This window comes from Henckelia pumila, chromosome 4 (genome assembly GCF_033568475.1).
Source record: "Henckelia pumila isolate YLH828 chromosome 4, ASM3356847v2, whole genome shotgun sequence".
NCBI classification, from domain to species: Eukaryota; Viridiplantae; Streptophyta; class Magnoliopsida; order Lamiales; family Gesneriaceae; genus Henckelia; species Henckelia pumila.
Window position 1 is genome coordinate 115,485,687 of NC_133123.1, and position 72,089 is coordinate 115,557,775.

Here is a 72,089-nt window from a genome sequence, read left to right on the forward strand (position 1 = left end):
AAAGGAGATTTAGTCATTTTCCCTTTTAGGCAGGATTCACAAGTAGGTAGAGAGTTAATATCAGACATATCAAACATGCCCTCTCCCACTAGCTTGTTCATCCTCCTTGAGGAAATATGACCTAGTCTAGCGTGCCAAAGGTTTGCCGGGTTTTGACTATCGATTTTCCTTTTGTTTGTTGTTGCCGGTTTGTCAATACAATTCACTGGAACGTCTTTTAGTTTTAAATTGTATAGATCGTTTTCAAGTTGTCCATTTCCAATTAAACATTCATTCTTGTAAATACTGCAAATCCCATTCACAAAATTACAAGAATAACCATCTCTATCAAGCATAGAAATAGAAATAATGTTTTTAATTAAATCTGGCACAAATAAAACATCTCTCAACAATAATTTAAAACCATTCTGCAAAATCAAACAAACATCTCCAATGGCCGTAGCTTCAACTCTGGAACCATTCCCGAGCCTCAGCTGGGTCTCACCCATTCTAAGCCTGCGACTTCTTGTCATCACCTGCAAATCATTGCAAATGTGAGATCCACATCCGGTATCCAATACCCAAGAAGTTGTATTAAGTGACATGTTTATTTCGATATAGAACATACCCTTTGCAGTTCCCAACTGCTCAAGATACTCCTTGCAGTTGCGCTTCCAATGACCCGGCTTCTTGCAGTAATGGCAAACATCCTTGGATTTTCCATCGTTTGAAGCCTTTGTCTTTTGCTTCTTCTCGGGTTCCACTTTCTTGGGTGGGGCAGAACGTTTCTTGCCCTTCATACTTGGCCCCTTCTTAGCAGAAGATGAGGAGCCCACCAAGAAAGCTGGCTTATCCTTCTTAAGTGTGGATTCATATGTAACGAGCATATTGACCATCTCTTCAAGGGTGGCCTCTATCTTGTTCATATTAAAATTTATCACGAATCCATCAAATGAAGAAGGAAGAGATAGAAGCAGCAAGTCCACATTGAGTTCATGCTCCAACACCAAATCAAGGGTCGCTAACTTCTGTATGAGCCAAATCACTCGTACCCCATGATCACGGACCGAAGTCCCTTCACGCATGCGGCACGTCATCAACTCCTTAACAGTAGAGAACCTTTCAGCCCTCGACTGAGCCCCAAAAAGTTCCTTGAGTTGCGTGTGAATGTCAGCAGCATTCACCGTGTCCTCAAATCGCCTCTGGAGTTCATCAGACATCGAGGCTTGCATATAGCATTTGGTCTTGATGTCATGGTCACACCATGCATCATGTTTGGCCAATTCCTCCGGACTTATGTCAGCTGGTGCTTCCTTCGGAGGTGCTTTCTCTAACACGTAGAGCATTTTCTCCGAAGTTAAGACAATCTTCAACTTCCGGAACCATTCCGTATAGTTGGCGCCAGTCAGCTTGTTTTGTTCGAGGATCGAGAATAAAGGATTTCGCGAATTCATTGTATGAAATACTGAAAAGGAAAAACAGACATATATCAATGATTGTTTAACAATTTACTAAGACATAAAATAGGCGAATTTAATTTTATGAATCTCACTCCCACTATTTTAACGATTTCACCACCCTCTAGTGAAAACGGGAAACTTTTTCCTTAGTGAGAACATGGAGTCCAATTGACAAACTTATGGTCCCGAATAATATCAGCCAACCATAATTCTCAAAAGGTAGAGCCCAATTGCTTCCAAAGCAACCCCCATGTATTTACCTCATGTCCAATAAGGGCCCAATAATATGACGCCGTTTAAAGTGACATGTCAAGATGACCCATCAATATTAAGTTGTGATGGACGGTCGCCATGTGGATCCCCCAATAATATGAGCCGATCCCATGGGAGTTCCACCCAACTTACAACATTTGTCGATCCAATGTACAGCTTTCCGACAAACGGGCCCCCCCAATAATATGAGCCGGACCGTATCCGCGGGTAGCATCACATACATTGACCGTTGATGGAAGGTAGGAACATTTAAACAATATTTAAATTTCCTTTATTTATCTTGATATAAATTTTAAATCATATTTAAAATGAGGGATTTTATTTATAAAATATTTGTCTCATCATTTTTAATTTATTGCATGCATTGCCGGATTCACGCAATTTATGTCTAAACATGCATACAATCATAATATCACATATTATATAGGATGATCGATTCCATTTCTAATTGACCCGTGGTTGCCAATCACGGGTCTTAGTCCAATCCTAGGTAATATGCAGTATGCAAATGCAATCCTATTACATATGCTTCCAATTTACATTTCTTCAGTCTTCATTGTCTGCTGGACCCACCATCTTCAAATCTTGATCTCCCACTAAATCTAATGTATTTACAATTAAATAACAATGACAAGTAGGGGATACATTTTTAGGGGGTGGGAACGGGCTATAAACCAAGCCCAGTTTTATTACATATGACATTCATATCGGGCCATAAACCAGGCCCATTAATAAAACCAACAACAATAAAGACAAAATGTAAATTCCTAACATACACCTACAAAATTGGTCATGGCAATCGATCATCCTTATCCAATAACATTTAATTCAAAATTAATTTATTGGATAACATGCTGTGGCAATTCAAATTTAAACAAGATAAAATCATATTTTATATATAAAATCACATTTCACATATAAAATCATATTTTATCTCCATATCAAATAAAATCATATTTTATCTATAAAATCCAATTTTACAAATAAAATCATATTTTATCTAATATATCATAAGATCATATCTTATCATCAATTGTACCAAAATAATTGATTTCAAAATTCAATTTACGGATAAAATATTAAAATTTTCCAAAAATTCAAATTTATCCAAAATCAATTTTAAAATTTACGGACTCGAACAATTCGATCCGAAATCTCGTGAACCAATCAAAAACAATTTTTGACCGGACCAAAAATAAAATTTTAAATATTAAAATTAATAATAATATTAAAAATTAATTTTTCCCGCGGGCCACCCGGGACACTCCCGGGTCGGCCCGCACCCGGGGCGCGGGCCGGGGGCAGCCCGGCTGCCCCCTTAGGGCAGCGCCTGGCGCCGCCCCTGGGCGGCGCCGTGCGCTGCCCTGGGCGGCGCCGAGCGCCGCCCTGCGCAGCGCCTGGCGCTGCGCTGGGCGGCGCCGAGCGCCGCCCCTGGGCAGCGCCGAGCGCTGCCCTGCGCAGCGCCCAGCGCTGCGCTGGGCAGCGCACAGCGCTGCCCTGGGCGGCGCCGTGCGCCGCCCTGGGCGGCGACGGTCGCCGCCTTGGGTGGCGCCGTGCGCCCCCTTTGGGCGGCGCCGTGCGCCGCCTGGGCAGCAACAATTGCTGCCCCACCGGGCAGCGATCCAATCGCTGCCCGGGTTTTGCCCCGAAAAAAAAAATTTTTTTTTATTTAAAATATTTATTTTGTTTCAAAAACCGAGACTCAAAAATTTTGTACAATTGATTAATTCAATCGATTGATCTGAGCAACCTGGCTCTGATACCACTGTTGGAAAACTGGCGAGTTCCCAGACCAATTACGATTGATACCCGGTGCAGCGGAAGTTTAAAAATTTTTCATGGAACGTTTCCATGGTATGGGTATCAACCGTTCATCGATTGAATTACGTGTGTGTAAAATTTAAATAACAATTAAATAAATTTTACCTCAAATCTCGCAACGAGATTAATGGACACCAACAGAACAATTCTGCTCTTGTTGTCTCTCCCTGGAACCGATGAACGCCTTCAATCAGGTCCACGAACAGAGGTTTAATCCCTCTGATAGATTGCACTAGAAAATCTATCAGAAGTTTTCTGCGAAGAGAATACACGAATTTGATTCGTTATTCCTTACTGCGATTCCAAATCACAGACCGGAATTTCTCAGACAGAGAGGGAGGGGGGCGACGGCCAAGCTTGAGAGAGGGGCTAGGGTTTCGATTTTTTTTTCTCTCAAAATTATGAGCTATCGTATGTAATTTCTGTACTGAAATAACTTATTTATAATGCAGGCCACTAACACCTTAGGGCCCATTAGTCATAAGCTGGGGCCGACAAGCAAAGCCCACTCGTTCAGAAATTAATATAAAATTCATCGTGACTCCGATTGATGAAACGATTTCACCAATGTGCACAGAAACCATTTCTGCACGTTTTAAAGTCAAAATAAATTTTCCTGAATCCGAATTCAGTGGTTTCCAAAAATGTCCATCCCTATGTCATTTTAGGAAATCCTACTCCCTTACTCTTATTTAAGAAGTCCAACTCCTTAGTTCATTAAATTTAACTCTTTAAATTTAACTATCTCAACGGGGATTAAAACTCCATTACACTGTGTGACCCTCAATGGTTCAGGGATACAGCTAGCCGTGGGCTCACAACTCCTTGTGACTCGGAACAACACTTTCCGACTTGCCCAACGAATCATGGTAAAAGCGCCTAGCAACATCGCCCCATGATTCCCTAGGTATCACTGATAGTGCCTACAAGAACCAGTAGATTTTGGTTAGCGTACAGTACGGTCCCTTCATCCAAATATCCCGATCGAATCAACAACCATTGGTATATCGAGAGTCGCTCAAGATTCGATAACTATGCAATGCATCTTGAAGATCAAATTAGTGACATCGCATGTGCTACTAAGAAACCATTTCTTAAATCACATCAAGTACTCTGGCCAGAGATTTGTCACACTAATATCTCCTCAGATCGCATAGGATATCCACACTCGCAAGTATGTGGTGAATCCTTGACAACAATGCATTGACTCCTATATGTGTCGTAACTGTACCCAATCTCGACACCTGATGACCCCCTCAGAGTCGGTAAACGAGTCAAAGCACAGTACTAGCATATAGAGTCTCCATGATGTTTCAAGTCGTAAGGACTAATGGTGTACAACCAAAACCGCGGACTTTATCCACTCGATAAGTGATAACCACTTGGAAAGTCCGGATAGGGTAGTTCGACTATTCATCCTATGAATATCCATTTGCATGCTTCGAACATCTCCATGTTCCCTACCAATGAAACGTGGTACTCCGCATCGCAAATGCTAGTCTCAAACTCGAGCGATCCTTATCCTTATTATCGGACGGCTCAATCGACTAGGAACGGTTTTAGAATATACAGTGACTATAAGATGTATTTCATGATAGACATCTCCATGTTCTACCACATCTTACATACACTATAGTATATTCAAGGTCTTTATCAAAACAACAATAGTATATCACAATATAACAATATGAAGTAATATAAAGTCATTGCCATAAAAGTGTAAATAATATTAAACAAAAGATTGTTTATACAAAGAGTCAACAAAGCCCATAGCCACACAGTTGGCTCACTGGGCACCCACTCTTACATCCTGTTCCTCCGCCCGAGCTCGAAGAGGAGGATGACGCTGACCACTAGACCAGGGGAGTTCTGTTTTCTTTTGTTTGCATAGAATTTTGTTTAGTTTCTTGGTTGTGTTTTGGGTTGTGCTGCATTGGGGACAATGCTTTGTTTAAGCGTGGGGGGGGGGGGGAGTTGCATGCATATCATTTTGTTTCATTTCGTTGTATTGCATTATCTTGTTATCTTATTGTGTTGTTGTTGTCGTTTGTTGTTATCCAAATGCATGAGTTGAGGATGACATTGTTATCCTATGATGAGATAGTTGAAAAATTATGAATTTTTGAAAAAAATTTACTCTTGATTGGATATGAGAAACCATAGGTTGATTGTTGAATATTCTTAAACACGCATGTTTAACCAGTGAAGTGTAGTGAGGTATTAGATATCGTGGATGTCTGTTGGACCATTGCACGACATTAGGTGTTTGTGGAACTTGACGGTTCTTAAGTCTTGATAATCTTATTGATAGAGCATTCACTCTCTTGTTTTTTTTGGAACAAACTTGTATAACATGCTTTTGAGAAATCGACTCCATCCGGGTTGCGAGCAAGATGTTTGAAATCCTATTCATCTTGTTTGTGGCTAAGTTTGCGGATAAAATGGGGTTAAGGTTTTTTTAAAAAAAAATCTAGTAAGGCATTAGTTCCATCCGGGCTATAGACTAGGGGATTGAAATTCGAATCCTATCTAGTTATGGCTAAGTTTGCGGGTAATTATTGGGACTGTCAAAAGATCTAGATAATTGGTACGTATTTTGCTTGAGAGAGTTTATGTTTTGTTGATGAATTGTTGGGAGGAGAGTTCTTGATTGTGAGGCTTACACTGAATTGTTATAGGTCGGCGAACAGTCTTGAAACTTTGTCTTTTGAAGTTGCATGTAGCTGGGGTAACATGACACACGCAGACGTTTGCATTCGACTGAAGGTGTATCATTGATGATTGAGAGTAGCTATGAACTTGTTTTAAATGACAGTGGTTTTCTCTGAGGCTATGTTGTGTATGCTCATTCTTGCTTGTGTATTTGTTTTGTTTCATTTTGTTTTGCATGACTTACTCGAGGGCGAGTAAGGAGTAAGTGTGGGGGAGTTTGATAGTTATGTTTTTTATTGCATTTGTTAGTGTCATTTTGTTGTTGTTTTGCATTTGTTTACGTGTTTTATTTATGCATTTTGTTCGTATTTCATTTTCCGTGTTTGCATGATTGGTTTCCCGGTTTTGTGGTTAGGTTGTACATTTTGGCGACTGAACTTTGGAGTCATGGAATTACTGGAAAAATTCTGAAGAATTTGCGCTGCTCGATCTGCAGATTTTAAACGATCGAGCGGGCGCCTATTTGATGAAGATAGTAGCCTTTGGATTTTGGGCCGCTCCATCTGCAACTTCTTACCGATCGAGCGGCGCACGTATTTTGAAAACAGAAGGTTGGGAATTTTCGCTCGCTCGATCGGCCAATGTTTACCGATCGAGCGAGCATCGCTATTCGGGAAGGATTTTGTAATTATGGAAACTCTTTTATTTTTGACTCTAGACTTTATTAGGCTTTTAATTCCGTTTTTGGGGGATTATTATCAGACTTTTGGAGATCTCTAAGGAGGCTAGGTTTTATTCTTTTGAATTTTCTCTCAAGTTTTCTTCTCTTCTTTGAATTTTTCTTGAGTTTTTATGAATCGTTGTAGCTAAAACCTTTTACTTGGTTGAGGGAGACGAAACCTTGATATAGTTTATTCATGAGATTCGATTTGCAGTGTTTAATTCTTGTCAAGTATCAATATTTGATCTGGTTTATTTCATGTTTGTATGCGAGATTTTAGGATTGGCCATCTTAGGATTTTGTTTTGCAAACTATAGCTAAATTAGAATTCAAATCCGTAATTGTTTGAATCAACTAATTTGTGAAGCGACTACGTTTGATATTTTATGCTATTGAATTTATTAATTCGTAGGATCAATTATTTACTAGGCTAAATACAACCGTTGGTGTTTGTGTTGTCTAAATTCGTCAGTTTTACTAGTTTGAATGCTATCGTAAATTTAAATCTAGATCGCTGGAATCCGGGTTAATTTATTTGTAAGGGTTAATCTAGAATGCTGTTTTCTAATTAGCTATACTTAAGGTGAAACAGGAATTTGGTTTCCAATGATGAATATTTGATAGGATTAATTATTTTTAGGAAATCGATGATTGCATGACTGAATATCAAGGGTGTAGTCGACCGATACTAAGTCTCTTCTCTTATTAATTTATCTACTTTAATTTTCAATCTTGCATGCTAGTAATCTTGTTAATTTTAATTGTTTAATTTTCAGTAGTTAATCCAAAACTCAAAAATCCTCTTTAAGTTCGTTAGAACACATTAAATTTGTCTTTCCTCGTGGGAACGATCCCTACTCACACTACTACATTTTTCGTGGTTATCTAATTGAGTTGGGTAATTTGGGTGTGATACGACTAAGCGTTACCATACATCAACTTCATGAAGTTGCCAAAAGTTGGTGGATTACTACAAAGAAAGCCTTAGAACATCGAGGTACGACTATCACCTGGTCTGCATTTAAAATTGAATTCTATCAACGTTTCTTTCCAGTCTCCTACAGAAAAGAGAAAGGGGCAGAATTTGCTAGTCTGAAGCAGGGTCAGCTGAATATAGAAGATTATGTGGCCAAATTTTCTAGCCTTTTGAAATTTGCCCCACATATAGCAGCAAGTGATGAAGCCATGGCGGATTAGCTTATCAATGGCATAAATCCAGATGTTTTCACTTTGGTGAACAGTGGGCCACCCAATAACTTTGCTAATGCACTGAATAGAGCTAAGGGAGCGGAGGCAGGTCTGTTAAGACAGAGAGGATCACCGTTCATTCCACAGCCACCTCAACAACCAGTACCAGCATCATTGCCACAGAATCCGCCATCACTGCCGCAACCACCCTACATATTTTAGGGAGGAAGCAGTATTAGTGGCAGAAAGGATTCTAGACTCCGGCCAAAAGGGAAGCAATTCAAGAAGACAGACAGTATTTCATCCAGTTCTAGTGGCCAGAGGCAGTTTGGTTCAGGTCAGAGGTTCAGTGATTCCGGAGTTTATTTTGGTAAGTGTGGTGGACGACATGCTACCGATCAGTGTAGAGGAGTATCGGGTAATTGCAATATTTGTCATCAACCAGGTCAATATTCCAAGGTATGCCCTCAAAGAAAAACAGAAAGACCAACAGGTGCAAGTTCCTCTAGACCAGTACCTCAGTCAGAAAGGCAATCAGTGCATTCATTTCAGCCACAGCAAAAATCTAGACCAGGAGGAAGCCAGACTGTGACTCAACCTCCTAGGCAACACACAAGATTTTTTGCATTGACTGAGGAACAGGCTCAGGCAGAACCTAACGATGTGATAGCAGATAACTGCTTTATCTTTGGTTATCCTGCTTATGTTTTGATAGATACAGGTGCATCACATACATTCATTACTGAGAAATTTGCTATGATGCATTCTTTATTGTCTGAGCCATTGCCTGCTGTTGTTGTTATTGCTTCACCTTTGGGTGAAGGTATTGTATATGTCAAATTAACTCGAAATTGTGCTTTACAATATTATGGGAATGTGATTGTGTTGGATTGCATAGTACTTGGATTATCAGATTTTGATTGCATTATTGGCATAGACATGTTAACCAAGTGCAGGGCGACCGTGCACTGTTTCTAGAAAGTGGTCAGATTCAGACCAGAGATGACAGATGAATGGAAATTCTATGGTAAGGGTTATCGAGCCAAGATCCCTTTGATATCTGTGTTATCTATGACCCGTTCATTACAGAGAGGTACAGAAGGATTTCTGGTGTATGCAGTAGATGTGCTGAAATCCAGTCCAGCATTGAAAGATATACCAGTGGTGCATGAGTTTGCTGATGTATTTCCTGATGAAATTCCTGGATTGCCTCCAGTGCGGGAAATAGACTTCAGTATTGAGTGAATTCCAGGTACACAACCGATATCTAAAGCTCCTTACATAATGGCACCTATTGAATTGAAGGATTTGAAAGATCAGCTAGAAGATTTGCTGGCCAAATGGTACATTAGGCCGAGTGTTTCACCTTGGGGCACTCCGGTACTTTTTGTACGAAAGAAAGATGGTTCTATGTGGTTGTGTATTGATTATTGGCAACTGAACAAGGAGACAGTAAAGAACAAATATCCATTGCCTAGAATAGATGATTTTTTTTATCAGCTACAGGGTTCAGCTATCTATTCTAAGATTGATCTGAGATCTGGATATCATCAACTGAGGGCTCGAGAAGAATATATCCCTAAAACTGATTTCAGAACAAGGTATGGTCACTATGCATTTATTGTCATGCCTTTTGGTTTAACCAATGCTCCTGCAGTGTTTATGGGATTGATGAATAGAGTATTTCAAAAATAATTGGATGACTTTGTCATTATCTTTATTGATGATATTTTGATCTATTCCAAGAATGTGCATGATTATGCTGAACATCTCAGAATCGTATTACAGACTCTAAGAGATGAGAAATTATTTTCCAAGTTATCGAAATGTGAATATTGGTTGCAGAAATTTGTGTTTCTTGGTAATATCATTTCAGGTGATGGAATTTCAGTGGATCCAAGCAAGGTAGAGGCATTGATCAACTGGCCTAGACCGACATCAATGCCAGAAATATGGAGTTTTATGGGCTTAGCAGGCTATTATCGCATATTTATCAGAAATTTTTATAGCATTTCCAAGCCTATTACGCAATGGACTCAGAAAAAAATATGATGTATGTCTGGACAGAGGCTTGTGAAGCTAGTTTTCTAGAGTTGAAGAAGAGACTTACCAGTGCACCTGTCTTGACGATTCCATCACGTACGGGTGATTTTGTTGTATATTGTGATGCTTCTCACAGGGGACTTGGATGTGTGCTCATGCCAAGAGACCATGTTATTGCTTATGCCTCGAGACAGTTGAAGTCACACGAGACTCAATATCCTATCCATAATTTGGAGCTTGCCGCTATCGTCTTTGCATTGAAGATATGATGACATTACCTTTATGGTGAGAAGTTTGAAATCTATTTTGATCACAAAAGCTTGAAATATCTATTTTCGCAGTCAGAATTGAATATGAGACAACGAAGATGGCTAGATTTACTGAAAGACTTTGATTGTGAGATCAAATACTATCCAGGGAAATCCAATGCAGCTGCAGATGCCTTGAGTAGAACGGTATGTTCTTTATCCTTAACTACGATAGGTGTATCTCATTTGGTAGAAGATTGATGTATTTTTGGATTAGTATTTGAAACAGATATGCAGCCTACCAGAGTTTGTGCTATTAGAGCTGAACCAGAGTTGTTGATACGAATCAAAGAAGCACAGAAGGTTGATCAGAATATTCAAAAGCCGATTGAGATTGTCAGATCTGGGCATCAATCTGAATATCAGATCAGTGATGATGATGTTTTATAAGTGAATAACAGAATTGTTGTGCCAGATGCATCATATTTGAAACAACAGATTATGAGAGAGGCTCATAGCAGTCGATTCAGTATTCATCCTGGTGGCAGAAAAATGTATAATGATCTGAAAAAACAGTATTGGTGAAAACAGATGAAAGCAGATGTCACGGAATTTGTGTCTAAATGCTTGAATTGCCAACAGGTGAAAGCTGAAATAAAGAAGTCAGGTGGTCTATTACAAAGTTTATCTATTCCAGAGTGGAAATGGGATCACATTTCCATGGATTTCGTTACATAGCTACCATGTTGATCCAGAGGTTGCGATGCCATTGGGTGATTATTGACAGATTGACGAAATCAGCGTGCTTTATTCCGTACAGAATGACGTATAGACATGATCAGATGGAAGAAATCTACGTCAGAGAAGTTGTAAGATTACATGGTGTGCCTAAATCTATCGTTTCAGATCGAGACCCTAGATTTACATCACACTTTTGGCATAGCTTACAGCAAGCTCTAGGTACTCAATTGCATCTGAGTACTGCATATCATCCTCAAATAGACGGACAGTCAAAGCGGACTATCCAGACACTTGAGGATATGCTTAGAGTTGTAGTGCTATATTTTCGCACTAATTGGAAAGATTCGTTACTACTTGCAGAATTTTCTTATAATAACAGCTATCAGACCAGCATTGAAATGGCTCCATTTGAAGCACTGTACGGAAAGAAATGTAGATCATCGTTTTACTGAGATGACATATCAGAGGTACCTGACATTGAGCCAAATACGATCTGTGAAATGACTGAGAAAGTGAAATTGATTCAGAAGTGAATGAAAATAGCTAGAAGACAAGAGAAATATGCAAATATCAGACGTAGACCTCTATCTTTTGATCAGATAGACAGAGTATTCTTGAATATTTCTCCATTTAGAGGTACATTCAGATTTGGCAAGAGAGGGAAGTTATCTCCACGTTTTATCTGTCCATACGAGATTATCAAGAAGATAGGCGATCTTGCTTATCGACTCGCTTTTCCTCCATCTTTGTCTGGTATTTATGATGTATTCCATGTCTCTATGCTTCGGAAGTATCAGCCTGATCCTTCACATATTCTCCAGCCTGATGAATCTTAAATTGAAGAGACTCTTAGCTACTTTGAGCAGCCTATTCAGATTCTTGATCGCAAAGAAAAGCATCTCAGAAATAAGACGATTCAGTTAGTTAAAGTTCAGTGGAGTCGACATGGCACTGAAGAAGAGACTTGGGAGACTGAGTCAGATATGAGACAGAGATTTCCAGAGTTGTTTCATTGATGTGAGTTCTTATTTTGTTTTCTGTTATTTCCTTATCTTATGTGTATACATATTGCATATGATTTCTAGGACGAACTCATGTCTCAGAGGGGGAGAAATGTAAGGCCCGGGATAATTTAATTTTAATCCAAAATATATTTAATTTGAGAATATTTAGAGTTTAGAATTAAATTCTAATATTCTTAAATTATTTAGGATTAAAATTGAATTAAATTGATTTTCCAAGGACTGAATTGCAAATAGCCAAAAGATTAGGGACTAAACTGCAAATATGCAATATTTATCTAAACTTCACTTGATTACGAATCAAAGTTAACGTGTTATTTGAGAAAAGAAGGGAAGAAGAACAGCAAGATTTTTCCACGCCATTTTCACTCCTTCCAACCTCCGATATTATTCGATTCGGCCATAAGAATTCAGAACTGAATATATATCTGCGATCACCCCATCGAGAGCTACGTTCTGTTATATATTTTCTTAAGTTCTATCATAGTTTAATTTTGAAGATATGATGGAATTTTATTATTATTGATTATATGCGTATATGAGCTAGCATCGATTATATATTCGAAGACGGATTGAAGAAAGAATGCCGATTGAATTTGTACGAATTTTCTTAGCTATTTTCAAAGAGCTCCAATTCTGAATGTATGGGTTTTGACCGAGAATATGCTGATATATTGATGAATTTTATTTGATTTGAATGTTGAAATGATTTCGATATTGATTCGGTTGCCGGTTTTTAGCCGTTACGTTGCCGGTTTCATAATTGCTACACTTTTGAACTCATTGAATTAGCTATGCATAGATTGAATTTCTAGATGATTTTGTATATTATTATCACTTCATTTCAGCTTTGTATTGAGGTTTGTCGAACTCGAGAAGTCAGCCCTTCGAACCGAGGAAGAATTGAAGAAGGTTTGAAGTTTATTTGCATTGATCAAGTTTCCATGACTTGAGCAGAATTTTGATGTGTTCATGATATGATATTTCAGATTTGAAGTACTACGATTCAAGAAAATAAAAGGTATAAATGACAGCATATCCAGATGGGATAGAACACTCGAGATAGATATGATTCTCGAGTATTCCCTTTTAAATTGCATACTTGTTTGCTTATATACTTTTATGTGATTGCGATGATTGTTATTGCTTGACTTGATTATTTGATTTGATTTTTCAAGATGTTTTACAGTATTTAATGCATACAGATTATGTTGCATTCATCTTGAACTCCATCCTGAAAAGCACATAGGGCTGAAAGGCCTAGAGTGCAGATGACGTTTGGAGGGCTATAGTTGAGTGGCACGGAATGTAGATTTACTTTTAGATCTAGATGACTCACTATAGTTGCACCAAATTCATGGGAAATAAGATACTTGACGTCACCTTGATTGGTTGAGTTGGTGATTGGTTGAAAATTTTATTACCCGGGATCCCAAGAACCGAGATTCTATTGTTATCAGATTTTATAGCCTACCTTTGAAACATGCATTGCATTCATTTTTATATTCTTGCATGTTATGTTATTTATACTGGGATTTTATTCTCACCAAATTTATCCGACTATTGCTGGGTTCTGTATGTGTGCATAAAAATAGGTGGGGCAGGAGCTGGACAGAGAGGTCGTGAATAGCTCGAGATAGAAAGATTAGCACTTGGTGACTTTGGGTTTTGGATTAGAGTTTGTTGTCAAACTTGTTGTACATTCTAGAACATGTGAAATACTTCAATTAGACTTGTGTTGTAGTAATGTTTGAGTTTTGTACAATTGATATTAACCTTTGAAAGAACTTATGAGGAAAAAAGATGTTGTTTTCATGTTTTATGTTGAGATATCATGTTTTCTTTAATTGTTAATCACATTTGACATATGTAGATGGTTATATATCAGAGAAGCAACCAAGAACAGCTAAAGATCAGAATTTCAGCAGTCCGGATAGATCTCAGCTCGCTCGAGCGCAGCCTGGTGCGCTCGAGCGAGCCAATGTGGGGTGGAACCGAGAGGTGCTCTCTCGAGCGCACCATTAATCAACACAAGATTAAATCGACTAGAAATAGTATTCGATTTCATTGTGCGGCTCTATGTGAAAACTGAATTCTCATAATTCCTTAATGCATTTGAATTTGATTAGAATTATGAAAATTAATCCATCATTATTTGAATAGGTTTAATTGTTTTAGAAATAGACTATTAAATAAATTAGGAGAATTCGCTGTAATTTAAAAATTAATCTGAGTCCTAAATCACCTACTTGTTGCAAGATTTGTTCGGTACCTACGTGTGTTCTTGATCATATTTTTATCATCATTTAATTAAATTTTAAAACTCTTGCTGCGGTTTTATTTTAATTAATTTTATTTACAATTTTATTTGTTGGTTAAAATCCTGAAATCACTTTTATTGGTTCGTCTAGATTAAGTTAAGATAACTATATTTTGGTAGTTGCTAATAACAGTCTCTAAGGGTTCGATACTTGGACTTAAATCCATTTACTATTACTTGACCTAGTGCCCTTGCTAGTAGATGCCGAATTAAGCGGTCAAGTTTTTGGCGCCGTTTCCGGGGACTGTTTGTGATATCAAAATTGTTATTTTACTTGAGGTTAGACTTTATTTCGCTTTATTAGTTTTATTAATTTCTGAAATTTTTTATTTTTCTTGTGTTTTTCAATTACTTTTTGTTGTGCATGCATAGCATTTGATCGTCTAAGGATCTCGTACTGCTTGATTTAGAGATCGAACACACGCTCAGCAGAATTCGAAAATCTAAGATAGTTATAAATCTTGAGCTTGAGTCAGAATCTGAATCAGAGAAAGATATGGTGGATAACCGAACTATTCTTGACCTTATTCGTCCACCATTCGAAGGCTATGGATCTAGCATTGCTCTCCCTACTGTTGAGGCGAACAACTTTGAGTTAAATTCTTCCATCATACAGATGATTCAGCTGCAAGAAACATTTGGGGGAACGTCTGTGGAAGACCCCTACGCTCATCTGGAGCGTTTTCTGTCTATCTTAGCCACCTTTTAGTTCAATGGTATAACATTTTTTGCAATGTGACTGCGGTTATTCCCATTCTCTCTACAAGGCGAGGCACTTAAATGGTTGGATGATCTACCTGCGGGATCTATTACTACTTGAACCGGCCTTGTTCAAACTTTTTTGAACAATTATTTTCCTCCTACAAAGATGGCAAAGTTACTTTCTGACATTATTTCTTTCAATCAAAAGGAGAGAGAGTCCTTACATGCAACATGGACTGGATTCAAGAAGATGTTGAGGATGTTTACTCAACATAATCTCACTCAGAGCCAACAAACTCAGACATTCTACAATGGAGCTGATCAGTCGATTCGATCCATGTTGGACGTTGCTGCTAATGGAAGACTATTCAGGAAGACGCCAACAGACGCTTGGGAGATTATTGGTATTGTAACGCCCCGTTTTTATCTTAAATGAGTTTATTTGAGTTAATCAGAGATTACAGAGTTCTCGAGCCGGTTTGATTTTGATCAGGGTCCTTTTTGCAAATTTTGGAAATTTCAGGGACTAAAATGCAAATATGGGATTTTATATATTATCTACACTTAGATTTTTATTAGAAAAGTTCCCTCTTCCTCCCCAAACCATGAAGCACCATTGAAGCTTGGGGAAAACGCCTTTCAAGCTTTTCCAATCTCGGTTTCCGGTCGATCCGTCCGTTGGAATTTATTTCTGAAGGCAGTTTAGCGATCACTGCAGCGAGAGCTTTGTTCTATCGTAAGTTTTTCTACGATCAGATACATTCTAGTTTTTGGATGTTGTTAGAATCATTCTAGATTCGAGTATGTTGTTCTCTCCAGAGTTCTGATCGTTTATTATCTGTCGGTTTTGAAATAGAGCGACGTTCGGAATTGTTATGATTTTTGGAAGCCATTTTCGAAAGTTTGAGTTTTGAGATTTGTTGGGATTGCCTTGTTGTTGTGGTATTAGCATTGTTATGAGATTATATCGCTATTGAACTGCTGTCTGCGTTGTCAGTTTGTTCAGTTTATAGCCGTTATGCCGTCGGTTTGAGTTTTGGGGATTTCGAACCGTTATTGAGTTGTGATCTTGGCTTGTAAGTTGATCGTGGTTATTGATCATTTGTTGGTATCTGAACAGATTCGTTTGGAGCTTGTCAAGCCCAAGATTAGCAGCAATTGTTCGTTTCAGAGTTTTGGACGAAGAACGGTATAGAGAATTACCTTGAGCCTTGTTGTTGTTTAGATTGGTCAGACTTTGATACGATCTTTTGTTGTAGCTTTCCAGAAGTTGGAACTACTGCATTGAAAGGTAAAAGCAGTCATCGTAGCGGGATAGCATACTCGAGACAGCTTAGTTCTTGAGTTTCCCCTTTTTAAATCACATACTGGTTTGTACACTTGTTCTAGCATGAAGAACTTGTGTCTTGTTGATTTCTTGGACTTTTGTTATGTGGCTTATGTTATGTTTCTGTTATGCATTCATCTTGAGCTGATCTTGCTTTCAGCGGGCAGAACCGCCCTTTTTGTTTAGACGTTTGGGAACTATGATTGAGTGGCCTGGGTCGTAGTCGTTTCGCTTGGTGCTAGCATACTCATTATAGTTGCTCAAAGTCTAGAGGAGTGGGATACGTGGCACCACCTCGATTGGGAGAGTCGGTGAGTCGTTACGTGATCTCATCCTCGGGATCCCAAAAGCACTGCAGCAATCCCTTGTTTATCAGAATCGATATCCTGGTTTTTAAAGACATGCATATCATTAACCTTGACTTGAATATGTTGTATTGATAGCATGTTGTTTATTTATTATTTGATATGTTGCTTTTGTTGGGATTATCATTCTCACCGGTTATCCGGCTGTTGCTTTGTTTTGTATATATACTTGGCAACAGGTGGGGCAGGACCAAGTCAGAAGAGGCATGGTTAGCTTCGAGGGAAAGATTTAGAAGTGAGACTCGGTTTAGAAGTCATGTTGGAATGTCTACCTAGTTTATGTTAGAACATGTTTAGATCTCGAACTTCGTTGTTTATGTTGTATCGATTATGCGAGCTCCTCGATTTCATGTTATTTCCATATGCGTAGTTGATAGACTCTAGAACTTCATGTATTAAGTGGAGATAGTATGTTTTGATGCATGATTGTATATTGAATGTGTGAGATTGAGTTTCAGCTAGCTTCTGCTGTTCTTTTTTGCCCTGTTTCTGTCCTCGCTCGATCTGCAATATCTTGCGGATCGAGCGAGAGAAAACGTTCAGTCCTCTGTTTAGGATTTTTGTGGCTCGCTCGATCCACAAGATCTTGCGGATCGAGCGAGGGCTGTTTTGCCTCGGACAGGGGTTTGAGATTTTTGGCTCGCTCGATCTGCAAGATCTTGCAGTTCGAGCGGAGCACTGTTCCTTTTTAAAAAAAAAAATTTCATTGCTTTTAATCTTGGTTCTCGATTGCCTAATTGTTGTTTAATACCGATATTAGTTGTTTAGAACCGAGGTCTCACATTAGTTGGTATCAGAGAGTTAAGATTCTTGGTCGAACTAGAGTGAGCGGGTAGATCGAGTCTGTATGTATTGGCTCCTCGCATGTGTTTGAATTATTTTAACTGTGTACTTAATTCCATGCGAGCATGCTTTATTATTGAGAATTATTGAATTACATGGTTATGTGATTTAATTTATAGAGCATGATCTACTTGAGATATAACTGTTTCTGTTATCGACTGGTATCCGGTATTCCAAGCGGTTGTAAGGGCACTGATTTTAGCGATTGAGATATCTCGTGTCCTAACCTTTGATTATCAGATGGGTCCTCGTCGAGTGATAAACAGAAACACACCGCCAGTTATCCCTGCAACTGAGCAAGCTAGCACTGAAATTGATCAGTTGGATGCTTCAGCAACGCCTATGGAAACCTTGCTGAAGAGGTTTCAGTCTTTCAATCCGTCGTTGTTGTTAGGTTCAGAAAATCCAGTTGACTGTGAAAGTTGGTTGGATGATATTGACCAGCTGTTTGATTCCATTGATTACACAGATGACCGCAGAATCAGGTTAGTCATTCATCAGCTATGTGGGGTTGCTAAGAGCTGGTGGATCATGACAAAGAAAGCAATAGAGAATAGAGGTACGGAAGTTACTTGGACTCTTTTTAAATCTGAATTCTATAAGCGGTTTTTCCCTATCTCATACCGTAAGGACAAGGGAGCAGAATTTGCCAATTTGAGACAAGGGAATCTGAACATCGAAGAGTACGTTGCCAAGTTTGATAGTCTGTTGCGTTTTACACCACTAATTGCCGGAGATGAAGAAGCTAAGGCCGACCACTTCATTAATGGCTTGAATCCGGACATCTTCAATTTGGTGAACACTGCTAGGCCAGACAACTTTGCGGACGCCATGAATCACGCAAAGGGAGCAGAAGCAGGCTTGTGGAGGCAAAGAGGTAATCAGGTAGCACCTCAGCAGCAGAGGCAGTATCAGAACCAACCATCTCAGTATCAGAATCAGCCACCGCAACATCAGAACAAGCAGCAAAGGTATGAAGGTGGAAACAGTGGGGGAAACAGAAAGGATCAGTACAAGGCAAGAGGTAAACAGTTCAAAAGGCAGGGGAACAGTTCGTCCAGTTCCAGTGGTTCGAAGCAATTCGGTTCAGGACCGAGTTCTGGGTCATCATCCTTGTACTGCAGCAAGTGTGGAGGAAGACACTCACCGGATCAGTGTGTGGGAGTCTTTGGTAATTGTAACACTTGTCAGCAACCGGGACACTTCTCTAAAGTTTTCCCACAGCGTAATAGAGATAGAGCTCAGAGTGGGAGTTCGTCTAGACCTGTAGCTCAGCCTGATAGGCAGTCTTCTGCAATGCACTCTTTCCAGCCTCAGTAGCAGAACAGACAGGGAGGTAGTACCAGTGCAAATCAGCCTCCGAGACAGCAAGCACGAGTCTTTGCTCTGACAGAGGATCAGGCTCAAGCAGCACCTGACGATGTTATAGCAGGTAACTGTTTGATTTTCGGTTATTCTGCTCATGTCTTGATAGATACAGGTGCTTCCCATTCTTTTATCTCTGAGAAATTTGTGTTATTGCATGCTTTGCCTACTGATCTGTTGCCTACAGTAGTAGCTGTTACTTCACCTTTGGGTGGAGGAATTGTTTCTGTCAGATTAGTCAGGAATTGTGAACTGTGTTTTGAAGGAAATTTGTTAAAATTCGACTATATTGTACTTGGACTGTCAGATTTTGATTGTATTGTCGGGATAGATGCTTTAACCAAGTACAGGGCGACAGTCGATTGTTTTCTGAAAGTTGTCAGGTTCAGACCTGAAATGGCAGACGAGTGGAAATTCTTTGGTAAGGGTTCTCGATCTAGAATTCCTTTAATTTCAGTATTATCTATGAATTGTTTGCTACATAGAGGTGCAGAAGGATTTTTGGTGTATGCAGTGGATGTACTGAAATCTAGCCCCGCGTTGGTAGATTTACCAGTGGTTAGAGAATTTGCGGATGTATTCCCGGAAGATGTTCCTGGATTGCCGCCTATTCGAGAAGTCAATTCAATATTGACTTAGTGTCAGGTACTCAACCTATTTCTAAAGCTCCTTATCGTATGGCACTTGTTGAATTGAGAGAGTTGAAGGATCAGCTTGAGGATTTGATTGCCAAGGGATACATCAGACCTAGTGTATCATCTTGGGGTGCTCCTGTTCTATTTGTGCGGAAGAAGGATGGTTCTATGCGGCTCTGTATCGACTACCGCCAATTGAATCAGGCTACAGTTAAGAACAGGTATCCTTTACCCAGAATATATGACCTTTTTGATCAACTGCAGGGTTCTTCTGTTTATTCTAAGATTGATCTGAGGTCAGGCTACCATCAGCTGAGAGTGCGAGAGGAAGATGTTCCTAAGACCGCATTCAGAACGAGGTATGGTCACTTTGAGTTTATAGTCATGCCGTTCGGTTTGACAAATGCTCCAGCGGTATTTATGGGTTTGATGAACCGTATCTTTCAGCGTTATTTAGATGAGTTCGTCATTATATTTATCGATGATATTCTTATCTACTCGAAGAACCGTATTGACCATGCAGAGCACTTGAGGACCGTACTGCAGATTTTGCGAGTTGAGCAGTTGTTTGCCAAGCTGTCTAAGTGCGAATTCTGGTTAGATCGAGTTGTCTTTCTCGGTCATATTATTTCTGAAGATGGGATTTCTGTCGATCCCAGCAAAATCGAAGCGGTAATGAATTTGCCTAGACCGACATCAGTACCTGAGATCCGAAGCTTCATGGGTTTAGTTGGTTATTATCGCCGATTCATCGAGGGTTTCTCGTCTATTGCCAAGCCTATTACCCAGCTGACTCAAAAGAATGCGCCTTTTGTCTGGACTACAGATTGTGAGGCTAGCTTTGTTGATCTAAAGAGGAGACTGACCAGTGCTCCGATTCTTTCTATTCCGAAGGGTACTGGAGGTTTCACAGTCTATTGTTGTGCCAAATATTGCGGAGTTGAGACAGCGTATTCTCCGAGAGGCTCATTGCAGTCGGTTCAGTATCCATCCTGGAGGTCGTAAGATGTACAACGATATGAAGAGTCAGTTCTGGTGGAAAAGAATGAAGAGCGATGTAGTGAAGTTTGTATCTCGGTGTTTGAACTGCCAGCAAGTAAAAGCAGAGCGGAAGCGACCAGGAGGTCTTTTGCACAGCCTATCTGTTCCTGAATGGAAATAGGATCACATTTCTATGGATTTCGTCACGAAGCTACCACGATCCGTTCGAGGATGCGATGCTATTTGGGTAGTGATCGACCGATTGACGAAGTCTGCTTGTTTTATTCCGTACAGCATGACGTATCGTCATGATCAGATGGCTGAGTTGTATGTTAGAAATGTTGTGAGATTGCATGGTGTGCCGAAGTCGATCGTTTCAGACAGAGATCCTAGATTCACTTCGCACTTCTGGCATATTCTTCAGGAGGCACTTGGTACTCGATTGCATCTGAGTACAGCTTATCATCCTCAGACAGATGGACAGTCAGAGCAGACTATCCAGACGTTAGAGGATATGCTGCGAGCGGTGGTGCTAGACTTTGGCACTAGTTGGCAGGATTCTTTGCCTCTTGTCGAGTTTTCTTACAACAACAGCTTCCAAGCGAGTATTGGTATGGCGCCTTTTGAGGCTTTGTACGGCAAGAAGTGTCGATCTTCGCTGTTTTGGGATGATTTGTCCGAGTCACCAGATTTGGGGCCGGAAATGCTTCGAGATATGGCAGAGCAGGTTAAGATCATTCAGACCAGAATGAAGTCACCTCAAGATAGACAGGCAAAGTATGCGAACGTCAGACGTAGACCTCTGAGTTTTGAGCAGGGAGACCGTGTATTCCTTAAGATTTCTCCGTTCAGAGGCACTGTCAGATTTGGTAATAGAGGGAAGTTATCTCCGAGATTCATCGGTCCATATGAGATTTTCGAGAAGATAGGCGATCTTGCCTACAGACTTGCACTTCCTCCATCTTTATCTAGTATTCACGACGTTTTTCACGTCTCTATGCTGCAAAAGTATCATCCAGATCCTTCTCATATCCTTCAGCCTGACGAAGCCGAGTTAGACGAGACTCTGAGCTACTTTGAGCGACCGATTCAGATCCTTGATCGGAAAGAAAAGCAACTCAGAACCAAGTTAATTTCGTTAGTGAAAGTGCAGTGGAGCCATCACGGAGTCGAGGAAGCGACTTGGGAGACAGAGTCTGACATGAGACAGCGTTTTCCAGAGTTATTCGGATGACGTGAGTTCTTCTTTTTGTCTTTAGTTCTTTATTCTATCTTATGAGTTGTGATTCTCGTTGATTTCGAGGACGAAATCTTTTCTTAGTGGGGGAGAATTGTAACGCCCCGTTTTTATCTTAAATGAGTTTATTTGAGTTAATCAGAGATTACAGAGTTCTCGAGCCGGTTTGATTTTGATCAGGGTCCTTTTTGCAAATTTTGGAAATTTCAGGGACTAAAACGCAAATATGGGATTTTATATATTATCTACACTTAGATTTTTATTGGAAAAGTTCCCTCTTCCTCCCCAAACCGTGAAGCACCATTGAAGCTTGGGAAAAATGCCTTTCAAGCTTTTCCAATCTCGGTTTCCGATCGATCCGTCCGTTGGAATTTATTTCTGAAGGCAGTTTAGCGATCACTGCAGCGAGAGCTTCGTTCTATTGTAAGTTTTTCTACGATCAGATACATTCTAGTTTTTGGATGTTGTTAGATTCATTCTAGATTCGAGTATGTTGTTCTCTCCAGAGTTCTGATCGTTTATTATCTGTCGGTTTTGAAATAGAGCGACGTTCGGAATTGTTATGATTTTTGGAAGCCATTTTCAAAAGTTTGAGTTTTGAGATTTGTTGGGATTGCCTTGTTGTTGTGGTATTAGCATTGTTATGAGATTATATCGCTATTGAACTGCTGTCTGCGTTGTCGGTTTGTTCAGTTTATAGTCGTTATGCCGTCGGTTTGAGTTTTGGGGATTTCGAACCATTATTGAGTTGTGATCTTGGCTTGTAAGTTGATCGTGGTTATTGATCATTTGTTGGTATCTGAACAGATTCGTTTGGAGCTTGTCAAGCCCAAGATTAGCAGAAATTGTTCGTTTCAGAGTTTTGGACGAAGAACGGTATAGAGAATTACCTTGAGCCTTGTTGTTGTTTAGATTGGTTAGACTTTGATACGATCTTTTGTTGTAACTTTCCAGAAGTTGGAACTACTGCATTGAAAGGTAAAAGCAGTCATCGTAGCGGAATAGCATACTCGAGACAGCTTAGTTCTTGAGTTTCCCCTTTTTAAATCACATACTGGTTTGTACACTTGTTCTAGCATGAAGAACTTGTGTCTTGTTGATTTCTTGGACTTTTGTTATGTGGCTTATGTTATGTTTCTGTTATGTATTCATCTTGAGCCGATCTTTCTTTCAGCGGGCAGAACCGCCCTTTTTGTTTAGACGTTTGGGAACTATGATTGAGTGGCCTGGGTCGTAGTCGTTTCGCCTGGTGCTAGCATACTCATTATAGTTGCTCAAAGTCTAGAGAAGTGGGATACGTGGCACCACCTCGATTGGGAGAGTCGGTGAGTCGTTACGTGATCTCATCCTCGGGATCCCAAAAGCACTGCAGCAATCCCTTGTTTATCAGAATCGATATCCTAGTTTTTAAAGACATGCATATCATTAACCTTGACTTGAATATGTTGTCTTGATAGCATGTTTTTTATTTATTATTTGATATGTTTCTTTTGCTGGGATTATCATTCTCACCGGTTATCCGGCTGTTGCTTTGTTTTGTATGTGTACTTGGCAACAGGTGGGGCAGGACCAAGTCAGAAGAGACATGGTTAGCTTCGAGGGAAAGATGTAGAAGTGAGACTCGGTTTAGAAGTCGTGTCGGCATGTCTACCTAGTTTATGTTAGAACATTTTTAGATCTCGAACTTCGTTGTTTATGTTGTATCGATTATGCGAGCTCCTCGATTTCATGTTATTTCCATATGCGTAGTTGATCGACTCTAGAACTTCATGTATTAACTGGAGATAGTATGTTTTGATGCATGATTGTATATTGAATGTGTGAGATTGAGTTTCAGCTAGCTTCTGCTGTTATTTTTTGCCCTGTTTCTGTCCTCGCTCGATTTGAAATATCTTGCGGATTGAGCGAGAGAAAACGTTCAGTCCTCTGTTTAGGATTTTTGTGGCTCGCTCGATCCGCAAGATCTTGCGGATTGAGCGAGGGCTGTTTTGCCTCGGACAGGGGCTTGAGATTTTTGGCTCGCTCGATCTGCAAGATCTTGCAGTTCGAGCGGAGCACTGTTCCTTTTTTAAAAAAAAAGTTTCATTGCTTTTAATCTTGGTTCTCGATTGCCTAATTGTTGTTTAATACCGAGATTAGTTGTTTAGAACCGAGGTCTCACAGGTATCATGGCTGAAAGTAATGTAGGATGGACGGATGTGAAAAAGGAAAAAAAAGCTGAAGTTCTAAAGGTCGACGCATTGAATTCACTGAATGCGAAAATCTATGCTCTCACACATCAAAGGGCTCTTATACAGACCGCCTCAGCAAATCAAGTCCAAGTGCAGCAGCCCAAAGAGCAGCAAGTATTTGAAATTGATGCAACGAACTTTATGGGAAATCAAGGGAAATAGCCGTACAATCCTTATAGCAATACCTACAATCCTGGCTGGAAGAATCACCCAAATTTCTCATGGAAACCTACAGATCCCACAGCCAACACTTCCAAGCCTATGGAAAAGAAGCCGAGCTTTGAAGAAATCATGATGAAGTACATAGCGGGTACTGATCGCTTGTAGAATAAAGAGGCAATGCTGCAGAATTTGGAGACTCAGATGAGCCAGATAGCCACACAACTGTCAGCTAGGCCAACAGGGTCGTTTCCTAACAAAACTAAGAAGAATCCAAGAGACGTAAATGTTATTCTGGTGGTTACTAGATCACAAGTGGAGAAAAAGGAGAAGACTGTTGATGATGAGGAAGCAATGGATCCAATAATTGAAAAAGGGGTGGAGGACGTGCCAAAACATGTGGAATCGGCACCTACGGGTAAGAAAGGTAAGTTTCCTAACCCAATTAAGAATGATAATATTGATTTGAATAAACTTCCCTTTCTCCAGCGAGAAAAACAACCGCAATTGGATAATCAATTTGCGAAATTTTTAAAAATTTTCAAAAAGCTCCATATTAATATTCCATTTGCGGATACTTTGGCTCAAATGCCTAGTTATGCAAAAATTTTGAAGGAGATTTTGTCAAAAAAGAGGAAGTTGTTGGATTTTGAAACTGTGAAGTTGTCGGATGAATGTTCTGCTATTTTACAAAATAAACTCCCTCCGAAACTTAAGGATCCCGGTATTTTTTCAATTCCTTGGACTATAGGAAAATCATTCTTTAGTAAGGCTTTGTATGATCTTTGTGAAAGTATAAATCTTATTTCTTACTTATGTTTTGAAAAACTTGGCATTGGGTAAGTTAGACCAACTACCATCTCACTACAATTGGCTGATAGATCTATAAAATATCCTAGGGGGATTGTGGAAGATGTGTTAGTTAAAGTGGATAAATTTACTTTCCTAGTGGATTTCGTTGTGCTTGATATGGAAGAGGATCGTGAAATACCTCTTATTTTAGGTAGACCATTTTTTACCACTGAAAAATCTTTAATTTATGTGCATAAATGGGAGTTGATTTTGCGTATGAATGATGAAAGTGTAATTTTTAATGTGTTTCAAGGCATTCGTTATCCTTCGGACAATTCTGATTGTTTCAGAATTGATGTTACTGATGAATTGGTTGAGTGCTCTTTGCAAGAACAGTTATCTACGGATCCATTAGAGATATGTTTGACAGGGACGATGCATGAGGAGCATGTTAGCGAGGAATTTCAAGAGGTCGCGAGATACTTGGATGGAATGAATCCTCTTGAAAGATCCATTAATTCCAAGATAGGAGATCTTGGGCATATCCCAAAACCATTGAAGCCATCAACTGACGAGCCTCCTACTCTCGAACTAAAACCACTATCTTCTCATTTGAAGTACTTATATTTATTGCATGACGATAAACTTCCAGTAATTTGTTCGTCTTCTTTGACTGGGAGCGAGGAAGAAAATCTGCTGAGAGTGATTAGAGAGCATATTAAAGCCATATGATGGAGCCTGGCTGACATAAAGGGAATTATTCCAACCATTTGCATGCATAACATACTGATGGAGGCGGAGCACAATCCATATACTCAACCACAGAGGCGGATAAACCCAGTGATGCAAGAGGTAGTGAAAAATAAGGTGATTGAGCTTCTTGATGCAGGTATTATCTATCCTATCTCTGACAGTGAATGGGTGAGTCCGATACAGGTAGTGCCTAAAAAGGGAGGAATAACTTTGATTGAAAATGAAAATAATGAACTAATCCCTACTAGGAAGGTTACGGGATGGCGAGTATGCATAGACTATAAAAAATTGAATGATGTCACTTGTAAAGATCACTTCCCCCCCTCCCCCCCTTTATTGATCAGATGGTTGAGAGGCTGTCTGGGCATGTTTTTTACTGTTTTTTAAACGGTTCTTCCGGTTATATGAAAAATCCCATAGCACCTTAGGATCAACATAAAACTACTTTCACTTGTTCATATGGTACTTTTGCATATAAACGAATGTTGTTTGGTTTGTGTAATGCCCCTGCTACTTTCCAGCGTTGCATGATAGATATTTTTCATGACATGGTAGAAAAATTGATTGAAGTTTTCATGGATGATTTCTCTGTGTTTGGTTCTTATTTTGATGACTATTTATGTAACTTGGATAAAGTGTTGAAAAGATGTGAGGAGAGTAATCTTGTGTTAAATTGTAAAAAATGTCACTTCATGGTGCGTGAAGGAATTGTTTTAGGGCATAAGGTGTTTGAAAAAAGTGTGGAGGTAGATTGGGCGAAAATTAAGGTAATAGACAAACTTCCACCTACCACGAATCTAAAGGGAATAAGAAGTTTTCTATGGCACGTAGGATTGTATAGAAGATTCATTAAGGATTTTTCCTATGTTGCTAAACTCCTTGCTAATTTGTTGATAAAAAAGGTGTCTTTTAACTTTTCTGCTGAGTTTTTACAGGCGTTCCAGATATTGAAGCAGAAGTTGACAAGCGCACCAGTAATAGTAGCACCAGACTAGAGTCTTCCGTTTGAATTGATGTGCAATGCCAATGATACAGTGTTGGGGCCATTCTTGGGCAGAAGAGGGATAAAGTGCTACACGTGATCTACTATGCATGCATTAACTTTTCAACCGCCCAGCTGAACTATGCCAGCATGAAAAAAGAACTACTCGCAGTAGTGTTTGCATTGGACAAGTTTAGATCATATTTGGTGTGAAGCAAAGTCGTCGTCTATACTGACCACTTGACACTGAAATATTTGATGAGCAAAAAGGATGCTAAACCCAGGTTAATTCGTTGGGTATTAATTTTACAAGAGTTTGACTTGGAAATTGTTGACAGGAAGGGCTCGGAGAATCAAGTTGCGGATCATCTATCTCATATAGAGAATCAAGGAACTGAAATTCAAGTAATTCATGATGAATTCCCAGATGAACAGCTTTTCGAGGTAATGAATTTATCATGGTATGCAGAAATTGTCAACTACCTATCAAGTAAGTTTCTTCTCCCGCACATGAATTATCAACAGAATAAGAAATTTTTCTCTGAGTTGAAGTATTTTTTGTTGGAAGATCCATTGCTTTTTAAGATTTGTGCAGATGGTATAATTCATAGATGTATTCCAGCCGAAGAGGTAAGTTCTATACTCTCACACTGTCACACGGGCCCGAATGGAGGACATTTTGGCGCGGGCAGAACCGCTGCAAAAGTACTACAGTCGGGATTTTACTGGCCCTCACTGTTTAAATATGCTTACTCCTATGTGATTTCCTGGGATGAATGTCAAAGAGTAGGAAATATTTCTAGGCGGCATGAGATGCCTTTGAATAATATCCTTGTTGTGTGAAGTTTTTGATGTTTGAGGCATTTATTTTATGGGGATGTTTCCTGCAACTGAAGGGAAAAAAATACATTTTAGTAGCGGTGGATTATTTGTCTAAATGGGTCGAGCCGCTAGCTTGTAGAACTAATGACTCTAGAGTGGGGGTAAATTTTTTGAAAAAGTTTGTCTTTGCTAGATATGGTACACCTAGAGCCATTATTATTGATGGAGGAACTCACTTCTGTAATCAACAGTTTGACACATTGCTGAGTAAATACGGGGTCACTCATAAGGTGCCAACACCTTATCACCTCCAAACTAGTGGGAAAGTTGAAATTTCAAATAGGAAATTGAAACGAATATTGGAAAAACTGTAAATTCCAATAGGAGAAAGTGGTCCAATAAATTGGATGATGCGCTTTGGGCTTATCGCACGACATTTAAGACACCTATAGTCACTTCTCCCTTTAGGTTGTTATATGGAAAAGCGTGTCATCTTCCTATTGAACTTGAGCATAAAGCGTTATGGGCTACTAAATTTTTAAATTTTGATGCTAACACTACGGGTGCGGAGCGGATGCTGCAATTAAATGAGCTTGAAGAGTTGAGATTGGATGCATATGAGAATGTCAGGATTCACAAAGAGAAAACCAAAAGATGGCATGACCAGAACATCGTCTCCCGTGAGTTCGAGGTAGGCCAATAGGTATTATTATTTAACTAACGTTTGAAGCTCATGCCAGGTAAGCTGCGCTCAAGATGGTTAGGCCCGTTCACTATTATGAAAGTGCTACCATATGGTACGGTGGAAATTTCTAGTCCTGCAACTGGAGCATTCAAGGTTAATGGTAAGAGGGTAAAAATTTATTGGGGTGGCAATGTGGATAAAACCTAGACCACAGTCAATTTTCAAGACCCGAATAATTGAAAGGGAAGTATAGTCGGACTATAGAATATAAATTTAGCGCTGACTGGGAAGCAACCTATTGTTCTTTCCCTTGTTTTATTTTATTAGTTTTTAGTATACATTATTTTCTTGTTGGTATTTCGTTTTATTTTTGAAATTTTTGAAAAATAAAAAAAGAAGAAGTCTTGATCTCGCTCGAGCGGCAAGAATTTACCGCTCGAGCGAGAGGAACTCTAGAGGTGAAAAACTAGTAACCTCACTCAAGCAAAAATTTCTTACCGCTCGAGCGAGAAATTTTCTGGAATGCGGTCAAATTTTTATTTCGCTCGAGCGGTGTCTTTTTACCGCTCGAGCGAAAAATTATCTGGAATCAAAAAAAATTTTACCTCGCTCGAGCGGAAATTTTCTACCGCTCGAGCAAGTACACTTCGGGGCCCAATTTAAAAAACATTTTCCCCTACCCTCATCTCATTCTCTCCCTCACCCACCGTAATCCCTAGCCCCCAATTCTTCAATTACTATACATTCACATCTTTTTTCTACAAATTGCAGGGCACATCCGCCGTTCCGATCATCATCATCTCCTCCGGCCATCACCTTCCCCTGCGCCAACCAGCCCCTGCTTCGACCGCCTCTGTCTAACACCGCACCAGCAGCAGCTGTCATCGCCGCTTTTTCTCCACCTCATCATCTACTCCGGTCACCTTTGAAGCTCCGGCCGCCCTTGCTGCCGGTAATCCTGCTCCTCCGTGCACTCTCCATACTTGCCCCATCTATCATCAATTACAATGACGCCGAAGCGAGTTCGTCTCATGGGAGAATCCTCTAGCCAACAAGCCACGACACCCGCTTTGTCGAGGAGTCTTTTCGGAAAATTCTTTAACCAAGCGGCGAAAGAAAGGTATGATCAGGATAAAATCCATAGATCCCATATACCCGAGTGTGGTGTTGAACTTACCTTTCGTGATAGTGGAGTAGAGATTGCTATTGGGCATCGAAATTGGATTTATTTTTGTAAACAACCTAAGGCTGCAATTGTCCCTCTTGTTCGGGAATTCTATGCTAATGCTGCAGAGCGAGAGGATGAGAAAGCATTTGTTAGGGAAAAACTTGTGTCTTTTGATGAGAATGTGATTAATGTGTTGCTTGAAACTCCGGTCGTCGATGATAGTCTTTATAAGAGTCTTAAGGCCGATCCGGACCTTCTTGAAGTCATTACCCAATTATGCTATGAAAGGGCAACATGGCACGATCCATTTACCTATAAATATTTTCGGGAGCGCAATCTTCTCTTGGAACCGGCCACCTGGTATGCTTTTGTCGCTAAATGCATGATGCCCATTTCCCATACGAGCAATGTCACCGTTGATCGAGCCTTGATTTTATATGCATTGGATTTGGATTGGCCGATAAATGTGGGCCGGGTGATTCATAGCGAGATCCGAAGATCTATCTACACTCTGTCGTTGGGCCTATTCTTTCCTACCATTATCTTTGAGCTGTGTATCCAAGACGGTGTCCAAGTTCGAGGAGATGAGGAGTGGATGCAACCCATGAGGCCTGTGGACAGGGCCATTGTCAAAAACAAGAAATCCAAGAGGGCCAAAGATTTTCTTCCCGGGGGTGGAGCATCTTCTAGCACTGCTCCTACACGACCATCTCAGCCTGCTCGTCACCCCACCGCAGATTCTATCAAGGTTCTCATTGCGTTTGATCATTACCAGAATGAGTATATGGCCTCTACTACTGCCCATCTTCAGTCCATGGATGCAATGATTCGAGGGATGACCACTCAGCTTGGTCTCGATGCCTCCTCATTTCCCGCCACTCCACAGTACCCACCACCATTCCAGTTCCAGTATACCGCCCCAGTGCCACCGCCCGAATTTGAAGAGGATGAAGATGTTGGAGAACGGTGATCAGATCAATCAGAATTGATACCCGGTGCAGCGGAAGTTTTAAAATTTTATATGGAACGATTCCATATCATGGGTATCAAAACTTTACGATTAAATTGTGTGTGTAAAAATTAAATAACAATTAAATTTTTACCTTGAATCTCGAAACGAGATAATGGACACCAACAGATTACTCTGCTCTTGTTGTATATCCCAGGAACTGATGGACGAACAATTCTTCAATCAGGTCCACGAACATAAGTTCAATCCCTCTGATAGATTGCACTAGAAAATCTATCAGAAGTTTCTACGAAGAGAATTAATGAATTTGATCCGTTAAACCAGACTGCAAATTCAAAATTCACAGGCTGGAATTTTTCGAGCAGAGAGAGGAGAAGGGGGGGCGGCCACTTTTAAAAAAACACAGCTAGGGTTTTAGAAAATTGTGACCTCTGTTGTGTAATTGCTGTACTGCAATAACTTATTTATAATGTGGGCTGCTAACAGCTTAGGGCCCATTAGTCATAAGTTCAAGCCTGACAAGCAAAGCCCGCATGTTCAGAAATTAATATAAAATTCATCGTGACTCAGATTGATAAACCAATTTCACCAATGTGCACAGAAACCATTTCTGCATCTTTTAAAGTCAAGATAAATTTTCTGAATCCGAATTCAGCGGTTTCCAAAAATGCCCATCCCTATGTCATTTTAGGAAATCTTACTCCTCTACTCTGATATAAGAAGTCCTACTTCTTTGTTCATTAAATTTAACTCTTTAAATTTAACTATCTCAACGGGGATTAAAAATCCATTACTTGTGTGACCCTCAATGGTTCAGGGATACAGCTAGCCGTGGGCTCACAACTCCTTGTGACTCGGAACAACAATTTATGACTTGCCCATCGAATCATGGTAAGAGCGCCTAGCAACATTGTTGGAAAACTGGCGAGTTCCCAGACCAATTACGATTGATACCCGGTGCAGCGGAAGTTTAAAAATTTTTCATGGAACGTTTCCATGGTATGGGTATCAACCGTTCATCGATTGAATTACGTGTGTGTAAAATTTAAATAACAATTAAATAAATTTTACCTCAAATCTCGCAACGAGATTAATGGACACCAACAGAACAATTCTGCTCTTGTTGTCTCTCCCTGGAACCGATGAACGCCTTCAATCAGGTCCACGAACAGAGGTTTAATCCCTCTGATAGATTGCACTAGAAAATCTATCAGAAGTTTTCTGCGAAGAGAATACACGAATTTGATTCGTTATTCCTTACTGCGATTCAAAATCACAGACCGGAATTTCTCAGACAGAGAGGGAGGGGGGCGACGGCCAAGCTTGAGAGAGGGGCTAGGGTTTCGATTTTTTTTCTCTCAAAATTATGAGCTATCGTGTGTAATTTCTGCACTGAAATAACTTATTTATAATGCAGGCCACTAACACCTTAGGGCCCATTAGTCATAAGCTGGGGCCCGACAAGCAAAGCCCACTCGTTCAGAAATTAATATAAAATTCATCGTGACTCCGATTGATGAAACGATTTCACCAATGTGCACAGAAACCATTTCTGCACGTTTTAAAGTCAAAATAAATTTTCCTGAATCCGAATTCAGTGGTTTCCAAAAATGTCCATCCCTATGTCATTTTAGGAAATCCTACTCCCTTACTCTTATTTAAGAAGTCCAACTCCTTAGTTCATTAAATTTAACTCTTTAAATTTAACTATCTCAACGGGGATTAAAACTCCATTACACTGTGTGACCCTCAATGGTTCAGGGATACAGCTAGCCGTGGGCTCACAACTCCTTGTGACTCGGAACAACACTTTCCGACTTGCCCAACGAATCATGGTAAAGCGCCTAGCAACATCGCCCCATGATTCCCTAGGTATCACTGATAGTGCCTACAAGAACCAGTAGATTTTGGTTAGCGTACAGTACGGTCTCTTCATCCAAATATCCCGATCGAATCAACAACCATTGGTATATCGAGAGTCGCTCAAGATTCGATAACTATGCAATGCATCTTGAAGATCAAATTAGTGACATCGCATGTGCTACTAAGAAACCATTTCTTAAATCACATCAAGTACTCTGGCCAGAGATTTGTCACACTAATATCTCCTCAGATCGCATAGGATATCCACACTCGCAAGTATGTGGTGAATCCTTGACAACAATGCATTGACTCCTATATGTGTCGTAACTGTACCCAATCTCGACACCTGATGACCCCCTCAGAGTCGGTAAACGAGTCAAAGCACAGTACTAGCATATAGAGTCTCCATGATGTTTCAAGTCGTAAGGACTAATGGTGTACAACCAAAACCGCGGACTTTATCCACTCGATAAGTGATAACCACTTGGAAAGTCCGGATAGGGTAGTTCGACTATTCATCCTATGAATATCCATTTGCATGCTTCGAACATCTCCATGTTCCCTACCAATGAAACGTGGTACTCCGCATCGCAAATGCTAGTCTCAAACTCGAGCGACCCTTATCCTTATTATCGGACGGCTCAATCGACTAGGAACGGTTTTAGAATATACAGTGACTATAAGATGTATTTCATGATAGACATCTCCATGTTCTACCACATCTTACATACACTATAGTATATTCAAGGTCTTTATCAAAACAACAATAGTATATCACAATATAACAATATGAAGTAATATAAAGTCATTGCCATAAAAGTGTAAATAATATTAAACAAAAGATTGTTTATACAAAGAGTCAACAAAGCCCATAGCCACACAGTTGGCTCACTGGGCACCCACTCTTACAATCTCCCACTTGCCCTATAGCCAACTAGTCATACTACGTAGACCCATTGCTTCGCGATGTTTGTCAAACAATGGTCCTGGCAAAGGCTTAGTAAGTGGATCAGCGATATTGTCTGCAGAGGCCACTCGTTCGACACTGATGTCTCCTCTTTCCACAATCTCCCGGATTATGTGGTATTTCCTCAGTACGTGTTTGGATCTTTGATGAGACCTTGGTTCCTTTGCTTGAGCAACGGCACCCGTGTTGTCGCAGTACACCGGGACTGGACCAACAAATTCAGGAATGACGCCCAACTCTTGGACGAAATTCCTCATCCAAACGGCCTCTTTAGCAGCAGCTGATGCTGCAATGTATTCAGCCTCAGTGGTGGAATCCGCTGTGGTGTCCTGCTTGGAACTCTTCCAAGAGACAGCACCGCCATTGAGCATGAACACAAATCCAGAGGTTGACTTCGAGTCATCCACATCACTTTGGAAGCTAGAGTCGGTATAGCCTTCCAGTTTGAGTTCTCGTCCTCCATAAACCATGAACATATTCTTAGTCCTTCGCAAGTACTTAAGAATGTCCTTCACGGCTTTCCAATGCATCTGACCAGGATTAGACTGATATCTGCTCGTGACACTCAGAGCAAATGCTACATCCGGTCTGGTAGATATCATCCCATACATGATACTACCTATAGCTGACGCATATGGTACATGTGTCATATTCTCTATCTCTGCATCAGTCTTGGGACACATAGACTTGGATAGAGAAACTCCATGACACATGGGTAGATGTCCTCTCTTGGACCCATCCATTGAAAACCGTTTCAATATGGTATCGATGTAGGTTGATTGAGTGAGTCCTATCATTCTCTTAGATCTATCCCTATAGATCTGTATCCCAAGAATGTAGGATGCCTCACCCAAATCCTTCATCGAAAATCTACCTGATAACCATATCTTTGTTGACTGCAACATCCCTACATCATTCCCAATGAGTAGGATGTCATCAACATAAAGTACTAAGAATGTCACCGCATCCTTAACTACTTTCTTGTACACGCAAGGTTCCTCCGGGTTCTTGATGAAACCAAAGTCTTTAATTGTTTCATCAAATTTCTGGTTCCAACTTCTTGATGCTTGTTTTAGACCATAAATTGATCTCTGAAGCTTGCATACCTTATGCTCGCTTCCCATGGATGTGTACCCCTCAGGCTGCTTCATATAGATTTCTTCCTTAATGTCTCCATTAAGAAAAGCAGTCTTCACATCCATTTGCCATATCTCATAGTCATACCATGCAGCTATGGCAATAAGGATTCTTATGGACTTGAACATTGCAACTGGTGAAAAGGTTTCGTCATAGTCAACTCCTTGCCTTTGAGTATAACCTTTAGCCACCAATCGCGCCTTGTAGGTCAATACCTTACCATCAGGCCCAAGCTTTCTTTTGTAGATCCATTTACACCCTATTGGAACAATTCCATCGGGAGGATCCACTAAAGTCCAGACTTGGTTAGTATGCATCGAATCCAATTCTGACTGCATAGCTTCAAGCCATAAATTCGAATCCGCATCAGAAATTGCTTCCTTGAAGCTTCTTGGATCACATCCAATGTCGGGTTCATCTTGACCCTCTTCAAGAAGAAGACCATATCGAACTGGAGGTCTAGAAGTCCTCTCGGATCTTCTAGGTGCAGGCGTGTCCAGCAATGGTTCCTGAGGTGTGGGATCGTTATTTTGTATTTCGGGTTCTTCTCGAACTTCTTCGAGTTCCATCATCTCGCCTTTCTTATCCAATAAGAACTCCTTCTCCAAGAAGGTGGCATTCCGTGAAACAAACACCTTTGTTTCAGCAGGATAATAGAAATAATATCCGATTGAATTCTTCGGATACCCCACAAAATAACACAGGCTGGATCGACTATCCAACTTATCTCCCACTGTCCGCTTCACGTAAGCAGGACATCCCCAAATCCTCAAGTATGAATACTTAGGAGCTTTGCCATTCCATAACTCGTATGGTGTTTTGTCCACTGCTTTAGTGTGGACGTTATTCAACAACAATACCGCCGTTTCAAGCGCATAGCCCCAAAACGAAGGTGGAAGCTCAGTGAAGCTCATCATGGATCGAACCATGTCCAACAAAGTTCGATTACGGCGCTCCGATACACCATTAAGCTGTGGTGTCATAGGAGGAGTCCACTGAGAGAGAATCCCATTCTCTTTTAGATAGTCCAAAAACTCGGTACTCAAGTATTCTCCACCTCGATCCGATCGAAGTGCTTTAATACTTTTACCTAGCTTGTTTTCTACTTCAGCCTTGAATGCTTTGAACTTTTCAAATGCTTCAGACTTATATTTCATTAAATATAAATACCCATACCTTGAATAATCATCAGTAAAGGTAATGAAGTAGGTGTGGCCATGTTGAGTCCCTACTCTAAATGGACCACAAACATCTGTATGGATCAAATCCAACAGATTCTGACTACGCTCAGGTTTCCCCTTAAAAGGAGATTTAGTCATTTTTCCTTTTAGGCAGGATTCACAAGTAGGTAGAGAGTTAATATCAGACATATCAAACATGCCCTCTCCCACTAGCTTGTTCATCCTCCTTGAGGAAATATGACCTAGCCTAGCGTGCCAAAGGTTTGCCGGGTTTTGACTATCGATTTTCCTTTTGTTTGTTGTCGCCGGTTTGTCAATACAATTCACTGGAACGTCTTTTAGTTTTAAATTGTATAGATCGTTTTCAAGTTGTCCATTTCCAATTAAACATTCATTCTTGTAAATATTGCAAATCCCATTCACAAAATTACAAGAATAACCATCTCTATCAAGCATAGAAATAGAAATAATGTTTTAATTAAATCTGGCACAAATAAAACATCTCTCAACAATAATTTAAAACCGTTCTGCAAAAATGTCTCCTATAGCTTTGGATTTATCTCTGGAACCATTCCCGAGCCTTGACTGGGTCTCACCCATCCTTAGCCTATTACTTCTTGTCATCATTTGCAACTCATTGCAAATATGAGATCTACATCTGGTATCCAATACCCAAGAAGTAGTATTAAGAAAAACATTTTAATGTAAAACATACCCTTTGCAGTTCGCAACTGCTTGAGGTATTCCTTGCAGTTACGTTTCCAATGACCGGGTTTCTTGCAATGATGGCAAACTTGTTTAGACTTGTCCAATTTTGCATGTAACATTTGGCCTTGAGATCATGGTCCAACCATTTCTCTAGTTTGGCCAACCTTTCGGCAGTTACATCAGCCGGGGCTGTTTTCGGAGAAGCCTTTTCTAACACTTTAGAAAATCTTTTCCGAACTTAGGACAATCTTAACTTATGGAATCATTCTGTATTGTTTGCGTCAATAAGTTTGTTTTGTTGGAGAACAGAAGCATGTGGATTACTGAGATAAAACAGACAATTATCGATGATTGTTTAAATAATTTACTAAGACATAAAATTGGCGAATTTTATTTTATGAATCTCACTCCCACTATTTTAACGATTTCACCACCCTCTAGTGAAAACGGGAAACTTTTTCCTTAGTGAGAACATGGAGTCCAATTGACAAACTTATGGTCCCGAATAATATCAGCCAACCATAATTCTCTAAAGGTAGAGCCCAATTGCTTCCAAAGCAACCCCCATGTATTTACCTCATGTCCAATAAGGGCCCAATAATATGACGCCGTTTAAAGTGACATGTCAAGATGACCCATCAATATTAAGTTGTGATGGACGGTCGCCATGTGGATCCCCCAATAATATGAGCCGATCCCATGGGAGTTCCACCCAACTTACAACATTTGTCGATCCAATGTACAGCTTTCCGACGGACGGGCCCCCCCAATAATATGAGCCGGACCGTATCCGCGGGTAGCATCACATACATTGACCGTTGATGGAAGGTAGGAACATTTAAACAATATTTAAATTTCCTTTATTTATCTTGATATAAATTTTAAATCATATTTAAAATGAGGGATTTTATTTATAAAAATATTTGTCTCATCATATTTAATTTATTGCATGCATTGCCGGATTCACGCAATTTATGTCTAAACATGCATACAATCATAATATCACATATTATATAGGATGATCGATTCCATTTCTAATTGACCCGTGGTTGCCAATCACGGGTCTTAGTCCAATCCTAGGTAATATGCAGTATGCAAATGCAATCCTATTACATATGCTTTCAATTTACATTTCTTCAGTCTTCATTGTCTGCTGGGCCCACCATCTTCAAATCTTGATCTCCCACTAAATCTAATGTATTTACAATTAAATAACAATGACAAGTAGGGGATACATTTTTAGGGGGTGGGAACGGGCTATAAACCAAGCCCACTTTTATTACATATGACATTCATATCGGGCCATAAACCAGGCCCATTAATAAAACCAACAACAATAAAGACAAAATGTAAATTCCTAACATACACCTACAAAATTGGTCATGGCAATCGATCATCCTTATCCAATAACATTTAATTCAAAATTAATTTATTGGATAACATGCTGTGGCAATTCAAATTTAAACAAGATAAAATCATATTTTATATATAAAATCACATTTCACATATAAAATCATATTTTATCTCCATATCAAATAAAATCATATTTTATCTATAAAATCCAATTTTACAAATAAAATCATTTTATCTAATATATCATAAGATCATATCTTATCATCAATTGTACCAAAATAATTGATTTCAAAATTCAATTTACGGATAAAATATTAAAATTTTCCAAAAATTCAAATTTATCCAAAATCAATTTTAAAATTTACGGACTCGAACAATTCGATCCGAAATCTCGTGAACCAATCAAAAACAATTTTTGACCGGACCAAAAATAAAATTTTAAATATTAAAATTAATAAAAATATTAAAAATTAATTTTTCCCGCGGGCCACCCGGGACACTCCCGGGTCGGCCCGCACCCGGGGCGCGGGCCGGGGGCAGCCCGGCTGCCCCCTTAGGGCAGCGCCTGGCGCCGCCCCTGGGCGGCGCCGAGCGCCGCCCTGCGCAGCGCCTGGCGCTGCGCTGGGCGGCGCCGAGCGCCGCCCCTGGGCAGCGCCGAGCGCTGCCCTGCGCAGCGCCCAGCGCTGCGCTGGGCAGCGCACAGCGCTGCCCTGGGCGGCGCCGTGCGCCGCCCTGGGCGGCGACGGTCGCCGCCTTGGGTGGCGCCGTGCGCCCCCTTTGGGCGGCGCCGTGCGCCGCCCGGGGCAGCAACAATTGCTGCCCCACCGGGCAGCGATCCAATCGCTGCCCGGGTTTTGCCCCGAAAAAAAATTTTTTATTTAAAATATTTATTTTGTTTCAAAAACCGAGACTCAAAAATTTTGTACAATTTATTAATTCAATCGATTGATCTGAGCAACCTGGCTCTGATACCACTGTTGGAAAACTGGCGAGTTCCCAGACCAATTACGATTGATACCCGGTGCAGCGGAAGTTTAAAAATTTTTCATGGAACGTTTCCATGGTATGGGTATCAACCGTTCATCGATTGAATTACGTGTGTGTAAAATTTAAATAACAATTAAATAAATTTTACCTCAAATCTCGCAACGAGATTAATGGACACCAACAGAACAATTCTGCTCTTGTTGTCTCTCCCTGGAACCGATGAACGCCTTCAATCAGGTCCACGAACAGAGGTTTAATCCCTCTGATAGATTGCACTAGAAAATCTATCAGAAGTTTTCTGCGAAGAGAATACACGAATTTGATTCGTTATTCCTTACTGCGATTCAAAATCACAGACCGGAATTTCTCAGACAGAGAGGGAGGGGGGCGACGGCCAAGCTTGAGAGAGGGGCTAGGGTTTCGATTTTTTTTCTCTCAAAATTATGAGCTATCGTGTGTAATTTCTGCACTGAAATAACTTATTTATAATGCAGGCCACTAACACCTTAGGGCCCATTAGTCATAAGCTGGGGCCCGACAAGCAAAGCCCACTCGTTCAGAAATTAATATAAAATTCATCGTGACTCCGATTGATGAAACGATTTCACCAATGTGCACAGAAACCATTTCTGCACGTTTTAAAGTCAAAATAAATTTTCCTGAATCCGAATTCAGTGGTTTCCAAAAATGTCCATCCCTATGTCATTTTAGGAAATCCTACTCCCTTACTCTTATTTAAGAAGTCCAACTCCTTAGTTCATTAAATTTAACTCTTTAAATTTAACTATCTCAACGGGGATTAAAACTCCATTACACTGTGTGACCCTCAATGGTTCAGGGATACAGCTAGCCGTGGGCTCACAACTCCTTGTGACTCGGAACAACACTTTCCGACTTGCCCAACGAATCATGGTAAAGCGCCTAGCAACATCGCCCCATGATTCCCTAGGTATCACTGATAGTGCCTACAAGAACCAGTAGATTTTGGTTAGCGTACAGTACGGTCCTTCATCCAAATATCCCGATCGAATCAACAACCATTGGTATATCGAGAGTCGCTCAAGATTCGATAACTATGCAATGCATCTTGAAGATCAAATTAGTGACATCGCATGTGCTACTAAGAAACCATTTCTTAAATCACATCAAGTACTCTGGCCAGAGATTTGTCACACTAATATCTCCTCAGATCGCATAGGATATCCACACTCGCAAGTATGTGGTGAATCCTTGACAACAATGCATTGACTCCTATATGTGTCGTAACTGTACCCAATCTCGACACCTGATGACCCCCTCAGAGTCGGTAAACGAGTCAAAGCACAGTACTAGCATATAGAGTCTCCATGATGTTTCAAGTCGTAAGGACTAATGGTGTACAACCAAAACCGCGGACTTTATCCACTCGATAAGTGATAACCACTTGGAAAGTCCGGATAGGGTAGTTCGACTATTCATCCTATGAATATCCATTTGCATGCTTCGAACATCTCCATGTTCCCTACCAATGAAACGTGGTACTCCGCATCGCAAATGCTAGTCTCAAACTCGAGCGACCCTTATCCTTATTATCGGACGGCTCAATCGACTAGGAACGGTTTTAGAATATACAGTGACTATAAGATGTATTTCATGATAGACATCTCCATGTTCTACCACATCTTACATACACTATAGTATATTCAAGGTCTTTATCAAAACAACAATAGTATATCACAATATAACAATATGAAGTAATATAAAGTCATTGCCATAAAAGTGTAAATAATATTAAACAAAAGATTGTTTATACAAAGAGTCAACAAAGCCCATAGCCACACAGTTGGCTCACTGGGCACCCACTCTTACAAACATCGCCCCATGATTCCCTAGGTATCACTGATAGTACCTGCAAGAACCAATAGATTTTGGTTAACGTACAGTACGGTCCCTTCATCCATATATCCCGATCGAATCAACAACCATTGGTAAATCGTGTAAGAGTGGGTGCCCAGTGAGCCAACTGTGTGGCTATGGGCTTTGTTGACTCTTTGTATAAACAATCTTTTGTTTAATATTATTTACACTTTTATGGCAATGACTTTATATTACTTCATATTGTTATATTTGGATATACTATTGTTGTTTTGATAAAGACCTTGAATATACTATAGTGTATGTAAGATGTGGTAGAACATGGAGATGTCTATCATGAAATACATCTTATAGTCACTGTATATTCTAAAACCGTTCCTAGTCGATTGAGCCGTCCGATAATAAGGATAAGGATCGCTCGAGTTTGAGACTAGCATTTGCGATGCTGAGTACCACGTTTCATTGGTAGGGAACATGGAGATGTTCGAAGCATGCAAATGGATATTCATAGGATGAATAGTCGAACTACCCTATCCGGACTTTCCAAGTGGTTATCACTTATCGAGTGGATAAAGTCCGCGGTTTTGGTTGTACACCATTAGTCCTTACGACTTGAAACATCATGGAGACTCTATATGCTAGTACTGTGCTTTGACTCGTTTACCGACTCTGAGGGGGTCATCAGGTGTCGAGATTGGGTACAGTTACGACACATATAGGAGTCAATGCATTGTTGTCAAGGATTCACCACATACTTGCGAGTGTGGATATCCTATGCGATCTGAGGAGATATTAGTGTGACAAATCTCTGGCCAGAGTACTTGATGTGATTTAAGAAATGGTTTCTTAGTAGCACATGCGATGTCACTAATTTGATCTTCAAGATGCATTGCATAGTTATCGAATCTTGAGCGACTCTCGATATACCAATGGTTGTTGATTCGATCGGGATATATGGATGAAGGGACCGTACTGTACGCTAACCAAAATCTACTGGTTCTTGTAGGCACTATCAGTGATACCTAGGGAATCATGGGGCGATGTTGCTAGGCGCTTTACCATGATTCGTTGGGCAAGTCGGAAAGTGTTGTTCCGAGTCACAAGGAGTTGTGAGCCCACGGCTAGCTATATCCCTGAACCATTGAGGGTCACACAGTGTAATGGAGTTTTAATCCCGTTGAGATAGTTAAATTTAAAGAGTTAAATTTAATGAACTAAGGAGTTGGACTTCTTAAATAAGAGTAAGGGAGTAGGATTTCCTAAAATGACATAGGGATGGACATTTTTGGAAACCACTGAATTCGGATTCAGGAAAATTTATTTTGACTTTAAAACGTGCAGAAATGGTTTCTGTGCACATTGGTGAAATCGTTTCATCAATCGGAGTCACGATGAATTTTATATTAATTTCTGAACGAGCGGGCTTTGCTTGTCGGGCCCCAGCTTATGACTAATGGGCCCTAAGGTGTTAGTGGCCTGCATTATAAATAAGTTATTTCAGTACAGAAATTACACACAACAGGTCATTATTTTGAGAGCAATTTTTCGAAAACCCTAGCCTCTCAAAAACGTTTTTGGCCGCCCCCTCCCTACTCTGTCAGAGAAAATTCCGGTCTGTGATTTTGAATCGCAGTAAGGAATAACGAATCAAATTCGTGTATTCTCTTCGCAGAAAACTTCTGATAGATTTTCTAGTGCAATCTATCAGAGGGATTAAACCTCTGTTCGTGGACCTGATTGAAGGCGTTCATCGGTTCCAGGGAGAGACAACAAGAGCAGAATTGTTCTGTTGGTGTCCATTAATCTCGTTGCGAGATTTGAGGTAAAATTTATTTAATTGTTATTTAAATTTTACACACACGTAATTCAATCGATGAACGGTTGATACCCATACCATGGAAACGTTCCATGAAAAATTTTTAAACTTCCGCTGCACCGGGTATCAATCGTAATTGGTCTGGGAACTCGCCAGTTTTCCAACAGTGGTATCAGAGCCAGGTTGCTCAGATCAATCGATTGAATAATCAATTGTACAAAATTTTTGAGTCTCGGTTTATGAAACAAAATAAATATTTTTAATAAAAAATTTTTTCGGGGCAAAACCCGGGCAGCGATTGGATCGCTGCCCGGTGGGGCAACAATTGTTGCTGCCCCGGGCGGCGCACGGCGCCGCCCAAAGGGGGCGCACAGCGCCGCCCAAGGCGGCGACCGTCGCCGCCCAGGGCGGCGCACGGCGCCGCCCAGGGCAGCGCTGTGCGCTGCCCAGCGCTGCGCAGGGCAGCGCTCGGCGCTGCCCAGGGGCGGCGCTCGGCGCCGCCCAGGGGCGGCGCCAGGCGCTGCCCTAAGGGGGCAGCCGGGCTGCCCCCGGCCCGCGCCCCGGGTGCGGGCCAACCCGGGAGTGTCCCGGGTGGCCCGCGGGAAAAATTAATTTTTAATTTTTATTAATTTTAATATTTAAAATTTTATTTTTGGTCCGGTCAAAAATTGTTTTTGATTGGTTCACGAGATTTCGGATCGAATTGTTCGAGTCCGTAAATTTTAAAATTGATTTTGGATAAATTTGAATTTTTGGAAAATTTTAATATTTTATCCGTAAATTGAATTTTGAAATCAATTATTTTGGTACAATTGATGATAAGATATGATCTTATGATATATTAGATAAAATATGATTTTATTTGTAAAATTGGATTTTATAGATAAAATATGATTTTATTTGATATGGAGATAAAATATGATTTTATATGTGAAATGTGATTTTATATATAAAATATGATTTTATCTTGTTTAAATTTGAATTGCCACAGCATGTTATCCAATAAATTAATTTTGAATTAAATGTTATTGGATAAGGATGATCGATTGCCATGACCAATTTTGTAGGTGTATGTTAGGAATTTACATTTTGTCTTTATTGTTGTTGGTTTTATTAATGGGCCTGGTTTATGGCCCGATATGAATGTCATATGTAATAAAAGTGGGCTTGGTTTATAGCCCGTTCCCACCCCCTAAAAATGTATCCCCTACTTGTCATTGTTATTTAATTGTAAATACATTAGATTTAGTGGGAGATCAAGATTTGAAGATGGTGGGCCCAGCAGACAATGAAGACTGAAGAAATGTAAATTGGAAGCATATGTAATAGGATTGCATTTGCATACTGCATATTACCTAGGATTGGACTAAGACCCGTGATTGGCAACCACGGGTCAATTAGAAATGGAATCGATCATCCTATATAATATGTGATATTATGATTGTATGCATGTTTAGACATAAATTGCGTGAATCCGGCAATGCATGCAATAAATTAAAATGATGAGACAAATATTTTTATAAATAAAATCCCTCATTTTAAATATGATTTAAAATTTATATCAAGATAAATAAAGGAAATTTAAATATTGTTTAAATGTTCCTACCTTCCATCAACGGTCAATGTATGTGATGCTACCCGCGGATACGGTCCGGCTCATATTATTGGGGGGGCCCGTTCGTCGGAAAGCTGTACATTGGATCGACAAATGTTGTAAGTTGGGTGGAACTCCCATGGGATCGGCTCATATTATTGGGGGATCCACATGGCGGCCGTCCATCACAACTTAATATTGATGGGTCATCTTGACATGTCACTTTAAACGGCGTCATATTATTGGGCCCTTATTGGACATGAGGTAAATACATGGGGGTTGCTTTGGAAGCAATTGGGCTCTACCTTTTGAGAATTATGGTTGGCTGATATTATTCGGGACCATAAGTTTGTCAATTGGACTCCATGTTCTCACTAAGGAAAAAGTTTCCCGTTTTCACTAGAGGGTGGTGAAATCGTTAAAATAGTGGGAGTGAGATTCATAAAATTAAATTCGCCTATTTTATGTCTTAGTAAATTGTTAAACAATCATTGATATATGTCTGTTTTTCCTTTTCAGTATTTCATACAATGAATTCGCGAAATCCTTTATTCTCGATCCTCGAACAAAACAAGCTGACTGGCGCCAACTATACGGAATGGTTCCGAAAGTTGAAGATTGTCTTAACTTCGGAGAAAATGCTCTACGTGTTAGAGAAAGCACCTCCGAAGGAAGCACCAGCTGACATAAGTCCGGAGGAATTGGCCAAACTTGATGCATGGTGTGACCATGACATCAAGACCAAATGCTATATGCAAGCCTCGATGTCTGATGAACTCCAGAGGCGATTTGAGGACACGGTGAATGCTGCTGACATTCACACGCAACTCAAGGAACTTTTTGGGGCTCAGTCGAGGGCTGAAAGGTTCTCTACTGTTAAGGAGTTGATGACGTGCCGCATGCGTGAAGGGACTTCGGTCCGTGATCATGGGGTACGAGTGATTTGGCTCATACAGAAGTTAGCGACCCTTGATTTGGTATTGGAGCATGAACTCAATGTGGACTTGCTGCTTCTATCTCTTCCTTCTTCATTTGATGGATTCGTGATAAATTTTAATATGAACAAGATAGAGGCCACCCTTGAAGAGATGGTCAATATGCTCGTTACATATGAATCCACACTTAAGAAGGATAAGCCAGCTTTCTTGGTGGGCTCCTCATCTTCTGCTAAGAAGGGGCCAAGTATGAAGGGCAAGAAACGTTCTGCCCCACCCAAGAAAGTGGAACCCGAGAAGAAGCAAAAGACAAAGGCTTCAAACGATGGAAAATCCAAGGATGTTTGCCATTACTGCAAGAAGCCGGGTCATTGGAAGCGCAACTGCAAGGAGTATCTTGAGCAGTTGGGAACTGCAAAGGGTATGTTCTATATCGAAATAAACATGTCACTTAATACAACTTCTTGGGTATTGGATACCGGATGTGGTTCTCACATTTGCAATGATTTGCAGGTGATGACAAGAAGTCGCAGGCTTAGAATGGGTGAGACCCAGCTGAGGCTCGGGAATGGTTCCAGAGTTGAAGCTACGGCCATTGGAGATGTTTGTTTGATTTTGCAGAATGGTTTTAAATTATTGTTGAGAGATGTTTTATTTGTGCCAGATTTAATTAAAAACATTATTTCTATTTCTATGCTTGATAGAGATGGTTATTCTTGTAATTTTGTGAATGGGATTTGCAGTATTTACAAGAATGAATGTTTAATTGGAAATGGACAACTTGAAAACGATCTATACAATTTAAAACTAAAAGACGTTCCAGTAAATTGTATTGACAAACCGGCGACAACAAACAAAAGGAAAATCGATAGTCAAAACCCGGCAAACCTTTGGCACGCTAGACTAGGTCATATTTCCTCAAGGAGGATGAACAAGCTAGTGGGAGAGGGCATGTTTGATATGTCTGATATTAACTCTCTACCTAGTTGTGAATCCTGCCTAAAAGGGAAAATGACTAAATCTCCTTTTAAGGGGAAGCCTGAACGTAGTCAAAATCTGTTGGATTTGATCCATACAGATGTTTGTGGACCATTTAGAGTTGGGACTCAATATGGCCACACCTACTTCATTACCTTTACTGACGATTATTCAAGGTATGGGTATTTATATTTAATGAAATATAAGTCTGAAGCATTTGAAAAGTTCAAAGAATTCAAGGCTGAAGTAGAAAACAAGCTAGGTAAAAGTATTAAAGCACTTCGATCGGATCGAGGTGGAGAATACTTGAGTACCGAGTTTTTGGACTATCTGAAAGAGAATGGGATTCTCTCTCAGTGGACTCCTCCTATGACACCACAGCTTAATGGTGTATCGGAGCGTCGTAATCGAACTTTGTTGGACATGGTTCGATCCATGATGAGCTTCACTGAGCTTCCACCTTCGTTTTGGGGCTATGCGCTTGAAACGGCGGTATTGTTGTTGAACAACGTCCACACTAAAGCAGTGGACAAAACACCATACGAGTTATGGAATGGCAAAGCTCCTAAGTATTCGTACTTGAGGATTTGGGGATGTCCTGCTTACGTGAAGCGGACAGTGGGAGATAAGTTGGATAGTCGATCCAGCTTGTGTTATTTTGTGGGGTATCCGAAGAATTCAATCGGATATTATTTCTATTATCCTGCTGAAACAAAGGTGTTTGTTTCGCGGAATGCCACCTTCTTGGAGAAGGAGTTCTTATTGGATAAGAAAGGCGAGATGATGGAACTCGAAGAAGTTCGAGAAGAACCCGAAATACAAAATAACGATCCCACACCTCAGGAACCATTGCTGGACACGCCTGCACCTAGAAGATCCGAGAGGACTTCTAGACCTCCAGTTCGATATGGTCTTCTTCTTGAAGAGGGTCAAGATGAACCCGACATTGGATGTGATCCAAGAAGCTTCAAGGAAGCAATTTCTGATGCGGATTCGAATTTATGGCTTGAAGCTATGCAGTCAGAATTGGATTCGATGCATACTAACCAAGTCTGGACTTTAGTGGATCCTCCCGATGGAATTGTTCCAATAGGGTGTAAATGGATCTACAAAAGAAAGCTTGGGCCTGATGGTAAGGTATTGACCTACAAGGCGCGATTGGTGGCGAAAGGTTATACTCAAAGGCAAGGAGTTGACTATGATGAAACCTTTTCACCAGTTGCTATGTTCAAGTCCATAAGAATCCTTATTGCCATAGCTGCATGGTATGACTATGAGATATGGCAAATGGATGTGAAGACTGCTTTTCTTAATGGAGACATTAAGGAAGAAATCTATATGAAGCAGCCTGAGGGGTACACATCCATAGGAAGCGAGCATAAGGTATGCAAGCTTCAGAGATCAATTTATGGTCTAAAACAAGCATCAAGAAGTTGGAACCAGAAATTTGATGAAACAATTAAAGACTTTGGTTTCATCAAGAACCCGGAGGAACCTTGCGTGTACAAAAAAGTAGTTAAGGATGCGGTGACATTCTTAGTACTTTATGTTGATGACATCCTACTCATTGGGAATGATGTAGGGATGTTGCAGTCAACAAAGATATGGTTATCAGGTAGATTTTCGATGAAGGATTTGGGTGAGGCATCCTACATTCTTGGGATACAGATCTATAGGGATAGATCTAAGAGAATGATAGGACTCACTCAATCAACCTACATCGATACCATATTGAAACGGTTTTCAATGGATGGGTCCAAGAGAGGACATCTACCCATGTGTCATGGAGTTTCTCTATCCAAGTCTATGTGTCCCAAGACTGATGCAGAGATAGAGAATATGACACATGTACCATATGCGTCAGCTATAGGTAGTATCATGTATGGGATGATATCTACCAGACCGGATGTAGCATTTGCTCTGAGTGTCACGAGCAGATATCAGTCTAATCCTGGTCAGATGCATTGGAAAGCCGTGAAGGACATTCTTAAGTACTTGCGAAGGACTAAGAATATGTTCATGGTTTATGGAGGACGAGAACTCAAACTGGAAGGCTATACCGACTCTAGCTTCCAAAGTGATGTGGATGACTCGAAGTCAACCTCTGGATTTGTGTTCATGCTCAATGGCGGTGCTGTCTCTTGGAAGAGTTCCAAGCAGGACACCACAGCGGATTCCACCACTGAGGCTGAATACATTGCAGCATCAGCTGCTGCTAAAGAGGCCGTTTGGATGAGGAATTTCGTCCAAGAGTTGGGCGTCATTCCTGAATTTGTTGGTCCAGTCCCGGTGTACTGCGACAACACGGGTGCCGTTGCTCAAGCAAAGGAACCAAGGTCTCATCAAAGATCCAAACACGTACTGAGGAAATACCACATAATCCGGGAGATTGTGGAAAGAGGAGACATCAGTGTCGAACGAGTGGCCTCTGCAGACAATATCGCTGATCCACTTACTAAGCCTTTGCCAGGACCATTGTTTGACAAACATCGCGAAGCAATGGGTCTACGTAGTATGACTAGTTGGCTATAGGGCAAGTGGGAGATTGTAAGAGTGGGTGCCCAGTGAGCCAACTGTGTGGCTATGGGCTTTGTTGACTCTTTGTATAAACAATCTTTTGTTTAATATTATTTACACTTTTATGGCAATGACTTTATATTACTTCATATTGTTATATTTGGATATACTATTGTTGTTTTGATAAAGACCTTGAATATACTATAGTGTATGTAAGATGTGGTAGAACATGGAGATGTCTATCATGAAATACATCTTATAGTCACTGTATATTCTAAAACCGTTCCTAGTCGATTGAGCCGTCCGATAATAAGGATAAGGATCGCTCGAGTTTGAGACTAGCATTTGCGATGCTGAGTACCACGTTTCATTGGTAGGGAACATGGAGATGTTCGAAGCATGCAAATGGATATTCATAGGATGAATAGTCGAACTACCCTATCCGGACTTTCCAAGTGGTTATCACTTATCGAGTGGATAAAGTCCGCGGTTTTGGTTGTACACCATTAGTCCTTACGACTTGAAACATCATGGAGACTCTATATGCTAGTACTGTGCTTTGACTCGTTTACCGACTCTGAGGGGGTCATCAGGTGTCGAGATTGGGTACAGTTACGACACATATAGGAGTCAATGCATTGTTGTCAAGGATTCACCACATACTTGCGAGTGTGGATATCCTATGCGATCTGAGGAAAATTAGTGTGACAAATCTCTGGCCAGAGTACTTGATGTGATTTAAGAAATGGTTTCTTAGTAGCACATGCGATGTCACTAATTTGATCTTCAAGATGCATTGCATAGTTATCGAATCTTGAGCGACTCTCGATATACCAATGGTTGTTGATTCGATCGGGATATATGGATGAAGGGACCGTACTGTACGCTAACCAAAATCTACTGGTTCTTGTAGGCACTATCAGTGATACCTAGGGAATCATGGGGCGATGTTGCTAGGCGCTTTACCATGATTCGTTGGGCAAGTCGGAAAGTGTTGTTCCGAGTCACAAGGAGTTGTGAGCCCACGGCTAGCTGTATCCCTGAACCATTGAGGGTCACACAGTGTAATGGAGTTTTAATCCCCGTTGAGATAGTTAAATTTAAAGAGTTAAATTTAATGAACTAAGGAGTTGGACTTCTTAAATAAGAGTAAGGGAGTAGGATTTCCTAAAATGACATAGGGATGGACATTTTTGGAAACCACTGAATTCGGATTCAGGAAAATTTATTTTGACTTTAAAACGTGCAGAAATGGTTTCTGTGCACATTGGTGAAATCGTTTCATCAATCGGAGTCACGATGAATTTTATATTAATTTCTGAACGAGCGGGCTTTGCTTGTCGGGCCCCAGCTTATGACTAATGGGCCCTAAGGTGTTAGTGGCCTGCATTATAAATAAGTTATTTCAGTACAGAAATTACACACAACAGGTCATTATTTTGAGAGCAATTTTTCGAAAACCCTAGCCTCTCAAAAACGTTTTTGGCCGCCCCCTCCCTACTCTGTCAGAGAAAATTCCGGTCTGTGATTTTGAATCGCAGTAAGGAATAACGAATCAAATTCGTGTATTCTCTTCGCAGAAAACTTCTGATAGATTTTCTAGTGCAATCTATCAGAGGGATTAAACCTCTGTTCGTGGACCTGATTGAAGGCGTTCATCGGTTCCAGGGAGAGACAACAAGAGCAGAATTGTTCTGTTGGTGTCCATTAATCTCGTTGCGAGATTTGAGGTAAAATTTATTTAATTGTTATTTAAATTTTACACACACGTAATTCAATCGATGAACGGTTGATACCCATACCATGGAAACGTTCCATGAAAAATTTTTAAACTTCCGCTGCACCGGGTATCAATCGTAATTGGTCTGGGAACTCGCCAGTTTTCCAACAAATCGAGAGTCGTTCGAGATTCGATAACTATGCAATACATCTTGAAGATCAAATAGTGACATCGCATGTGCTACTAAGAAACCATTTCTTAAAACACATCATGTACTCTGGCCAGAGATTCATCACACTAATATCTTCTCAGATTGCATAGGATATCCACACTATCAAGTATGTGGTGAATCCTTGACAACAAAGCATCGACTCCTATATGTGTCGTAACTGTACCCAATCCTGACACCTGATGACCCCAATAGAGTCGGTAAATGAGTCAAAGTACAGTACTAGCATATAGAGTCTCAATAATGTTTCAAGTAGTAAGGACTAATGATGTACAACCAAAACCGCGGACTTTATCCACTCGATAAGTGATAACCACTTGGAAAGTTCGGATAGGGTAGTTTGATCATTCATCGTATGAATATCCATTTGCATGCTTTGAACATCTCTATGTTCCATACCAATGAAACGTGGTACTCGGCATCGCAAATGCTAGTCTCAATCTCGAGCGATCCTTATCCTTATTAACGGACGGCTCAATCGACTAGGAACTATTTAGAATATACAGTGACTATAAGATGTGTTTCATGATAGTCATCCCCATGTGCCACCACATCTTACATACACTATAGTATATTCAAGGTCTTCATCTAAACATCTTATAGTATGTCACAACATAATAATATGATAAAAGATAAAGTAAACGCCATTATAAAAGTGTAAATTATATTAAACAAAAGATTGTTTATACATAGAGTCATCAAAGCCCTTAGCCACAAGTTGGCTCACCGGGCACCCACTCTTTCAGAAGACGCCAACACATAAACCAGGGGAGTCTTTGTTTTTCATTTGCATTTTCTTTTCGTTATTTTCATATGTTTATGTGTTTATGTGTCTTGTGTTTCTGAAGCATTGTGGGAAATACTTTGGATAAGTATGGGGGGTAGTATAGTTATGAATTGTTTGTCACTTTTGTGTTGCATTCATATTGTTTAGTTAAATGCATATATTTTGTGTCATATGTCATTGTGTGTCGTTCGTCTATTGTCTGTTTTGTCTCGCATGCGTAGGATGATGAATGGTAGCCAATGATGATGAATTTGATGTGAAAAAATACTTTTTGTGAAAAAATTTTGTTCTTGATTAGACATGAGAAATCATAGGTTTAATAGTGAATATTTTTAAGCACACATGTTAGACTAGTGAAGTGTAGCGATATAATTGATGATGTTTGTGTCTGCTTGACCATTGAACGGAAATAGGTGTTTGTTGATCCTGATAATGTCTTTTGATTTCCAATTATTTTATGACATTGCAAGTACGATCTTGGGCGCACCTACTAAAATTTTTATGAATTGTTTTGTGAAAAAAAATTTAGCTTCATCTGGGTTATGAGCAAGATATTGAAATCCTAATCATCTTGTTCTTGACTAAGTATGCGGATTAAATGGGGTTACTAAATTTAAAAATATAAATTTTTGAAATTAAATTAAAATTTCATCCGGGCTTGGAAATGGATTGAAATTCTAATCACCGATCCATGGCTAAGTTTGCAGGTTCAATGGGATTGTAGCTCCATCCGGGCTATTGACGAGGGGATTGAAATTCGAATCCTATCATAATTATTGCTAAGTTTGCGGGTAATTATTGGGGCTTAAAAAAATCGGGTGTAAAATCCGGAGGTGCGTAATCTATCTCAAGGGAGTTGTGTTTTTGTTAGATATTGTTGGGATGAAGGGGCACTTGATTGTGATACTTACACTGATTTGTCATAGGTCTCTAAGCAGTCGTAGAACGGATTTTTTTTAAGTTGAATGTAACAGGAATAACATGGCACACACACGTTCACGCTAAACTGATTGTGTATTATGGAAAATTGAGAGTGTTCGTGATTTTGTTTTGTGATGTTGGAACTTCTCTGAGGCTGTGATTTCCATGATTCGTCCTTACTTGTGTTTGAGTGTGGATACTATTTTTGTTGGTCTTGCTCGAGGGAGAGCAAGATTCAAGTATGGGATAATTGATAACTCTATTTTGTATGCATATTTTTGTGTCGTTTTATTGTTATTTTGCATGCATCCATGTCTTATTGTTTATGTTTTTCATTAGTTTTGGTCATCTATCATGCATTGTGTCTACATAAAATTCTCCCGGGTTTTTGTGTAGGAAATGGAAAGATGAAGAATATTTTTTGACCAGAAATTTTGTCGCTCGAGCGAGAGAAAAATCCAGTGTTGGGCAGAAAAATGCTCGCTCGAGCGGGGTTTTATTATCGCTCGAGCGGGGAAGAAATACGAAGAATGTGACAGAAATATTCTCGCTCAAGCGGGAATTTTCTCCCTCTCGAGCGAGACGGGCGTGCAGACTCCATATTTTTGGAAACTCTTGTTCGTGAAGGATGCAATCTTTTGAAGATTTTGGGCGTATAAATAAGTCTTATTTCATTAGAATAAGTGTTCCACATGTGTTCTAGAGCAGAAGAGGCGGCTACATCGTTCAAGCTCGTTATATTCTTCATCTTTTCTTTTTATTTTTGATTTTTGGATTCATGTTTTGGGTTAAAAAAACTTTATTGTGAATTATGTTAAAGTTTGAGTAGTAGGTTTTCTCTGATCAAGGCCACGTGATTGGGCCGAACAAATTTATGTAGAAAACTTTAATGTTTGTTTGGGATTTTTTAGATTTGGTTTTATATTATTGATTTTTGGATTTAAATTTGTCTTGTGAATAATCTGGTCAATTGTTTACTTACATGTTAATCTATTTCGAGTCGAAAGGTGAGAAATTGATTTTGATCTCTCCATTAATCAACACAAGGTTAAATCTACTAGAAGTAGTATTCAATTTCATTGTGCGGCTCTAGGTTAAAACTGAATTCTCATAATTCCTTAATAAATTTGAATTTTATTAGAATTATGAAAATTAATTAGTCAATATTTGAATAGATTTAATTGTTATAAAAATAGACTATTAAATAAATTAGGAAAATTTATCGTAATTTAAAATTTAATCTGAGTCCTAAATCACCTACTTGTTGCAAGATTTGTTCGGTACATACGTGTGTTATTGATAGGATTTTTATCATCATTGAATTAAATTTTAAAACTCTTGCTGCGGTTTTATTTTAATTACTTTTATTTACAATTTTATTTGTTGGTTATAATCCTGAAATCACTTTTATTGGTTAGTCTAAATTAAGTTACGATAACTATATTTTGGTAATTGCTAATAACAGTGTCTGAGGGTTCGATACTTGTACTTAAATCCACTTACTATTATTTGATCTAGTGCACTTGTTAATAGATACCGAATTAAGCGGTCAGTACCTCGGGCATGAGTCTTTCCTCTTTTCATTTATATATTTCACCTTTGCCGCCTAGGCACTAATTTTATGCATTTTGGCCTCATTTCAGCGTTTGGGAGATGATTTTTGGGGCATAGGTGTTGGGGCTTCGAATTTTTCACCTAAAAAACTCAAAATTATGATTAATGTCTAGTTTCTTATGCGAAATCAAAAATTGAAAGTAAAACAACGAAAATAAAATTATAACAAAAGAGAAATAAAGGATACTAGCTTGGGCTTCCTCCCAAGAAAATCATAGTTTACAGTTCTTAGCCCGACTATAGCTTGTTCTAGCTCGTTACCGCCACTATATTGGAGATTTCTCTGTTATCTTTCACCATCCAAGCATACTCAAAAATCTTTTTGAACTTCGCTTTCTTTTTCTTCTTCTTTGCCACCTGCGGATCATGCTTGCTTCGCTTGTCTTCTTTACTCTCTACTCCGCTACAGTGTTCCATATTATTTTCTTTCTCGATCATGAACACATTTTCCTTGGATGGATTGATAGCCTCCTTGAATACAGTAAATGTTACTTTCTATCCTTCAACTCCCATCGAAAAATCTCCTTTCTTGACATCAATATTGGCTTCAGCAGTAGCGAAGAATGGTCTTCCCAAGATCAACGACATGTCTTCATCTTCCTCCATATCTATCACCACAAAATTTGCTGGAAAAATAAATTTATCGATTTTTACCAAAACATCCCCAATGATTCCACGTGGATATGTGAGAGATCTATCTTCTAGCTGCAATGCTATTGGCATGGGTTTCACCTCCCCAAATCCTAAGATCCTGAAAATGGACAAAGGAATTAAATTAATATTAGCTCCTAAATCATATAGTTCTTTATTAAAATTAGAATAACCAATAGTGCCAAGAATCATAAAACTTCCTAGATCTTTTAATTGTTGTGGTATCTTCTTTTGAAGGATAGCACTGCACTCTTCAGTCAGATTCACCATTTCAAAATCTTCCAACTTCCTCTTCCTAGACATCACCTCCTTCAAAAATTTAGCATATTTTGGCATTTTTTGCAAAGTATCGGTGAATGGAATGTTGATGTGAAGTTTCTCGAAAATATCAAGAAACATGGAAAACTTGTCATACGTTTTTTTCTTGAATCTTTGCGGGTAAGGAAGCTTCGGCTTCAGTGCAGATTTCTTTTCGGATCCATCCTTTGACTCCATAGTCTTGTTCTTGTGAATCATACTATCTCCAACTTCAGCATTTTCAACTTTATTCTCCTTCTCAACTTCAATTTTAGGTTCATCGGCCCCAACTTGTTTTCAAATTCTCAATGTTATGGCTTTTCAATGATCTATTGGATTAACTTAAATGTTACTCGAAAACCCTCTGTTTTGATCTTTCAGTGCATTCGTCGTTGCCCAATCTGTGTATCCATAGATTGAAAGAGTGGGTGCCCAGTGAGCCAACTTGTGTCTATGGGCTTTGATGACTCTTTGTACAAACGATCTTTTGTTTAATGTAATTTACACTTTTATTAATGGCAATGACTTTATCTTTCTTCATATTGTTATATTATGATATACTATTGTTGTTTTGATAAAGACCTTGAATATACTATAGTGTATGTAAGATGTGGTAGAACATGGGGATGTCTATCATGAAATACATCTTATAGTCACTGTATATTCTAAACTGTTCCTAGTCGATTGAGCCGTCCGATAATAAGGATAAGGATCGCTCGAGTTTGAGACTAGCATTTGCGATGCGGAGTACCACGTTTCATTGGTAGGGAACATGGAGATGTTCGAAGCATGCAAATGGATATTCATAGGATGAATAATCGAACTACCCTATCCGGACTTTCCAAGTGGTTATCACTTATCGAGTGGATAAAGTCCGCGGTTTTGGTTGTACACCATTAGTCCTTACTACTTGAAACATCATGGAGACTCTATATGCTAGTACTGTGCTTTGACTCGTTTACCGACTCTATGGGGGTCATCAGGTGTCGGGATTGGGTACAGTTACAACACATATAGGAATCGATGCATTGTTGTCAAGGATTCACCACATACTTGCGAGTGTGGATATCCTATGCGATCTGAGGAGATATTAGTGTGACAAATCTCTGGCCAGAGTACTTGATGTGATTTAAGAAATGGTTTCTTAGTAGCACATGCGATGTCACTAATTTGATCTTCAAGATGTATTGCATAGTTATCGAATCTTGAGCGACTCTCGATATACCAATGGTTGTTGATTCGATCGGGATATATGGATGAAGGGACCGTACTGTACGCTAACCAAAATCTACTGGTTCTTGTAGGCACTATCAGTGATACCTAGGGAATCATGGGGCGATGTTGCTAGGCGCTTTACCATGATTCGTTGGGCAAGTCGGAAATCGTTGTTCCGAGTCACAAGGAGTTGTGAGCCCACGGCTAGCTGTATCCCTGAACCATTGAGGGTCACACAGTGTAATGGAGTTTTAATCCCCGTTGAGATAGTTAAATTTAAAGAGTTAAATTTAATGAATAAAGAAGTTGGACTTCTTAAATAAGAGTAAGGGAGTAGGATTTCCTAAAATGACATAGGGATGTACATTTTTGGAAACCACTGAATTCGGATTCAGGAAAATTTATCTTGACTTTAAAATGTGCAGAAATGGTTTCTGTGCACATTGGTAAAATCGGTTTATCAATCGGAGTCACGATGAATTTTATATTAATTTCTGAACATGCGGGCTTTGCTTGTCGGGCCTCAACTTATGACTAATGGGCCCTAAGGTGTTAGTGGCCTGCATTATAAATAAGTTATTGCAGTACAGAAATTACATACAACTGGTCATAATTGAGACAGGATTTTTTCGAAAAAAACCCTAGCCTCCCCTCTCAATTCGGCCGCCCCCCTCCCTTCTCTGCGTGAGAAATTCCGGTCTGTGATTTTGAATTGCAGTCTAGAATAGCGAATCAAATTCGTTTATTCTCTTCGTAGAAAACTTCTGATAGATTTTCTAGTGCAATCTATCAGAGGGATTAAACCTCTATTCGTGGACCTGATTGAAGGAAAGCTTGTTCATCAGTTCCAGGGAGATACAAGAAGCGCAGAGAAATCTGTGTGGTGTCCAATAATCTCGCTTCGAGATTGAAGGTAAAATTTAATAATAGTTATTTAATTTTACACACACTTATAATTTAATCGTTAAACGGTTGATACCCACACTATGGAATTGTTCCATAATAAAATTTTAAACTTCCGCTGCACCGGGTATCAATACCGATTGATCTGAGAGCCGCGTTTTCAACATAGATTTCATCGTGGCACTCGTATTTCTCATATGCGTCTCCAGGCTATCAAGACAAGATTTAGTCTTCGCCATTCTTTGTCCAGATTCAGCCACGAAAGTACCTACTAATACTTCAAAAAATGGTTTCCCTTCTCCCTTGTTTGTATTAAATCCCGGAAGAGAATTCAATACATTCTTATTATTCGTATAAGAGAAATTTTCATAATTACGTAAAACAATATGATAAGCATTTGGAACAGGGTTACCTCGATATCCTGTTAGCCTCTGGTATTCATGTATTGGGCCTTGTCTGGAGTGTGTGACTCTTCAATAGTGATCGCCACACCTTCAGAATTCGCTATACGCACCTTGTTTTGTTGTTCATCGTCGCTACTTGTGAAGTCAATGTCGATACTTGAGCAGAAATAGATGTTAAAGGATCTACGGCATAGACTCCGGCTGATTTCTTGACTCCAACTCGTTCATTAGGCCATGTAAAGCTATTGATCGTCAACTGTTCCAGCATTTAATATTCTTGAGCAGGGTCCCTCGAAAATATAATGCCTCCAGTAGCTGAATCCATATATGAGAGAGTCTTAGAACGTGGTGACTCGGGTTTAACAGAAGTTGTATGTTCCAAAGTTGTATTAAACATGTTAGAATACAATTACATGATTATGGTTTGAAGAGCATGTTGAACACCTTGTTTAGTTTAACTATTTTGGTGGATTTTGAGCTACTAGATGGATATAGAAAAATCTTGGGAACATGTTTGGAACTTGATTTGTATGTCAATACATGTTTTAGACTTGATGTAACATGTTTTGGAAAAGATGTTACAGATCAGAAATTGAGCTGCAAAACAGGGCAGATTTCGGCCAAGGGCAGCGCTCGAACTGCACTTTATTGCAGCACGAGCGCAGCCCCAACCTAAGGGTTGAGTATGTTGCGGCGCCCGAGCAGTCAAAAAGGGCAGCCCGAGCGCACCTCCTTCCAGAATTAAAAAAAAAATCTTGTTTTATTAAACTTGAATTAAGTTATGTTCAATCATTAATTTCCCTAATATTTGATTAGCAACTCGAGTTCCCACAACAGGTGGTATAAAAGCGAAGTTAGTTCTTGGACTGAAATAGAATTGAGTGAGCAGGGTAGATCGAGTCCTCTTGATTGACTTGTTTATTTTATTGCTAGCATGCTTATTGCTTTGAGAATTACATGCTTATCTGAATATCGGAATTGATCGAAAGTATGAATTATATGAGAATGAATCAGAACTCGATCTCTTGAGAATGCATGAATATGCTGATCAGAGGAGGACTGAAACAAGATTGTTGCATATGAGATATTGATGAACCTGTGTACTAATCTGTTTTAATATCAGATATGTCTCCTCGACAAGCACCGGTGACTAGACAGACAGTTATTATTCTTCAGCCAGAACAGCCGAATGTACCATAGACTGTGGCAGAACCTCAGAATCCTCAGGGCAGTACATAAAATAATCCTATGAATGCGACTGCAACACCGATGGAAACTCTGTTGAAAAGATTTCAGTCCTTTAAGCCGCCAACTCTGAAGGGGACTGATAATTCGGTGGACTATGATAACTGGCTAGAGGATATCGATCAGCTGTTTGAATCCCTTGATTATTCCGATGATCGTCGAGTCAAACTTGTTATTCATCAACTTCATTGCAAAAAGTTGGTGGATTTCAACAAAGAAAGCATTGTACGATTATCACCTGGTCTGTGTTTAAAACTGCATTCTATCAGAAAAGAAAAGGGGCGGAATTTTCTAGTTTGCAGCAGGGAAAACTGAATATTGAGGAGTATGTTGTCAAGTTCACTAGTTTGTTGTAGTTTGCCCCGCATATAGCAGACAATGATGAGGCTCAAGCGGACCAGTTTATCAATTGCTTGAATCCGGATGTCTTTACATTAGAGAATGTCGGAAGACCAAAAAACTTTGACGATGCACTTAATCGAGCAAAGGGAGCAGAAGCTGGCATATTGAGACAAAGAGGAGCACAATTTGTACCACCGCTAGTTAGACCATCTCAAGAGCAGTCACGAATTCCACCACCGCCTAGATTCGAAGGAGGAAGTAGTAGCAGCAGCAAAAGAGAGTTCTTTCGACCCAAAGGGAAGCAATTCAAACGATCGGGCAGTAGTTCGTCCAGTTTTGATGGATCATGATAGTTTAGTCCTGGACAGAAATCTAGTGCTTTCGGGTTTATTGCAACAAATGTGGAGGTCGTCATGATAGTGACCAATGCAGAGGTGTGTTTGGCAGCTGAAATATTTGTAACAAGGTGGGACATTTTGCTAGAGTTTTCCCGCAGCGTGGTTCTGAGAGTGCACAAGGTGCAGGATCCTCTAGAGCAGTATCACAGCCTGAGAGGCAAGAATCTTTTGTTCACTCATTTCAGCCATAGTCACCATCATAGAGTAGAGTAGGAGGAAGTCAAGCTGTGACTCAAACTTCGAGGCAGCAGGCTAGAGTGTTTGCATTGACTGAGGAGCAAGCACAGGCAGCACCTGATGACGTTATAACAGGTAATTGTTCTCTTTTTGCTTATCCTGCTTATGTCTTGATAGATACTGGAGCATCACATACATTTATTTCTGAGCAATTTGCTTTATTACATGTTTTGCCTGTTGAGTCATTATCTATTTTAGTATCTATCACTTCACCTTTGGGAAGAGGTATTGTGTCTGTGAAATCAGTTAGAAATTGTATACTGCAGTATGAAGGTAATGAGATTGAGATAGACTGTATTGGGCTTGATTTGTCAGACTTTGATTGCATTATTGGCATAGATATGTTAACCAAGTACAGGGCAACAGTTGATTGTTTTCTGAAGATTGTAAGATTCAAACCAGAGATGGAAGAAGAATGGAAATTCTATGGTAAGGGTTCGAGATCACGAATTCCTTTGATATATGTTCTTTCTATGACTCATTTATTGCAGAAAGGATCATAGGGATTCCTTATATATGCAATAGATGTGCTGAAAACTAGCCCAAAATTGGCTGACTTTCCAGTGTTTAGTGAATTTACTGATATTTTCCCAGATGAAATTCCGGGATTACCCCCATCTCGAGAGGTAGACTTTAGTATTGAACTGATGTCAGGGACACAACCTATTTCAAAAGCTCCTTATAGAATGGCACCATTTGAATTGAAAGAACTGAAAGAACAGCTAGAAGATATCTTAGCCAAAGGGAACATTAGACCGAGTGTTTCTCCTTGGGGTGCACCGGTTCTGTTTGTACGAAAGAAGGACGGATCAATGAGACTTTGCATCGATTATCGACAACTGAATAAAGCAACGGTAAATAATATCTATCCTTTACCTAGAATAGATGATTTATTTGATCAGTTGCAGGGTTTTTTTGTTTATTCCAAGATAGATCTGAGATCTGGATATCATCATTTGAGAGTACGAGATGAGAATATATCAAAAACTGCTTTTAGAACAAGGTACGGTCACTATGAATTCATTGTTATGTCTTTTGGATTGACCAATGCTCCAGCGGTTTTTATGGCTCTGATGAATAGGATATTTCAGATGTATCTTGATGATTTTGTTATTATCTTTATTGATGATATTTTGATATATTCGAAGAATTTTTGTGATGATAAGTGTATTTTATACACTTAATTTATATATGATTTTAATTGTTAATTATTGGTTTCGAGCAGATTTATGTGGGTGTTTTGTTGTTTTTGTGGTTGTAGGAATTATTGAAGTGTCAATGAGATTTAAGGAAAAGAAAAGAAAAGAAGAAAAGTAATGAACATGAGAAGAAGAATTGAGACGTTAATGGGATTTTTTATTGGGCTAATTGTTAGCACTACTTTAAGCGCTAAAGAGAAGATGAAGTAGAGAAAATGCGCGATGTATAGTGAAGGCGAGAGAACTGGAGTCAGAGCCTTATGCGCGCCCGCGTGATTTCTGGAGCGGGCGCGCGTGACGAGATTTCAGTGTTTTAAAATTTTAGGGCAAGGAAAGTTTTAATATTTTCTTGGGCTTTTAATAGGCTTTAATTGTTACAATATAAAAGGGATTTCTGATTGTGCAAAAACAAGGAGGAGATCCGCACAACACACATATATGTACAGATATCAGAGATTTTGGAGAATTGATCGTGTGTGATTTCTGAAGAATTCTGGAGTTTTAGTTTGAAGAACGAAGATGGAGATCGATATTTTGGACACGGCGTCGACTACGGATTTGATTCTTATCGTTTATTTATTTATTTCAGAATTTATGTCTGGATTTTTTAACATGTTTTGGTTTTATTTGAATATTATTATGAACTAATTTTTTTTAGAGTCTAGAGGTCGGATGGAACCTGGTGTAGACGCTTTCAAGAATTTTTGATTTTATTGAATTGAGTTTCTTTTAGATTAATTATTTTTTCTAGAATTAATTGTCTTTTCAATTATCTGATCAATAATTGATTTGTAATTTTTATTTGAAATCTGGCACTCGGGAGAGGAGATTTTGAATAGGACCAATAGAAAATATACTGTTAACTATTTATATTGCTCGGAAGAGTGTATAATTTTAACAGAGCTTTTAAAAAAAGAACATTTTTTTGAATTGATCATTGCAATTAGATTCTTAATAGGGATATTGGAATTGAATTGTAGTTGATATATTTTATTCGGCACTCGGGAGAGGGAATAATACACTTAAGTGTTCTTGGCTATTAATTCATTGAAATTCATGAAGATTAATTAATTAGGATTGATTGTTGTTGAAACCAGGTGAAATCTAAACCTCTAGACCATTTTTCTCTGATTGATTATTTCTGAAAGTTGTGTGCGTGCTATTAAAAACTCATTAATTATTTTATTCTGCAAAATTCTAAAATTTTGATTTTCTAGATAAAGTTTAGACTATTTTAATTACAAGCACTGAATATTTTCAGTTTAATCTTTGTGGGAACGATACTTGATTTTTCACTATATTAAAACTTGACACTCGTACGCTTGCGAGAATTTTTCACAACAAGTTTTTGGCGCCGTTGTCGGGGAGTAAATTTTGATTTTGTTTAGTCTTGTTACCAATTATTCTAGATTTTAATTTATAGTTTTTTTTTCTTTTATTTTAAGTTACTAATTGATTTCTTCTTATTTTTAATTGCAGTCTATGCGACGATCTCAAAGTGCGAATTCTTTACTATTTGATCCAGAGATCGAGCGCAATGCACGTGCTTTAAGAAGAATTAGAAGAGAAGAAGTCAATAGAATGGCTGAAGAGAATGTAAATCAAGCTCCCCTGGTGCCAATTAGAGATCACTTTCGGCCGACGATCCAGGCTCACTATTCTGGAATCGCTCGAGAGACCATTAAAGCCAACAATTTTGAATTGAAGCCGGCTTTGATCAACATGGTTCAACAGAACCAATTTAATGGAAGCGCCACTGCTGATCCTCACCTACACCTACGCACTTTTCTAGAGATAACTGATACGATAAAAATTAATGGTGTGTCTGAGGATATTATACGCTTACTCTTGTTTCCATTTTCTCTCAGGGATCATGCCAGGAATTGGTTTCAATCACTGCCGCTAGGAAGCATCACTACTTGGGAGAGGATAACAGAAAAATTTCTTGCAAAATATTTTTCTCCTGCCAAATCCACCCAACTGAAGATTGAAATCAGCACATTCAGGCAGATGGACACTGAACAGCTCTATGAGGCATGGGAAAGGTACAAAGATTTGCTTAGACGTTATCCTAACCATAAATTTGCAGATTGGGAGCAAATCGAATTATTCTACAATGGGTTGAATGCGCCTACAAGGATGAATGTGGATTCTGCAGCTGGAGGTACTATATTTGCAAAGGACCCCGCTCAAGCCTATGATATGCTGGAACAGATGACGATCAATAGTTTTCAATGGCCATTTGAGCGTATAGGAGTCAAAAAGCCAGTTGGAGTGTATGCAGTGGATCCTCTCACATCTATCACTGATCAATTATCTGCACTGACTACACAGGTAGCTGCGTTGAATAAAGTGAGTGTTGCAGAACAAGCAGGTGTGCCGGGTGCTATGGATGAGTCTCACTATCCTGAAAAAGTCTAGCACATCAATCAAAGAGGTTATGGAGGCTATCGAGGTAACCCTATTCCTAATACTTACCATCCTAGCTTGCGTACTCATGAAAATATTTCTTATGCTAACAGCAAAAATGTGTTGAATCCTCCTCCGGGGTTCAATACAAACAAGGATGAGGGTAAGCCTTCTTTGGAAGATGTGGTTAGTACTTTTATGCAGGAATATGGTAAGAGGATGGCGAGGACTGAGACTCATCTAGATAGCTTGGAGACGCACATGGCCAACATGGGTGCTGTGTTGCAATCTATGGAGACTAGCATTGGGCAGTTGGCGAATACCTTGAAGGATAACAACAGAGGCCAGTTTTCGAGCAACACTGAGGTAAATCCAAAGGAGCAGTGTAATGTCATAGAGTTGAGGAGTGGGAAAGAAGTTTGAGTCCAGGAACATGCAGCTGATGTAGAGAAAGAGGAAGCGGTCGAAGAGAAGGAGCCTGAACTTGAAGAGAAACCGATGTATAAGCCTCAACTCTCATATCCTCAGAGGTTCAAGAAGAAAGCTTTAGATGAGCAGTTCTCCAAATTTTTGGAGATTTTCAAGAAAATTCACATCAACATCCCCTTTGCTGATGCTTTGGAACAAATGCCGAACTATGCGAAGTTCATCAAGGAGGTGATGTCCAAGAAGAGGAGGCTGCTAGAGAATGAAGTTGTGAATTTAACTGAAGAATGCAATGTCATGCTACAAAAGAAGATGCCACAAAATATGAAAGATCCAGGGATTTTTACTATTCCTTGTTCTATTGGTGGATCTCATTTTACTACTGCACTATGTAATTTAGGGCCAGTATTAATTTAATGTCATTATCTATTTACAGGGCCTTGGAGTTGGGAGGGATGAAATCGACTATGATTTCATTGCAGTTGGCGGACAGAAGCATTACATACCCACTAGGAATTGTTGAAGATGTTCTAGTCAAGGTGGATAAATTCATCTTCCCAGCGGATTTTGTGATCTTGGACATTGAAGAGGATCATGGTGCTCCGCTAATTTTTGAGAGACCATTTTTAGCTACGGCGGATGCCAAAATTGAAGTGAAGAAGGGTGAATTGTCAATGGGTGTGGAGTACGAGCGAGTGATTTTCAATCTATTTACGAAAGCACCTAATCCACCCATTGAAGAATTATGCTTAATTGAGCCCTTTGTGAAGAAGAAGAAGGCGTCAAGTTCATCAACAAAGAAGGCCACGAAAAAGAGAGCGAAATTTAAAAGGGGGTTCGTGGAATTTATTTGGCGAGTGAAAGAAAAGGGGAGACTTAATAGCGATGAGAGTCGGGCTGACGACTCTAAACCAAGCGCTTTTTGGGAGGCAACCCAAAATTTTTGTTTTATTTTATTTTTATTTCATTTTTTTTATTCAATTTATGCTTTAATTTTTATTTTTGTTCATTAGTTAATTTATTAATGCATTATTGGGAATTTTGGAGGCCTGATATTATAAAATTTTTGAATGTTTTCAGGAATTTAGAGCTTCTAGCAGAAGCTTGTGCGCGCTCGCTCACGACTCTGCCGCGCTCGCCTCATCTCTATGCATCTTTAAGCGCGCAAACCACCCGCAAAATCTCATGCGCTATCGTGCAATCCAAGAGCGCAGAACCAAGCAAAATCGCGCTCCGAAAGGGTGCTGCTACTAGCGCTATCGCGCTCTCTAACAGCGGAAGAATCAAGTGCTATCACGCTATTAAATGGCGCACAATCCAAGCCATATAAATTCCTTTACAGATTAGATTCGCACTACAAGCTTTGTCTATATCTCCCTCACACTGGTATATCACGATATCTCCTCTAAATCCTTGATCAACAAATTACTAAATTTTGTGGATTTCATCTTCATCAAAGTGCGAGCATCTCAGATTTCAATTTGGGATTTCTTCACGTTCACACTGTACAGTGGTACAGAAACATCGGTCTCGTGAATGGTTGTAAAGTTTTCTTCTTGAATCGGTAAAAAGCTCAAATTTTTCCCTCCTATAATTAGCTCTGTAATTTGAGGCAATTGATTTCTTCAATTTGTGGCTTGGAGAATAGCCGATGCTAGTATATTTGGATATCATTGAACTAATGCATACCAAGTGTTTGTTGAATTGTCTGGCCTAAAATCTTGTCCTGAACGTTGCTTGCGGTGAAGTGTTGGGATTGTAACAATTCTATCGGCAATTGATTTCTATTGAATTGTGGTTCACAATGCCCCCAAAAACCAAAGGGAAAGGAGCGCTTTCTTCGTCCTCTGTTGCCCCATATGATTGACACCGATTTTGGAATGCCACAGCAGAAGTGTACTACAGTGATGTGATGGAGAAAGGGATGAAGAAAGGGGAATGAGCTTGAGAGAGTGTGATGCTCCGGCATTAATTGAAGCTAGGAGAAGAGGTTGGGAGACATTTGTCAGAAGTCCGTCAGATGTTGTTATATCGTTGATTCATGAGTTTTACGCAAATTTAATGGTCAAATATGTGAATTTGAAAGTTTGAGTTTGAGGAAAATTGGTGGCTTTTGATAGGAGTACGATTAATAATCTCTATGGCATGCCGGATTTGGACATTGAAGAGGATGAGTATCAGGTATTCAAGAATGATCCATTTCCAGATAATTTTGTACTTCAGACTTTGTGTCATGATGGGGCGGAATGGAAGAGGAATGTGAAGGATGAACCTGTTACATTTCCATCTATTTTTCTTCGACGAGAAGCAAATAATTGGCATGAGTTTGTGGCTGCCATGATGTTGCCATCTGGGCATACATCCGATGTGACTAAGGTTAGAGTTGGTCTTGTGTACTACATTGTGACCGCAAAATCTGTTGATGCTGAGAGGGTGATTCAGGAGTCTATTATTGCTGCAGTTAGGGGTTCATCGACCATTAGTCTACCCCACTCGTCCTTGATTACTCAATTTTTCCGGTTAGCCGGTGTTGTGTGGGATGATACGGAGCAGCTTCTTGCAATACGGGGTCCTATAAAAATTACTGGTGCACTGAGACGGGATAAGAAGAAGAAGGCGGCCAGTAATTATGAACAGGCAGCTGAACCACCGCAGCCCTCTGAGCCACTACCACACTTTGAGCCAGCACCTCCCCATTTGGAAGGACATATGTCATTACCATCGCATCCAGCCATTGAGTATTCTACTCGTGATGATTCTAAGGTCATGCTTGCTAAGATGAAGAAGCAGTGGAAGATGATGCGAGAATATATGACATACATGCATGACTTCACTGCAGCGCTCGCCCAGAATTATCCTCCCACAGTTGTGCCTTATCCACCTCCTCCATGGTGGTCACCTGATGTTACTACTGATGTTGCACCTTCTTTCCATGGAGATGGAGATGATGATGCCAAGTCCTGATTCTCGGTGTCGAAGGTATGAGTCCCTAGTTCTTTTTATTGTTTTTAATCATTAGGGACAATGATTATACTAAGTTTGGGGGGTGAATCAGTGTCTGATATTGTTGTTTGGTTGATTGTCGATTAGTTGAGTTTTATTGTGTGCTTTATAGTTAAAATTTTCGTTGAGTTTAGTTGTTGTTTAAGTGAGTAGAGTTGAAAAGAAGTCAAGAAAGAATTGGAATGCATGGCAGATGAAAATTTTTTTGTTGTGCTATAACTGAAATCCATGATTGCATTTCTATCTGACAAAATATTTTTGAGAAAATGGAACCAATTAGATGAACTATTTCTTATATACTCTGTGATTAATACTTGAATCTTATTTTTGAAACATATGGACATAGAGATGATTGAGGCATTCTTTGAAATTTTGGGCCTGATTTTTATTGAATAAATTTTGTCCTTAGTTGCCCATTTGAGCCTACACGTTTATGAGTACAATGAGGTATGAAAAATCTAAAATTTGTTGAAAAATCATCATTTAGTGTTGATGATTATTTATTTCTGCACTGATTGAAATTCATGTGATTTAATTGTGGATTGAGACTTGTCTAGAACTAGTTCAAACACTCTTTGAGGCAAAAATACGGGCATAACTGTGATTAGGGATGATTTAGGCAATTTTTTTGAAATCGTTTGAGCCTTTCAAGCTACCCATTAATATATGTTATCTCTAGTACCTTGTTTAAGCCTTATTGAAAATCGAATTACATGCGTGTAAACGTGTGATAAACCTCCATTCATCATTATTTCAAGGTCCTGCATTGACTACCTGAATAGCCTAAACACTAATTCCTACCTTTAAGGGAGTAATTTGAATACTAAAATGTTATATGCTCCTAGTTTTATTTGTGAAAAATGGAATGGTGTGGTGGATGAATTGAAAATGAAGAAGGTAGTTGTGAAAAGAAACAAAAGAAAAAATGGTAGAAAAGAGAGTTGAAAAGGGGTTTGAAAGAAAAAGTTGTGAAAAAAAGAAGTTGTGAAAAAGATGAAAAATCAATGAAGTGTAAAATTGTGAATGAAAAGGAGTCGAAATTAGAATTGATTAATTACTCCTTATTTGAATTCTTATTCCTTCATTTGTAGCCATGAGCCAGGCCTTACATTATAAGTTGATTAAGTCCTATTGACCGAGTCACAGTTGCCCAATATACTAGTGGAGAAGAGTTGCGAGAATTTAGCCTATAGACTGTTGATTGATACTTTTAATGATTATGAATTTTTGATCGAAACATGCACACACTATTATTATTTGCATTTACCTGATTGTGAGTGTTTTTGATTTTATATCCTATTTTTGATTCCTTGCTACCCTGAAAAGTCCTCATGATCTATGAATGTTTGAATTGAATTTGGATAAGGGTGTTTTGAACGTGAGTTTTGGAGATTGTAAGTTTATGATGTTATTTGGTTATGATTGAAATTTTCAAGTGTTAGTAGGTTGGATGAGATTAGATTTGAATTTTTAAAATTATTGCTGAAGTCATTGCTCAATAATATTTCTTGACTATTCTTGTTGGTTTGATAGAATGAATTTATGAAATTTTTGTTTTAATAGTTTTGCTCGTGACTAGCAAAAGTCTAATTTTGGGGGTATTTGATAAGTGTATTTTATACACTTAATTTATATATGATTTTAATTGTTAATTATTGGTTTTGAGCAGATTTATGTGGGTGTTTTGTTGTTTTTGTGGTTGAAGGAATTATTGAAGTGTCAATAAGATTTAAGGAAAAGAAAAGAAAAAAGAAAAGGAATGAACAGGAGAAGAAGAATTGAGACGTTAATGGGCTTTTCTATTGGGATAATTGTTAGCGCTACTTTAAGCGCTAAAGAGAAGATGAAGTAGAGCAAACGCGCGATGTGTAGTGAAGGCGAGAGAACTGGAGTCAGAGCCTTATGCGCGCCCGCGTGATTTATGGAGCGGGCGCACGTGACGAGATTTCAGCGTTTTAAAATTTTCGGGAAAGGAAAGTTTTAATATTTTCTTGGGCTTTTAATGGGCTTTAATTGTGACGATATAAAAGGAATTTCTGATTGTGCAAAAACAAGGAGGAGAGCCGCACAACACACATATACGTACAGATATCAGAGATTTGGGAGAATTGATCTTGTGTGATTTCTGAAGAATTCTGGAACTTTAATTTGAAGAACGAAGACGGAGATCGATAGTCCGGACACGGCGTCGACTACGGATTTGATTCTTATCGTTTATTTATTTATTTCAGAATTCATGTCTATATTTTTGAACATGTTTTGGTTTTATTTGAATATTATTATGAACTAATTTTTTTTAGAGTCTAGAGGTCGGATGGAACCTGGTGTAGATGCTTTCAAGAATTTTTGATTTTATTGAATTGAGTTTCTTCTAGATTAATTGTTTTTTTCTAGAATTGATTTTTTTTTTTCAATTATCTGATAAATAATTGATTTGTAATTTTTATTTGAAATCTGGCACTCGGGAGAGGAGATTTTGAATAGGACCAATAGAAAATACACTGTTAATTATTTATATTGCTCGGGAGAGTGTATAATTTTAACAGATTTTTTAAAACAAGAACATTGTTTTGAATTGATCATTGCAATTAGATTCTTAATAGGGATATTGGAATTGAACTGTAGTTGATATATTTGAAAGAGTGGGTGCCCGGTGAGCCAACTTGTGGCTAAGGGCTTTTAGACTCTATGTATAAACAATCTTTTGTTTAATATAATTTACACTTTTATAATGGCATTTACTTTATCTTTTATCATATTATTATGTTGTGACATACTATAAGATGTTTAGATGAAGACCTTGAATATACTATAGTGTATGTAAGATGTGGTGGCACATGGGGATGGCTATCATGAAACACATCTTATAGTCACTGTATATTCTAAACAGTTCCTAGTCGATTGAGCCGTCCGTTAATAAGGATAAGGATCGCTCGAGATTGAGACTAGCATTTGCGATGCCGAGTACCACGTTTCATTGGTATGGAACATAGAGATGTTCAAAGCATGCAAATGGATATTCATACGATGAATGATCGAACTACCCTATCCGGACTTTCCAAGTGGTTATCACTTATCGAGTGGATAAAGTCCGCGGTTTTGGTTGTACACCATTAGTCCTTACTACTTGAAACATCATTGAGACTCTATATGCTAGTACTGTACTTTGACTCGTTTATCGACTCTATTGGGTTCATCAGGTGTCGGGATTGGGTACAATTACGACACATATAGGAGTCGATGCTTTGTTGTCAAAGATTCACCACATACTTGCTAGTGTGGATATCCTATGCAATCTGAGGAGATATTAGTGTGACGAATCTCTGGCCAGAGTACATGATGTGTTTTAAGAAATGGTTTCTTAGTAGCACATGCGATGTCACTATTTGATCTTCAAGATGCATTGCATAGTTATCGAATCTCGAACGACTCTCGATTTACCAATAGTTGTTGATTCGATCGGGATATATGGATGAAGGGACCGTACTGTACGCTAACCAAAATCTATTGGTTCTTGCAGGCACTATCAGTGATACCTAGGGAATCATGGGGCGATGTTGCTAGGCGCTCTTACCATGATTCGATGGGCAAGTCGGAAATTGTTGTTCCGAGTCACAAGGAGTTGTGAGCCCATGGCTAGCTGTATCCCTGAACCATTGAGGGTCACACAAGTAATGGATTTTTAATCCCCGTTGAGATAATTAAATTTAAAGAGTTAAATTTAGTGAATAAAGAAGTGGGACTTCTTATTTAAGAGTAGAGGGAGTAAGATTTCCTAAAATGACATAGTGATGGACATTTTTGGAAACCACTGAATTCGGATTCAGAAAATTTATCTTGACTCTAAAAGATGCAGAAATGGTTTCTGTGCACATTGGTGAAATTGGTTTATCAATCTGAGTCACGATGAATTTTATATTAATTTCTGAACATGCGGGCTTTGATTGTCAGGCTTGAACTTATGACTAATGGGCCCTAAACTGTTAGCAGCCCACGTTATAAATAAGTTATTGCAGTACAGAAATTATACAACAGAGGTCACAAAATTTTCGAAAACCCTAGCTGTTCTCTCTAGGTGTGGCCGCCCCCTCTCCTCTCTCTGTTCGAAAATTCCAGCCTGTGAATTTCAAATTTGCAGTCTGGTTTAACGGATCAAATTCGTTAATTCTCTTCGTAGAAACTTCTGATAGATTTTCTAGTGCAATCTATCAGAGGGATTAAACTTCTGTTCATGGACCTGATTGAAGAATTGTTCGTGCATCAGTTCCTGGGATATACAACAAGAGCAGAGTTATCTGTTGGTGTCCATAATCTCGTTTCGAGATTCAAGGTAAAAATTTAATTGTTATTTAATTTTTACACGCACAATTTAATCGTAAAGTTTTGATACCCATGATATGAAATCGTTCCATATAAAATTTTAAAACTTCCGCTGCACCGGGTATCAATTCTGATTGATCTGAACATCGTTTTTCAACAGTGGTATCAGAGCCAGGTTGCTCAGATCAAGCGATTAAATTAATCGATTGTACAAAAATTTTTAAGCCTTGTTTTTTGAAACAAAAGAATTTTAAAAATTTAAAATTAATGGGAAAACCCGGGGCAGCGATTGGATCGCTGCCCAGGGCAGCGCACGGGCAGCGATGGCGCTGCCCGGGATCGTCCCGGGCGGCCCGGGAAAATTAATTTTTATTTTTAATTAAAATTTTAATATGTTAAAATTCTATTTTTGGTCCGATCGAAAATTGTTTTTGATTGGTCCACGAGGCGTCGGATCGAATTGTTCGAGTCCGAAAATTTTAAAATTGATTTTTGGATAAATTTGAATTTTTGGAAAATTTATAGATTTTATCCGTTAAATCAGATTTTATGAAATTAATTATTTTTGGTACAATTGATGATAAGATATGATCTTATGGAAATATTGAGTAAAATATGATTTTATGTATAAAATTGGATTTTATATGTAAAATATGATTTTATTTGATAAAAGATAAAATATGATTTTGTATGTAAAATAAGATTTTATATATGGAATATGATTTTATCCTTTTTAATTTAATTGACATTGCATGTTATCCAATAAATTAATTTTGAATTAAATATTATTGGATAAGGATGATCGATTACCGTGACCAATTTTGTAGGTGTATGTTAGAGAATTTACATTTTGTTTTTATTGTTGTTGGATTTATTAATGGGCCTGGTTTATGGCCCAATATGAATTGTCATATGTAATAAAAGTGGGCCTGGTTTATGGCCCGTTCCCACCACTTAAAATGTATCCCCTACTTGTCATAGTTATTTATTGTAAATACATTATACTTAGTGGGAAATGAAGATTTGAAGACAGAGGTGGGCCAAGCAGACAATAAAGACTGAAGAAATGTAAATTGGAAGCACAATGTAATAGGATTGCATTGCATACTTGCATATCACCTAGGATTGGACTTAGACTCGTGATTGGTAACCACGGGTCGATTAGTAATGGAATCGATCATCCTAAAATATAATATATGATATTATCGTTGTATGCATGTTTAGACTAAATTGTATGAATCCCGCAACCATACAAATTTTAAATGATGAGACAAATTTTCAAAATTAAAATCCCTCATTTTAAATATGATTTAAAATTGATATCAAGATAAATAAAGGAAATTTAAATATTGTTTAAATGTTCCTACCTTCCATCAACGATCAATGTATGAGAT

General features: G+C 39.2%; 2 protein-coding genes across 2 annotated transcripts; one reads left to right on the plus strand and one right to left on the minus strand.

The window, feature by feature from the left end:
- The first annotated feature begins 25,894 nt into the window (after positions 1 to 25,894).
- On the plus strand, positions 25,895 to 28,365 carry LOC140861595 (uncharacterized). Its single transcript, XM_073264617.1, has 6 exons — positions 25,895 to 26,125; positions 26,380 to 26,625; positions 27,111 to 27,284; positions 27,366 to 27,470; positions 27,737 to 28,032; positions 28,131 to 28,365. Exons 1-6 carry the CDS (start codon positions 25,895 to 25,897, stop codon positions 28,363 to 28,365), a joined length of 1,287 nt encoding a protein of 428 aa, XP_073120718.1.
- Positions 28,366 to 54,141: 25,776 nt separating this feature from the next.
- On the minus strand, positions 54,142 to 54,792 carry LOC140861596 (uncharacterized). Its single transcript, XM_073264618.1, has one exon. The coding sequence runs from the start codon at positions 54,790 to 54,792 to the stop codon at positions 54,142 to 54,144; it is 651 nt and encodes a 216-aa protein (XP_073120719.1).
- Between the last annotated feature and the right edge of the window lie 17,297 nt (positions 54,793 to 72,089).

Excerpts from the sequence above, each read along its gene's own strand:
- LOC140861595 (XM_073264617.1), top strand. The coding sequence starts at position 25,895 with ATGGAGGCGGAGCACAATCCATATACTCAACCACAGAGGCGGATAAAC. Across the intron at positions 27,285-27,365 it reads CAGATGAACAGCTTTTCGAG|AATAAGAAATTTTTCTCTGA; the intron begins GTAATGAATTTA and ends AATTATCAACAG. Across the intron at positions 27,471-27,736 it reads GATGTATTCCAGCCGAAGAG|GGAAAAAAATACATTTTAGT; the intron begins GTAAGTTCTATA and ends CTGCAACTGAAG.
- LOC140861596 (XM_073264618.1), bottom strand. The coding sequence starts at position 54,792 with ATGGAGTCAAAGGATGGATCCGAAAAGAAATCTGCACTGAAGCCGAAG.